At 48.0% G+C, this 71,321-nt stretch overlaps 3 protein-coding genes across 4 annotated transcripts in view; 2 read left to right on the top strand and 1 right to left on the bottom strand.

Moving 5' to 3' along the window:
* kif1b (kinesin family member 1B) overlaps nt 1–13,118 on the top strand; it is a gene marked incomplete at its 5' end in the record, with an annotated part of 13,635 nt that extends 517 nt beyond the window's left edge. Inside the window, 20 exon segments of the mRNA XM_084479745.1 lie at nt 1–110; nt 113–134; nt 719–809; nt 986–1,104; nt 1,274–1,329; nt 2,960–3,068; nt 3,242–3,308; nt 3,743–3,827; nt 4,160–4,265; nt 6,581–6,695; nt 7,119–7,252; nt 7,437–7,498; nt 8,123–8,268; nt 9,212–9,484; nt 10,089–10,160; nt 10,282–10,403; nt 10,882–11,034; nt 11,717–11,909; nt 12,430–12,548; nt 13,052–13,118. The exon segment at nt 1–110 is cut by the window's left edge and continues 15 nt beyond it. Of these exon segments, the coding sequence (XP_084335871.1) occupies nt 1–110; nt 113–134; nt 719–809; nt 986–1,104; nt 1,274–1,329; nt 2,960–3,068; nt 3,242–3,308; nt 3,743–3,827; nt 4,160–4,265; nt 6,581–6,695; nt 7,119–7,252; nt 7,437–7,498; nt 8,123–8,268; nt 9,212–9,484; nt 10,089–10,160; nt 10,282–10,403; nt 10,882–11,034; nt 11,717–11,909; nt 12,430–12,548; nt 13,052–13,094 (2,197 nt within the window). The 3' untranslated portion in view covers nt 13,095–13,118.
* A 4,590-nt stretch (nt 13,119–17,708) lies between these two features.
* On the top strand, nt 17,709–24,844 carry pgd (phosphogluconate dehydrogenase). Its single transcript, XM_084480026.1, has 13 exons — nt 17,709–17,792; nt 18,232–18,307; nt 18,537–18,716; nt 19,053–19,118; nt 19,559–19,677; nt 19,875–19,944; nt 20,045–20,179; nt 20,292–20,481; nt 21,823–21,953; nt 22,305–22,438; nt 23,079–23,178; nt 23,581–23,703; nt 24,295–24,844. The coding sequence occupies exons 1-13, from the start codon at nt 17,785–17,787 to the stop codon at nt 24,412–24,414; spliced, it is 1,452 nt and encodes a 483-aa protein (XP_084336152.1). The 5' UTR covers nt 17,709–17,784; the 3' UTR covers nt 24,415–24,844.
* Nucleotides 24,845–25,125: 281 nt separating this feature from the next.
* tardbpa (TAR DNA binding protein a) lies at nt 25,126–30,390 on the bottom strand. Of its 2 annotated transcripts, XR_014638271.1 has the most exons (7): nt 29,626–30,386; nt 29,318–29,481; nt 29,080–29,220; nt 28,794–28,964; nt 28,529–28,613; nt 27,502–27,651; nt 25,126–26,653 (listed from the first exon to the last, which is right to left on the bottom strand). XR_014638271.1 is itself a non-coding variant. In XM_084479673.1 (5 exons), the coding sequence occupies exons 1-5, from the start codon at nt 29,864–29,866 to the stop codon at nt 28,143–28,145; spliced, it is 1,188 nt and encodes a 395-aa protein (XP_084335799.1). In that variant the 5' UTR covers nt 29,867–30,390; the 3' UTR covers nt 26,660–28,142. The 2 variants fall into 2 exon arrangements, 1 of the variants encoding a protein (XP_084335799.1); XM_084479673.1 differs by lacking the exon at nt 25,126–26,653 and having other exon boundaries at nt 26,660–28,613; nt 29,626–30,390.
* Between the last annotated feature and the right edge of the window lie 40,931 nt (nt 30,391–71,321).

The raw sequence follows: 71,321 nt of genomic DNA, 5'->3' as shown, positions 1-71,321 counted from the left end.
GCGGCGACGGCAAGCTGCTGGAGGGGGAGGATCTGGCCGGCAGCTGGAGGTGGGCAGCGTGTTCACCTTCCGGGTGACCGTGCTGCAGGCCAGCGCCATCCTGCCCGAGTACGCGACATCTTCTGCCAGTTCAAGTGAGTCCTGCTGCTGGCCCTCACGCTTCAAGAGGTTTACTATCGCACCGGGGAAATGGTGTATTGTCTTTGAGTATTTAGAAAAGCGCTTTAAATAAAATGTATTATTATTATTATTATTATATATAGCGCTAGTGAGAGTGGAGCGATACGTATAATACTATACGACACACAACACATATTGTTAAATTAATATGTGGATCATATATTGAATATACCATTTAATTATACAGTATGTAATGTACAGAAAACTGTTAAAACTGTCCGTAAAAACTCAAAATGAGAGAAATGGCAACAGTAAAAGTCAAACAGCTAAAAGCATGCATACAAACTATTTAGCTTTAACTCAACTTGATATACTTTCTTATCTGTGATTAAGCAGTAGGTAAGGTGTACGGTGCTTGCGGTTTGGGCTGTAGACATGGGCACACCGAGAGGATCACATAAGAATCCTATTAGTCAAATGATTAGATGTTGAAATGTAAAGACGTAGCGTAATAGAGGAGTGTGCGATGGGGATTTTAGAATTAAAAAAAAAAAGTACATAGAAATGGCTAGCATGCTAACGGATGTGGTGTCTCTAGTTTCCTGCACCGCCATGACGAGGCTTTCTCCACCGAGCCGCTGAAGAACACCGGAAAAGGAGCTCCGCTGGGCTTCTACCACGTCCAGAACGTAAGTGTACATCTATATACCCCCGCCCCCCCCCCCCCCCCCACCCCCCCCCCCCCCCCACAGCACACACGCACACTAACACACACACACACATGCACAAAAAAACCACACTCAACAAAGCTGCTTGTTAATAACGGAAAATAAAAAAGCTATCCTCTCTCGTGTTTTGGGAGCAGATCTCGGTGGAGGTGACGGAGTCGTTCATCGAGTACATCAAGACCAAACCCATCGTGTTCGAGGTGTTCGGTCACTACCAGCAGCACCCGCTGCACCTGCACGGCACGGAGCTGGTCAGGTACACACTTGAGGGTTTCCCTGGAGAACAAAATGCTCACCTGTTGGGTGGGATTCTGTTCTTCCTTCCACTCTGCTCATCATCACTTCATCACCACAACGGGATTGTGTATTCATCGTTTTTTAAAAGCATTGCGTTGAACTGATGCGTCGATACTGATCCGTTCCAGGTCTTCTGCCCCCTCCAGGAAGTACTACCCCATCCCCATGCCCCTGTCCAAGCCAGGTGAGGACAGACAGACAGACGGACGGATGACGCTCTGCGGCTCTCTCCTGTCGCTCTGCACCTTTTCTCTCGTTTTGAGTTTGATTCGCATGCTTCATCTTTTTCCCCCCATTCTTTTTGTTTCTCTCTCACTTCTTGCTTCCATGGGATTCGCTTTCCTCCTCGTCACCTCCTCCCCCCCCCTCCCCCCACCCGTGATATTAATCCTGTATTATTTCAAACCCTGTCCTCACCCATCCTCTCCCCCACACACCTCCCCCACGACTCTCGGCACCCCGCGCATCACGGTTCATGGTACATCGCGGTGCCCTCCCACCCCCCAGACCACGCGCGTAAGATCGAGCTAGTGCGCTACCTGGTGAGCGGCTACGTGAACGGCCAGGTGCTGGACGCGCTGTCCGAGCACGCAAACGCGCTAGCCTCCACCGCCGTGGCGAGCCTGGAGGACGGCGCCGACCAGCTCTCTCACTTCCCCTTCCTCCCCGTGCCGTGCGGCCCCGCCCTCACCGTGCACCACCGCCACGGTGGGTACTGTGGCGGCGCCTGGCGCGCCCAGCTAGCGCCGCTGGGAGGCCGTTGTACTGCAGTAGCTCGATTAGCCTAGCCTAGCCTAGCTCTAGCGCTGTGATCAACTGATCTGTGGCTTCGAGGAGTAGAAGGTTGAAAAAGGTCAAATAGAGAGACATAGATGGAGACAAATAGAGAGAGGATATCAAAGCTGTTGTGTTATGTTGCGTACCGTAAGGCAGACCTGTCCTTTTCTAAAGAGTGGCCCCCTCTCAAACATCAACAGTCGGGTTAGGGTACGGTCAGGGTCTGGTAAAAACGCACAACACGACCACTGCCGTTTCGATGCCAAAACATGCTGGTTGGCCCAGAGTTGAAAGATAACGGGTGCATTCACCGGGCATTAATCCTACCACATTCCTCTCGTGCCAACGACACAAGATAATAAGTTGGCACCCGCCTTGCAATTCACATGTTAACGTCCGAATATCTGGTGCGCTGTGCAGGATCCATCTAGGGTTATCTCAAAACATAAACCCGTGTCGATCAAACCGCGTGCGAGGCAGCATTCATCGCCATAGCAATCAGTGCATGAAGCAAACACAGAAAATGACGCCTCTTGGTCCGATTAGGCTGCTCTCAGACCTACGGTGTGTGCCTCTCACTCATACCCGCTTCTGCTGCGGCCCTACGGACGCCTGGGCTTAGTGCTGTGGGCCTGGCGGCTAAGGGTGGCGTTAACGGGGGGCAGCAGAACACAGCAGGCCTCATGGTCCTCTGGGGGGTTCAGCTCGGCAGAGTGCCTTCTTGTAATGTTCTGGATGTAGTGTGTGGTGGCCCCCCCCCTCCCCGTGTGATTGAGAGTCCTGCTGTCTTAGGGCGTAGAATGAGTGGATGTTGTGGTTGGTGTTAAGAGATCCTTAGAGGAGACTCGCCTTCATCTTATTTTCCAAACTTTGTCTCACTTTTTACAAATGAAAATGTTAATCCCAAGGATTAACATTTTCCCCCCATTTCATCCACATTTCCGACGATGACGTCATCCTCTCTGTGTAATTGTGTGTCAATACCATAATTGTATTAGGCGGTCGACGTGGTTTTAATGAGTCTGCTTGTGTCTCAGTCGCCGCCACTAAACTCAACACCATCACCAAGTCCAACCTGGGCCAGTGTGTGAGTCGCTACGACCTGCTGGTCTGGTTCGAGATCAGCGAGCTGGAGCCCACCGGAGAGTACGTCTCACACACACACACACACACACACACACACAAGCACACACGTACACACATACACAGATACACATACCAAACGCACAAATAGACAGCGATGATTCAGTTGTTGCTCTCAGGCTTTCATCCGGGTGTTCAGCTCTGAAGTCCTTCTGACGCCCCCTCTCCTCCCCCAGGTACATCCCGGCCGTGGTGGACCACAGTGGGGGGCTGCCCTGCCACGGCACATACCTGCTGCACCAGGTACACACACACACACACACACACACACACACCTCATCAGCTACCAGAGCATCCCCAATAGGAGTGTCTATCCTCTAGCCAGCGCAAACACAAAGACTGCACACACTGTGATGAGCTCTCTGAAGAGTCCTCTATCTCTCTCGGTCTCTGTGGTCCAAACACAGAGCTTCCAGTTGTTGTCGTTACTGCTTGTTGTCAAATATGTTGTATGTCGCCTTGGACAAAGGCGTCTGCCAAATTAAATAAAAGTAAAGTAATGTATGACATGGTGTTTACCGGATGACATTTCTTTATCGGATGACATGTTGTTTATCGGTTGACATGTTGTTTATTGACTTTTTGTTTGTTGGATGACGTGTTGTTTATCGGATGACGTGTTGTTTATCGGATGACGGTGTTGTTGTTGACCTGCGTGTTGTTGACCTGCTCCTCAGGGCATCCAGAGGAGGATCACCGTGACTCTGATCCATGAGAAGGGCAGCGAGCTGCACTGGAAGGACGTCCGCGAGCTGGTCGTGGGTGAGTGGCGCCGGGCGTCCATGCGCTTCTGAGGAGTAGACTCAACGGTGTTGTTACAATGGCTGTTTTGGATTGGCCGATACTGGCACCAAGCGATGTTACTCCCCATACAAAGGATGACCTCACCTGGCATCGACCTGCCAGGTGAAGCACGAACTGCAATAACTTTTGGTTTGGCCACCGGCACAGTGTTTTGGTCCGTCTTCCGTCTTTCTTGTGCTCTACTCTTACGATGTATTAAAGTCGTCGTTTCAAACACCACCAAGTGGATTTTCCTTCAGCTAGCAAGCTCATCGTATCACTGACGCTGAGTCTCTTGCCGTCGGCGACAGGTCGCATCCGGAGCAAGACGGAGGTGGACGACAGCGCGGCCGACGCCGTCCTGTCACTCAACATCATCTCCGCCAAGAGCATCAAGTCGTCACACAACTCCAACAGGTAGGGAGGTGGGGTGGGGGGGGGGGCAATAATGTCTGGCTGCAGCCTGTAGCACATGGACATCAACATCCAACTGCTACCGTCAAAGTCGTTTTACGCCAGCGATGATGTTTAGTAAATGATGTCCCTTTCAGGGTTAGGGTAGTAGTGGTTAGGGTTAGGGTAGTAGTGGTTTGGATTAGGGTTAGGGTAGTAGTGGTTAGGGTTAGGGTAGTAGTGGTTAGGATTAGGGTTAGGGTAGTAGTGGTTAGGGTTAGGGTAGTAGTGGTTTGGATTAGGGTTAGGGTAGTAGTGGTTAGGGTTAGGGTAGTAGTGGTTAGGATTAGGGTTAGGGTTAGGGTAGTAGTGGTTTGGATTAGGGTTAGGGTAGTAGTGGTTAGGGTTAGGGTAGTAGTGGTTAGGATTAGGGTTAGGGTAGTAGTGGTTAGGGTTAGGGTAGTAGTGGTTAGGGTTAGGGTTAGGGTAGTAGTGGTTAGGGTTAGGGTAGTAGTGGTTAGGGTTAGGGTAGTAGTGGTTAGGATTAGGGTTAGGGTAGTAGTGGTTAGGATTAGGGTTAGGGTAGTAGTGGTTAGGGTAGTAGTGGTTAGGATTAGGGTTAGGGTAGTAGTGGTTAGGGTTAGGGTAGTAGTGGTTAGGATTAGGGTTAGGGTAGTAGTGGTTAGGGTTAGGGGCGGGGCCAGGAGGAGGCGGGGGGGGCAGGAGGAGGGGGGCCAGGTACAGGTTCTTTTCAGATTGCCTAACTTCCGTTGAATTGTATTTGATTAGGATTGACACCTATTAGAAGATAAATGATCCATTGATGGAATGATCGCTCAACTGAAAATATATGTTTTTAAATGCTTACTTCCACGGTAACGTTCAGTTTCTTGAGGTGTTTTTGAAGAATAAAAATAAAATGTTACAGTGCAATGAATAGGTGGACATGTGTACATGAAAGTGTGTATTTGTAGAGTGGATGAGGCTCCTGCATCGCTGAACACACCATCGCATGGCCATCTCCACTGATGTTAACGTCCTCTTCAGTTGTACCATTGTTCACTGTTCTCTGTTTCTCTCTCTCTGTCTCTCTGTCTCTCTCTCTCTTTCTCTCTCTCTGTCTCTCTCTTGTGCATTGCCGTCTCCCCATCTGCTGCGTGTGGACTGTTGGTTTTGCTCAGGCTTTCTATTGATAAGGATATCGCTAGGTACCAACAGAAGGACATGAAGCTCTTGTCATCTTCATGTGTCACACGTACTTCTCTAGACTTCTGCTAAGACGATTTGTCGATTAATCTCATTTGTGTATTGTCCCAAAATGAATCGATTGTATTTGTGGATAATCGAGTGAAGTCAGATGTATGACTTGACTTGGCTACAGCCTCATTAGTCATCAGGTCATCGTTTGATACGTATAACTTCAGAAAATTCTGATACTTGTGATGCGCAATGGCCATTGCTCATCACTAAGTGATTCATCGATTGATCAAATAAATCATCAATAGATTAATCGACAATGAGTATAATCGTCAGCTGCACCCCTAGACTAGAGCCCTATTATTATTTATGTACCATCATTAACCATCATGTACCATCATTAACTTTAGGATTGCCTTTAGACTCTAATATTATATTATAAGATTGAAAGTAACAATTTTCAAAGCCCAAATCAAGTCGTAACGGCGATCTTAAATGCAAGGTGTTCCCTTTTCTATGTGTGGTTGTGTATTATTTTTTGAGTATCAAAACCATTTTGAATGCCAACCATTATTCATCCACCTCTACCCAATGAAGTATCTGTGTTAAAGTAGCCCAACCCCCACACAGTCACTTGTTTACGCAGTGTGCAGTATGAGAGCCTCCATCTCGCTGTGGATAACAGTGCCCCCTGCTGCTCAGATCAGGAACTGAAGGCTGATGTACACAATAGATGAATCTAATGCTAATCACATTTTTCGACCTAAAATCATACATTTTAGGTTAAAAAAAAGGATTCATCATTGCTGTCATCTTATTTACCTGTGTTTCCTCACAGCTTGCAATCACTGTATGTGTGTGTGTGTGTGTGTGTGTGTGTGTGTGTGTGTCCGATGGAGACTAAGCTTCACCTCAGTGAATTCCCTTCCTTTAGCTCTTCAAGACTTCAGTATTTATTCATCAACCATTTTGCAATAGTTCAATAGTTAGTTCCCTGAGTCTGTTGTCATTATTTCACCAACCTTGTGATGATCCCTCGGTGTACTCTGGTGATTGTAGTTCTGCTCTACTTGTAGTCCCGCTCCATGTTTGTAGTTCTTCTCCGCTTGAGGCCCTGAGCTAACGGTTCTCGCTCGCTGCAGGACCTTCTACCGCTTCGAGGCCGTGTGGGACAGCTCTCTGCACAACTCTCTGCTCCTGAACCGCGTCACCCCCTACGGAGAGAAGATCTACATGACCCTGTCTGCCTACCTGGAGGTTGGTACCCCCCACCGCCCCAACAGAGGTGGTACATTCCAGGTTTATAAAGGGAGGGAGAACAGCTCCCCACCTTGAGTTTAGTGTCTGATGAGGATAATGAGCCCAGAGGTTAGGGTTAGGGTTAGGGTAAGGGCTACTGGGTGAACCAGGCTAGCCTGGGCTAGTGGGTGAATCAGGCTAGCCTGGGCTAATGGGTGAACCAGGCTAGCCTGGGCTAATGGGTGAATCAGGCTAGCCTGGGCTAATGGGTGAACCAGGCTAGCCTGGGCTAGTGGGTGACCAGGCCCTATAGCTCTATATGGCCCTATAGCCGTAGGGACATAGCTACAGGGCCATTGTTCCACATCAGCCTCTTTCTGACTGTTGTCGGTACGTGAACATGTGTTTGAGCTGGCGGCGTGTTCCCTCCTGCCCCGACAGCTGGACCACTGCATCCAGCCGGCCATCGTAACCAAAGACATCTGCATGGTGTTCTACTCCCGCGACGCCAAGATCTCCCCCCCGCGGTCCCTCAGGAACCTCTTTGGGAGCGGCTACTCCAAAACCCCCGACTGGTGAGGGCCCCGGCGGACATCTTGTTACACCCCCACCCGCACGATAACATCATTGAGACACAAATGAAAAACATTTTTTTTATTATTAATTCATAGTTGATAGACATGAACCTTCAGTACAACGAGATCTGCACTCCAACTTGGAAATCCGAATCTCAATGCTTTTTTTGTTCTGTTACCACAGCAACCGAGTGACCGGCATCTATGAGCTCAGCTTGTGCAAGATGTCGGACACAGGGAGCCCAGGTGAGTCAAGGCCGTTCAGAACCTTGGGAAGAGTTAAAGGATCAGACTTTAATGGATTACATTACGTTCCTTTACATTAGTGCATTCAGCTCTGTGTACATTCTTGGTTTCTAGTTGGTTAATTTAATACCGGTTGTAATATCTGTTTTATTCTAATGTGAAATGTGCAGGGTGTTTGTAATCAGGTATCACCTTTTGTAAAGGAAAAAAACTAAAAAAAACTAAAACTATCTGCAGATGAAAAGTAGTTATTTTTACTAATTCTGGCATATTTACATGGTGTTTTTTAAACAACAATGTTCATAAATATGCATGGTCCCTATCAAATAAACCAATGAATAAAATAAAGGATCAACTATCGATAGAAATAGAATAGAATTTTTGAGAAAATAGTCGAGAAAGAATTGAAAAAGAAGCAGGTCAAATGACGCAGCATCACAGAGGCCCCGTGGTACAGGAGGGGTTCAGAACCTCCGGCCTGGCTCCTTCACCCTCACTCACCACGCACACACACACGCACACACACACACACACACACACACACACACACACACACACACACACACACACACACACACACACACACACACTCACACTCACTCACTCCCCCCCCCGCTCCCCCAGGCATGCAGCGCCGGAGGAGGAAGGTGCTGGACACCTCGGTGGCTTACGTACGCGGGGAGGAGAACCTGGCCGGGTGGCGCCCCCGGGGGGACAGCCTGATCCTGGAGCACCAGTGGGAGCTGGAGAAGATGGAGCAGCTGCACGAGGTGGGTCGACCTCGCCCAGGAGGTCAAAGGTCACGCAGAGGACAGGTCTGTCCATAGAACAGCGGTAGGGATTCAATCCATGGATTGAATCCCTACCACTGTTCTCGATATGGATTCACTGTCGGGGTCTTAGAGGGCTGGATGTTCCAGTGGTTAAGGGAGTTCGACCCCCCCCTGGTCGAAAGGTTGTGGGTTTGATCCCTATGACGTCAGCCTGCCTGCAAGCATCCCTGAGCATGACGCCTAACCCATGCCTTAGTCAATCAAACTTTACTGTAAAGGTGGATTTATACTCCTCCGTAAAGTGCAGTACGTAGATACGGAGAGCCCTCTCCGTCGACGGAGAGCCTGTCGGAGACCCTCTCAGTAGCTCTACATGCGCATACAATATTTTTTTACTATCCGCTGAGGCAACGGAGACGCACGGAGACAGCAAGGGCTGTGATTGGTCCTCTAACAAAATCATTTCCGGAATCACTTTCCCCGGTTTGACTTTGCACCTTATTTACTTTGTACATTGTTCACTTTGCACATTAAGGACTAATAAAACACCAAATAAGATTTGAAAAGCTTTGGACGTTTATTGTCAACACTATTTACATGGTTAGTAGTCAGCATATAAGATCGATCGGGCGGCGAATTGCATTGCGTATCCGACATCCCGACGGAGAACTGCGAATGCTCGAGGGGTCTCCGTAGTTACGGAGTCGGATTACGGATATGGAGTAAGATACTTTGGCCTTAAGTCGCTTCGGATAAAAGTCTTACTAAATTAAACTAAATTCATCTGTTGTGTAATATGGATTAAATATTGGGATTTGCTCACAATGCAGATTAGGGCTATTGTTATCACTTCTATAGATGATATGTAAACGGGTCCAGTGTTCTTTCTGCCTACTGTAGAGTAGAGTGAGTTAACCCGCCGTCTCGTCCTAACCCCAAGGTGGAGAAGACCCGTCACCTGCTGCTTCTGAGGGACAAGCTGGGCGAGGTGCCCCCCACCACCACCACCACCACCACCACCACCACCCACAAGTCCCTGAGCGAGTCCCTGTCCCCCAGCATGAGCTCGGGGACGCTGTCCACCTCCACCTCCATCTCCTCGCAGATCTCCTGCACCACCTTCGAGAGCGCCATCACGCCCAGCGAGAGCAGCGGCTACGACTCGGCCGACATCGAGAGTCTGGTCGACCGCGAGAAGGAGCTGGCCACCAAGGTGAGGCCGGGACGGGGACGGGCGGGGGGGGGTAGGACAGATGTAGGTTCTGCGTCAGGTGGGTCGTTTAGACGTGGTCACGGCGAGGCTGACCTGCATGACGAGCCTTAAAGTCCCTGGTCCCCAGATCACAGTAAAGGTTTGACCTTTGTTCTTTCTTTGTAAAACTTTGATGGAAGACTCATAACAACTAAATAAGTGAACTTTGAATCAATGAACCAACGCCCCCGTTTGGATTTGGGTGACACAGAGACTTTAGGTACTCTGTGGATCCCAGGCAGGAAATGAGGGAATGTTCCGTGCTATGTAGTTAGCCTAGGACATAACGCTTCAGTGCTGTTTCCAAGTCATTTTGACATCACCACGCTGAAGAAATTGAGTTCCTTTGACTAACGGTGAGAAGTGGAGTTCAACCATGATGTTCTGTGCCCACACATTACAAGATGTCTGTTTCGCCGCGTTGACGCTTCCTCCTTCTCCGACCAAACCTGTCGGCCGACATGTAAACAGAAAGGATCCCTCTGTGCTGTTGGGCAACAACCTCTGGCCCGTTTCCCCGTTCTGCCCGGCCGGTAACACTGACCTGTGCTTCTGTTCGTTGCAGTGCTTGCGTCTCCTCACCCACAGCTTCAACAACGAGTACAACCAGTTGTGCAACAGCATCAGCGACTGCAAGGTCAGCGAAACAAAGAGACGAAGCGACCCGTGATATACCGAGCTGTGCGGCTCCTCTTCATGCAGTGGGGCAGTATTACAGTGACTCACCGTATCGCTCTCCTCTGCCGTTTGTTCTCCAGCTGTCGGACATCTCGCCCATGGGTCGCGACCCGTCGGTGACCAGCTTCAGCAGCGCCACCCTCACCCCCTCCTCCACCTGCCCCTCCCTCTCCGACTCCCGCTGCGGCTCCATGGGCCAGAAGTAAGAAAACCCCCCCCCCTCCCCTGGACCTCTCCACCTCACTGGGCAACCCCTCACTTGGCCCCCCCCCTCACTGGGCCCCCCCTCACTGGGCCCCCCCTCACTGAGCAGCCCCCCGCCCCCCCGTCCATTTAGTTAGTGTTACTGTACTTCCACACTTTCCCTTTTTTCTTTTTACTCTCCCTGAAACTATCTCACTAGGCAACTGAAGGGGTAGAAAAAAATGGTTAAATGGCTCTTTTTCTTATTAAAAAATGTGTTAAATTACGACGCATCATACACTTTTTATACAGCTATTTGTTTATTTTCTTAAGTACATTTTTTTAAATATATGAAAACAATTTTTTTTTTAATTTGTATTGAATTAACAATGAATGATTTATTAATGATTTACTAACCTCCACCATGAATCCCCTGAGGGCCCCAGCCTTGTGTCTCACCACCTGTGTTTGTGTGTGTGTGTGTGTTCTCCCTCCAGGACCCCAGAGAACACCTCGCGGGCCTGCAGCCCCTCCTGCTCCGACTATGAGAACTTCCCCATGGTCCCCAGCCTGGAGGCGTCCTACCTCGCCCGCGCCGGCAAGAACGAGTTCCTCAACCTGGTGCCCGACATCGAGGAGATGAGGCCGGGGTGAGGCGGCCATCTTGTCCTCCTGTAGCTTAACTCGGGCGGCGTGTGGCTCAGGAGGGAGAGCGGGGTTGACTGGTAACCGGAAGGTTGCTGGTTCGATCCCCGGCTCCTCCTAGCTTGAGTGTTGAGGTGTCCCTGAGCGAGACGCCCTCACCCTGACTGCTCCTGACGAGCTGGCTGTCGCCCTGCGGGGTCGACTCCGCCGTCGGTGGGTGAATGTGTGCATGAATGGGTGAATGGTTCGAACGCTTCGATTGGCCACTGGTTAGTAAAGCGTGGTATAAATGCAGTCCGTTGACCATTTCCTTGAGCGCGTCTGTCCTTCGCATCCTGTTAACAGTGTTAACAGTGACTCTGTTTTAAATGTAGATAAACGTTTAAAAGAGGTTGACTTTGAATGTCCTGGCACATCTGCTGAATACGTAGCAACCAAAACAATCTCATTCTCCCAGGAGAGAAACCTCGGACCTCCCAAAGCAGCATCATTAACAAAACGACGTTGTAAAACGTTTTAAAAAAGAGTGACGACTCTGCATGAACACTGACATCGTGCAGATGTGAAGCCTTAAAGGGGCAGGACGCAGTAACGCGGACTCTGCGTTACAAACATCTGCTCAACCAGTCAATTAAAGCACTGACCCCCCCCCCCCTCCCCCCCCCTCTGTCTGCGCCCCTCCGTCAGGTCGGTGGTGTCGAAGAAGGGCACGCTGAGCTTCATGGAGCCGCGCTCCAACTCGTGGGTGAAGCACTTTGTGGTGGTCCGCCGGCCCTACGTCTTCATCTACAACAGCGACAAGGACCCCGTGGAGCGGGGGGTCCTCAACCTGTCCACCGCCCAGGTGGAGTACAGCGAGGACCAGCAGGCCATGCTCAAGGTAGGGGACCCCGCTCCATCACTTGCGCTTTCTCTCTCTCTCTCGCTCGTTCGCTCGCTCGCTCTCTCGGTCGCACTCTCTCTCTCTGTATCGATCACTCTCTCGGTCGCACTCTCTCTCCCTGTATCGATCACTCTGTCTCTGTCTCTCTCTTGCTGTCTCTGTCTCTCTCTCTCCTTCTCTCTCTCTCTTTCTTTTCTCTCTCTGTTAGTCTCTCTCTCTCTGTCTCTCTGTCTCTTTCTGTCTCTCTCTCTATCTCTCTTTCTGTCTCTCTCTCTCTCTCTCTCTCTCTCTCTCTCTCTCTCTCTCTCTTTCTGACTGTCTCTCTCTCTCTCTCTCTCTCTCTCTCTCTCTCTCTCTCTCTCTCTCTCTCTCTCTCTCTCTCTTTCACTCCCTCTCCACTTTTGTGCATTCATTTATGAGTTATAATTCTACATTTGATTTTGATAGCCAGCCAGCTGGGCTCATATCCACCCTGTGGGGCCTCAGACAGTGACAGTGTGTGTGTTCGGCTCCCCAGACCCCCAACACCTTTGCTGTCTGCACCAAGCACAGAGGCATCCTCCTGCAGGCCAGCAACGACAAGGACATGAACGACTGGCTGTACGCCTTCAACCCCCTGCTGGCCGGGACGATAAGGTACGAGCTAGGCTTTAGCACCGCTAGCAGGAACAATAAGGTACGAGCTAGGCTTTAGCACCGCTAGCAGGAACAATAAGGTACGAGCTAGGCTTTAGCACCGCTAGCAGGAACAATAAGGTACGAGCTAGGCTCTAGCACCGCTAGCCGGGACAATAAGGTACGAGCTAGGCTTTAGCACTGCTAGCAGGAACAATAAGGTACGAGCTAGGCTCTAGCACTGCTAGCCGGGACAATAAGGTACGAGCTAGGCTTTAGCACTGCTAGCCGGGACAGTAAGGTATGAGAGCTAGGCTTTAGCACTGCTAGCCGGGACAATAAGGTACGAGCTAGGCTTTAGCACTGCTAGCAGGAACAATAAGGTACGAGCTAGGCTTTAGCACCGCTAGCAGGAACAATAAGGTGCGAGCGCTAGGCTTTATATATCCGCTGCAAAGTGTCTTTAATACGCATTTGTAAAGTCTGCGGCTACTTGACCATAACCAAACGCTGCGCTCCCATAGGTCCAAGCTGGCGAGGAGGCGTGGCCCGCAGGTGAAGAAGTGAGGAGCGGCGTCGGCGTCGCCCCCCCCCCCCCCCCCCACTCCTCAAACCAAGTGTTAACACTTATTAACCATTGTGATTCTTGACGGTTTTTCTCTCGTATGTAGACCCCGTGGCTTCAGTCTCCGCTTATCAAGTACCCGGGGCGACCCATCCCTCCTCTCCCCCGCTCCTCTTCCTGTCTATTCTCTCGCCCCCCCCGCCCCCCCGCACCCCCCCCCCCCGGCCTTTTTTTGTGTTTCAATGACAAAGTTGTGGTCTATTTTCGGGCTTCTCTGCTGTCACTCCCTAAGCCCCGCCCCTCCCTTTGACTACTAGTAGCATGTTGTGATAGTCCACTTGTGTGTGCACGATTTCTCCAGCAACAGACCCCCCCTGCCACCCCCCCCCCCCCTCCTTCTGGCCACTTTTATTTCTCAGTTGAATAACCGTCTGTAAAGATCGTCTCTCTCTATCAGTGTTACCTGTCTATCAAAAAGAGTTTTATTTTTTTGATTCTTATTTCGTGCCCGCCTTGTCAACTGCAGCAGTCCTCAGGAGAAGACCAGATTTTTTGCTTATTCGCAACAACAACAACAACAAAATAACCTTAATGTAACATAGAATTATAACCGAATTATGAAGGAAAAAAAACAACAGATACTTCAAGCTCCAAGGGCAAACGTGGTTTTTACGCTCTCCTATGGTAAGCAAAGCTGGCTAAAGAACTATTGCTGCTAGGGATTAATTTAGGCTTCTCACGCCAATCGGCGCATTAAGACGCCAACATTTTCTTAAGTAGAAGTTAGCTCCGCCCCCCCCCCCCCCCGAGTCTTCTCCGCCTTTAGATAAGCGATAAGCAAACCGAAAAAGAGAAATCAGTTAAGGATCCTTTAATGGCCAACACGGCCTCAAGGCTGTGTTGTCTTTTTTTAACTGACACCTGTAGTCCTGTACATACACCAATCCCACACAGTAGTGCCGTGAGCCAGTGAGTTGGTTTATTTTCAAAGCGATCATGCTTAGGCTTGTGTGTGTGTGTGTGTGTGTGTGTTTTTCATTTGTTTCAATTAAAATACACGCTAAGCAAAGGGATAAGCAAGGGCAACGGAGGGTCCTCGACATCACTACTGTAAAAAAGGATTCAACATTCGACAGTTGTCAGGCGACAACAGATTCTATAAGTCCCCAGTATCGTGTCTGCTGCGCCGCTCAGAGGCAGAGCAGACCAGAGCAGCAGAACATCAAGTCACCAAAAGAGGGTTTTTCTTTGTAAAAGAGGCCAGGAGTTAAGGAACAGCGTTTGTACATACACCTCTGAGTGTCAGAGTGGTGCACGGCCCTCCTCCGACACATTCCTCTCAGAGCAGGAATCGGCCGTTTGCACATTTCCTAACGCAACACTTTTAACGTGCAAAGCTCGGAAACTTTTGCATTCCCGTTTTTTTTTTTTTTTTTGGTGTGTATTTTTGGTTATTTTCTTATCATTGATGTTACAGACAGAACGAGTGGAGCGAGGATAGCGAGAACCAAGGGAACCAAGGGGGGAGGGGCCTGGGTGAAGGTCCAGCCACATCGTCATGACAACGTGAACGCCGTGAGGTTATGGGCTGTATCGCGGGCTCATACGGGTTCAGGGCACTGTGTCGGTTATATTTGCTTACCAGGTGAAATACGAGTTGCTTGCTATGGTGTGGTGCATCGAAGGTTTACAGAACGTTTTACTTTTTTTGCATTGTTGAGGCTCGATATTTTAACCTGGCTGAATCTGGTTGATATAGTTTTTCTAATGGGTTGTTTTTTGCTTTCGTTATTATTTAACATTTGTATTCATTTTGTATGAATAGGGGTACTCCGCAGAATAATTTGATGGGGAAATGTGAGAGGGCATTTGTTTCTGAAGGTATATCACTGTTTTGATCTTGATTTGCACATTAACACATACAGTAATCAATGTGTACGATCAACCGATTGGACATATTCTGTTCAGGATCAATACTACGCAGCGCTTCTTCAGAACAAAAACTTTATGAAGGCACGGTGATTCTAGAACACATACTGACAAAGCTAGCGTTCTTGGTCAGGTTTTTCTGTATGATGCTTCAGGCTTTAAGAAAGAAGTTGTATCAAAGGGACTCAAACTCTTTTCATTCTCCCTGATTGTCTATGAAAATATTTGCTCTGTACATCTAAGATCCATCGCACACACTATCAGTGATACTTAGTTATTCAACCGGCATTTTGACCCATGTCCCTGTCTCTTCCTATGTATTGCAGCATGAATGGTAACAGTACAGACATGAGGCACCGCCGGCCAGCCAACCAGCAGTGTTGCTCTGCTTTTAAAGGGAAAAGTTCAGTTTAAGAGATAGGAAGAGAGACAAAGACACCGTTCTGATCTAGCCACTCTTAGCGTGCTAGGAGAGTTGTACAATAAAAGGCTGCTTGTTAGAGTTGCATGCAGCTCAACGTGAGCAGAGTCGTTCTCCTCAGAGAGCAGATGAGGAGTAGCTGGGAGGGAGAAGCTGCACTCAGGTCAACCAGCCTGCCAGTCAGCGAGCCTCAAGGCCTCCCTACCGGCTGGGGTGGGCTCTGATGGAAACCATCACATACACAATCATAAATATTATCAGATATTAACAGATTACGGGGCAACTTCTATGCACTGATCAAAGTAAAGGGGTGGATGTTACAACATTCCAATATGAATATTTGTCAGAGCAAACGTTTTCAAGTCAGCTACTAACCCGTTGAGGTGGTGTTTATTTTTGGATTGTGGTATTTATTTTTTTGCAATGTACATATTAGTTTGCAGCTCTTTGCACATATTAATGAATTAAGAAATACAGTATGGGTTAACAGATCAATGAAGGTTGTGTGTGATTCAGTTGTTCTACTCAGAAGGAACCAAACGGTGGTGGTGGCCTCTTTGGTCTGACCGTGAGAGAGTTGAATGTACTATCTGGGTGTGTGTGTGTGTGTGTGTGTGTGTTTGTGTGTTTCATTGCTGAGAGAAAAAGCACTGAATTATCCATCAATGTGGGTGACATCAGTTTGTGCGTCCTTTTTTTTTTTTTTTAAGTAGAAAATGGTTTGAATAAAATTTTTGATTTGATTTGTTTTTCTTAATAACTCATTAAACAGTTAGTCTTGTCGCTTTTATCGTAACAAATCCAGTATGGAATGCTATTTGACTTACTATGATTTATCTTCTAATATCAGGGAGTACAACACGTGGTAGCGGGTGCTACTTCATCCAGAACGACATTATGCTATTCTACACATCCTCCTCCTCCTCCTCATCCTCACTTCAGCCATTTTCCCACGATGCCTTCAAATAAAAAAGACATAGCCGTTATATTTTGCATTCTCCCCTTTTCAACAATAAACATCAACATCGATCAGGTCCCTGTGGGTGAGACCACCCAGAGTGGACAAACCAAGACATTAACACTGTATATTTTTGTCCGATTATTTCATTTTCATACTTATTTTGTAAATATATGTGTTGTATGGGGCTTGAATTCAAATGTAAATATGTTTCCTGTATTTGTAATAATTATAATCCATTCGCTGTATAGCATAGATGTGTCATGCAGATAACCTGATTCTGTGTCATGTTGCACCATTGACCTGTTTAGTGAATGAGGTAACAATAAAGTAAAACCGTGCATTAGCACAACGTGTGGTCCTCGTTTGTTGACTTTAAAACGGGGAAAGTTGTTGATTACTCTTCATTATCAACACGATAAGGACTGTACCTCCTGAATGAGAGGGGGGGTTCCCAAACCTGTTAACATTTCTCTATCTATATTGTTCCACAACACGTATTATGAACCCAAATCTGCCTGCAAATGTGACTGTTTGCAGTCCTATAGCCCTCTCAAACACGAAGAAGGCCTATATTTAAATATTTATGAAGATAAACATGTATACATAACTACAAATATGTAAAGGCAGAGAAAGACAAACATGTAAATAAAATACCATTAAGTATGTCGAAACTTCTATTTCAAAGTGTTACAAGTGCACTGTAATCAGGCACTTGTAACACCCCCCTCACACTCTATGTTGTATTTCAATTAAAAGTGACCAAAATATTATTTGATAAAGAGTTAAGTGTATACTTTCGGATATAAGTTCATTATTTACTGGCAGTGAGTAATGTATCGTTTTGGCCTGTGTGTTTGTTTTGACAACAGGATGATATGTCAACAATTAACCAGTTTTTTTTAATAAACCGGTCAAATCCTTTAATGTATTGCTAATATGTTGTCCATACAGTACTAGTATGCGTGGATCATAATACACTTTACATAAAAGTGATCGCCGTAATGGTGTGAGTGAATACGCTTTTGGTTTTTACACGTTTAAAAAAAGAAAACTAACCATTTAAATAAATAAAATACTTCCGGAAACTGGAACCCTGCGACGGCCGACCCCATGACCTCCTTCCGCTTGGGCGCGTCGTTGCGTCCAGCCAATAGCAGCGCTGATATCTCAGCTCAGTTTTCGGGGCCAATGATAAGCCGGGAACGGCGTTTCTCCAGGTCGGTTAGGGACCACGCCATTGGTGGGCCGCTGAACGGGGGGCGGTCCGGCCGCGCGTGCTGTCAGGTCCCGGACCAGGAAGCAGCGGGAGGCATTCAGGAGCAGAGGAGCGAAGAGCGACTGATCGATCCGAAGACGTCCAGCAGCAACCCTGTCCGACACTATGGCACAGTGAGTTATATACACCTTTTACTGCATTAATCAAGTCCGATTGCATCCAATCGAGTCTATGAAGTAGCAGAATGTTTCTGTTAGTTTTTGTTTATAATCCGGACAGTGTTGTACTATGCTGAGAGATATTTGAGGATTTCTGGGACAAGATACTGGGGACATTTGTCATGAAACTAGATAGTTTAAAATGTTCCCGTATGTTCTTGTCTGGTTTACAAAATAGCACACGTGTCATGGCCTTACATTACATACTTATGCCATATTTCATCTGCTACTTTCATCCAAAACATCGATAGTGGTGGGCAAAGTCATTTTAAAGCATTTAAAAAGGTTGTCTTTCAGGGCTTTTTCCTGATATTGGCGAGTCAATTAGATGATGAATGTTGATGACCACTCTCAGACCAGACACCCCATAATAACATGACTATCCCATTCACAGAGCAGATATCGCATTGATTGGTCTGGCCGTCATGGGCCAGAATATCGTTCTGAACATGAACGACCATGGCTTCGTGGTAAGTTATAACGTACACTGACTATAGGTCCTACAGCCTCCAGCTTTGGGTCAAATTCCTCCGTTCAGAGTCTGGTCCTTTTTTAAATTTATCTTCCACCATCAATGCCCCCCCCCCTCTCTGTCTCTCTCTCTGTCTCTTTATTTCTTTATTTCTTTCTCTCTCTCTCTCTCTCTCTCTCTCTCTCTCTCTCTCTCTCTCTCTCTCTCTCTCTCTCTCTCCCCTACAGGTGTGCGCCTTCAACAGAACGGTGTCTAAGGTGCACGACTTCCTAAACAACGAGGCGAAGGGGACGAAGGTGATCGGCGCGGAGTCCCTGGAGGACATGGTGTCCAAGCTGAAGAAGCCCAGGAGGATCGTCATGCTGGTCAAGGCCGGGCAGGCGGTGGACGACTTCATCGACAAGCTGGTGAGTGGGTCCCACCCCCGACGGTCGGCCGCTTGGACGCTACTGATGGACCAACGTCCCTCCTCCTCCTCCTAGTGGGGGACACTGAGGGACGGTTGACTTTGTATGCATTATTATTATATATACATTACACTTTGATGTTTTAATAGATCTTTGGGGTTTGATTAAAACAAAACAACAAAATAGATTTCTGCTATTACTGTCCTGTAATTCTGCAACCACTTTTGACTGCGATTACTAAAGAGCATCTTATCTTATTTAAATCGCTCTCCAACCTGTTTCTGTCCTCCTCCTTCGGTTCATTGGAGTCTGTTTATTGTTTTTTGTCTCGTTTAGGTTCCTCTTCTGGAGGCCGGGGACATCATCATCGATGGTGGGAACTCTGAATACAGAGACACAACAGTAGGTCCCTATCACTGCTTATTACAACACCGCTGCTGGTCAGGAGAGACTGTATAGTTACAGCTGAGCTATAAATACATAGACCTAACTAACCTCTTTGGTTCTGACTGGCGTGTTATGTCTGACGTGAAAGATATGTGTGAAGATATGTGATGCATTTTTGTTGATGGCCGAGATGGAGAGATTTAAAGTAGAAATATTTTTCTAGATTTTAACTGTATTTTTTTTGTTAGGGATAAGATATCACCGTTTCATCATAATATCTAACTATATAGCAAAGAATATGCATGGAACCGGTGATGAAACGGTATTCGCTATAGTGTTCCATTCCACCCTGGGTAAATAAAGTTAGAGTAAGGTAAAGCACGAGTCCAGACTGAGATAAGCTGTGGTGCATGTGAAGGCGCGTGTTACTCAGTGGCCCCCTCCTCTGTCCACAGCGTCGCTGTAGGAGTCTGGCGAAGAAGAACCTGCTGTTTGTGGGCAGTGGGGTCAGCGGAGGAGAGGAAGGGGCCCGTTACGGCCCCTCACTGATGCCCGGGGGACACGTGGCGGCCTGGTGAGCACCATCACAGGGGCCACACATCCTGCTGAACATCACAGGGGCCACACATCCTGCTGACACACTAGTGCATTTAAAGGGTCGGGAAGTGTGACCGTTATATGACGTGTTTAATATAGTGGGGGGGAGGGTGGGATTGTTTTGAGGGGTCCTTGTACGATGTGCTGATGTGTGACGCTGTGCTCATCATCCAGGCCACACATCAAAGAAATCTTTCAGAGCATCGCCGCCAAGGTGGGCACAGGGGAGCCATGCTGTGATTGGGTGAGTGGCTTACATTTAATACCACCTCTAAAAATTTGGAATAAAAATGGTTGTATTCCCTGTTATTAACTGGACCTCTGTGTGTTGCTGTGGCGATCAGGTGGGCGACGAGGGAGCCGGACACTTTGTGAAGATGGTCCACAACGGCATCGAGTACGGAGACATGCAGCTGATCTGCGAGGCATACCACCTGATGAAGGACGTCCTGGACATGGAGCACGACGAGATGGCCGCGGTCAGCACCTCACCAAACACCAACGGCCCCCATTGAAACAAATACTGGGCCGACCACATTGTTCCCATTCCCGCTCCCTCTCATGGTTTTTTTTCTCTTGGGACATTCCTAGGAGTTCAACAAGTGGAACCAGACCGAGCTGGACTCCTTCCTCATCGAGATCACCGCCAACATCCTCAAGTTCCGCGACTCGGCGGGCGCCCACCTGCTCCCCCAGATCCGGGACAGTGCCGGGCAGAAGGGCACGGGCAAGTGGACGGCCATCTCGGCGCTGGAGTACGGCACGCCCGTCACCCTGATCGGTGAGCCTCCCGTTCGCCGCCATGAGGAAGTAACCCGTTTCCTCATTGTCTCTTCCCGTCCGCAGGCAGGTGTTGTCAGAATGACGGGGCAGATTGCATCATCACTGTAATGGTTTAGTCACCGCCTGAACAAACATACTCAACCAGTGGTGTAGTCATCACAACTGTCAAGAGTGGCGGGGCTAGGGATTAGCGTACGTTTTTCACTGAGTTCGTGAGTAGTAGCAGTAGTAGTAGTAGTAGTAGTAGAAGTGGTGGTAGTGGTAGTGGAAGAACATGCCTCTTGTCAGCTGGAGGGCTTTTCCCAGAGGCCTGTTTGTCGTGAGCCAGGTGACGTCACAGGGATTTGTGCTACAGACTGCAGCTCTGATCTTTGCTGTGACTGCGCTAGGGAAGATCAGGTTTATAAACGGCCGTTGACCTACTAGAGGTCTGAGGTCATCCAGATATTAAGCGAACTGTGTAAAGACGTCAGAAGTTGATAGAAAGTGAATTATGTAAAATGAGTCTCTTCCTCATATCTGTGGTTGTCTAAATTGTATCTTTTTACTACAAATATAAAAAATAACTCTTCAATAGGTTTTTAGACGTTACGGATGTATGATTGCACCAGAGGATCCGCAGCTCGGCCCCTCAGTACCTAGAAAGGGTCAGGCGTCCATTTTGATGGTAACCATGAGCAACAGTACAAAAGCCTGCATTGTGATCGGAGCAGCACAGCTGAAGGGAGCGTGTGAAAAGGGGTGGATTTGTGGATTCAACAGGGATTACATACCGGACCGTAGTTCAAATGATAACAATCAACTCTCTTCCTCTTCGCCTGTTTAGCCAACTGTTGTAGTGGAGGCAGCGTTTGGCAAGTCATGCTTACCGGCTGTTTTGTTTACCACCTGATTACCTCCTATCAGGTTCATCCCCTGGCAAACCCTGTCCCTTTAAATATGTAATTTCCGCTGAGTCATGCTGGCCCTAGGGGTGTCATGGTAACGCCTGGTTCTTAGTGTAGCATCATGACTAGACGGCTGCTGGTTAATGTGGAATACAGGAGCCTGTTTACAGAATTGGCCAAATTAGTTGAGTTAATATTGGTTTAGTTCTTGGTTGGACAAAACATCACATTTTGCACTCAATTTGTGTTCGGCTGAAAATCTGCCGTACCTCATTTTCATGAGGTTGAATGCTTTGGTGTTTTTGTTTTGTTTTCTATAACCATGAAATCAGCATAATCGCTATTGAATGGAGGAATTGACTGAAACTCATCTTCCCTTCCAACCCCATTTCCCCATGCTATCCCCCAAACTCCTCCTCCTCCCTCTTCTTCCTCCTCCTCCTGGCCCCCAGGCGAGGCTGTCTTCGCCAGGTGCCTGTCCTCTCTGAAGGACGAGAGGGTGGTGGCCAGCCGCAGCCTCTCCGGGCCCTCGGGGGCCAAGTTCAGCGGGGACAAGGCCTCCTTCCTGGAGGACATCAGGAAGGTAGGACATCGCTGAGAGAACCCAACCTCCACTGAACCCAACCTCCACTGAACCCTCGACAGAAAACTTCACCAAGTTCACATCCGGAAAAGTTGGAAGACCAGTAATTAAAATGTTTAATAAGGGGTCATCTACATTTGTTGTTTAGCTTTTCGTTTTTCAGTTTTAAACATTATATACAAATTAAAATTTTGGTTGAATTAAGCACAATACCCTTCGTAGTAATGGACTCATCCTTAAGAAGAATATTTAGTATTTTAAATCGTATCACCTCTTGAACTGACAGAACTCATACTGTAGCAGTGCAGTGTCTGATGTGTTGATGGTCCTCTGTTGTACTTCCTCCTCCAGGCGCTGTACGCCTCAAAGATCATCTCCTACGCCCAGGGCTTCATGCTCCTCCGGGAGGCGGCCAAGGAGTTCGGCTGGTCCCTCAACTACGGAGCCATCGCTCTCATGTGGAGAGGTGGCTGCATCATCCGCAGGTACCGGGAGCCTGGGCTCCACACACACACACACGCACACGCACACACGCTTGGCTGGGACTGGTTATGGAGGAGATCCTGCTTGTTGCGGTTTCCTGGTTCAGAAGAGTATTTTTCGTGTTTAGTTCCCACCAAGGAAATGCATGTTCAGATTTTGCTTATAAAATCCTGGGTGATATTTCCTAGCTTGGCTAGCGATGGGGAAAATATGCTCGGAAATTGCAGGTTTAACAAACGTCTCCAGTATGCCTTGTCCCTATTACAATTTTATACAAATCAGTTTGGAATAATCTTTTTGTGGATTTCCAACAAGCCATTTTTAAGTAAAGGAGATAATGGAGAAGATGGGGCTTATTGACTAGGCATTTCCTTGTTCAAAAGAGCATTCTCTTGTCTAGTTGCCACAAAGGAAATGCGTGTCCAATCCTGCTTACAAAATTGCGGCCAATACTTCCTCGTCGATGTGGGTAGCGATGTGGAAATGATCTGGGTAACAGAGCATCAAAAACAAATGAAACCAGTATGCCCGGTCCCTATTACAATGTTAAATTAATCTGTTTGGAATAGTTTCAAGTGAATCTTCGAACACTAAGCCACTGTTGTCCACACAAAAACCCCTGGTTCATCTGTGTGTCATCAGTGTGTTCCTGGGTAAGATCGGGGAGGCCTTCGACCGCGACGCAGAGCTGCAGAACCTGCTGCTGGATAAGTTCTTCAGCGACGCCGTGCAGGAGTGCCAGGTTAGAGGAAGCTGTTGGGCAAGAACCAGTTTTCACCCTCGCTGTGTGCACACTGTGTCTCTATTTCCTTATTTTGGTTTTGTGGCTTGTTGTGACGCCACTGATGTCCCACTTTGTATATATATATATATATATATATATATATACAAAGTATATTGTTTAAGACCTTTGAAGACCACATTCACATAGTGATGCTTTTTCAAATTGCTTTATGTTTTAAACAAAGTATAGACCATAGAGCAGGCTATGTCTGTCTAAAAAATCGGATCTATTTTTTTTTCTTTTTTTATCAGTCTGGTGGAAAACCAAACTTGTAAAGTCAAACGTCAAGCCGTTTTTTTATCTTGAAATTGCGATTGCGCATGCACGAGATGTGAACTGTGCATTCTGTGGTGCCCCTAGGCTTCCTGGCGGAGGGCAGTGAGTATTGGGGTCCAGCAGGGCATCCCCATGCCCTGCTTCACCACCGCCCTGTCCTTCTACGACGGGTACAGACACGCCATGCTGCCTGCCAACCTCCTCCAGGTAGGACTCACACACACACACACTCACTCAGTGGAGCCTTTGGGGTGTCTCGTGTATGTGTATAGAGTAGTAGGGCTATTGCGTACCTAGTAGCTAGCGATTGGGTCTTCTGGGATGTGGAGTCAATGGGCTAGGCAGAAGCAGTAGCCAGTTGCCATGGAGAATTTGAATCGAGGCACTGAACAAAACGTGACTTGCAGTGCAGATTTTAAAAAAGGTTTGCCAGACCTTAACCCTTACCTCTAACCCCTGACCTTTGACTTTGAGCACACAAACCCTAACTCAAACATAACAACCATCTCTTGCCTCAAACCTAGCATCTCTGACGTAATAAATTAAAAAAGAAACAGACTTTCGGTTCAAAACCAACAATCTCCAATTGGCTGAAACTTTGGTCAGTTGCGCATTCAGTGGTCGAAATTTGGCTGACCTATTTATTAGTACAACCTTTATTAGTAAAACCTTGAGCACGACAACATCAGACCGCTGTGGACTTTACTGTCGCTCACCTCACTGCAGCATGTTGTCGCTCAGCGGTTCCCTGTTCCCTCCCCTCCATGTGACCGTCCGTCTTGTGTTCCCGCGCCGTAGGCTCAGAGAGACTACTTCGGAGCGCACACGTACGAGCTGCTGGCCAAACCCGGGCAGCACATCCACACTAACTGGACGGGCACCGGCGGGAACGTCTCCTCCTCCTCCTACAACGCCTAAAAGCAACGACTAAGCGCACAACAGGGATACAGAGCAGCAGCATTCAATGTTGACATATTTTATTCCGGCTCTCGAACCAAACCGGGCCGCTACTGGACCACACCGCCGTAATCAAACTGATTCCAGGAAGGTTTTCTCAAATATTGTTGCGGTTTTATTTATGACCAAAGTGCAATCCCTAGTCATATGTGTGTTTTTTCTGAAATCATAAGCTTGAGCTGAGGGAGTGTGCGGTTTGTGGCCCCAGCAATGTGTTTACCCCCCCCCCAACCCCCAACCCCCTTGCTAAACGAAGACTAGCTGGTTACCGTCCGGGTGTTCACCAATCATGTAGGACCCCTGGGGTTTACCATGTTAACACTGGATTAAGGTGAACCATTGGAGTGAACTGTTTCAGGCTAAATAAAGAAATAAATCCCTTTGTAATAAGCTTGTATGGTCCTATCTGTCTTGGCAAGTGCTGTAAACAGGATTATGGAAGAGGGGTTTTACCTCTAGTTATAGCTCAAGGGCTAAATACAGTGTGGCTCGTGTAAACTTACGAGACAATATATAAAAATACCCTGTTTGGTTAATACTAGAGACCGATTGGTTAATACCAAACACAGATGGTTTAACTATGTCGTACATTTAATCTCAGCGATTACTATACAAATTAAAACGCAGGCAGGATATAATCAAAGGCACCCAGGTGAAGGCATTTAGCGTTACATCAAGTTACAATTGTCCACTAGATGGCTCTGTACCGTTTTTATAAACTCATTTGAGCATATATTGACTATTGGTCGTTTAATTAGGAAACGGGAGCATTTAAAAATAATTTTATGAAAGCAAAGCATTGCTATAGGTCTTATATTCATGCTTCATATGCTTTATAGCCTACTTCAGTGGACCAAATCCGGACGAAAAAAAAAAAAAGTCTTATTCAATACATTTTATCTTCCCTTCATTGTAGCCTACAGAGGTCACATTTAAATGGTTTCTTTTAGTTCCCAAATTATAAACTTGAATAGATATTGGCAACAACTCCATAATCCTAGTGATGAAACACCAAAATCAACTTGACAACCAGCAGGAATACATGCTTTCACTTAAACCATAGTTTTACTACTCTAAAGAAAATATGAATATTTATAGCATATTTCCTCAGATGAAGGCAAGGCCATTCAGTAAAGTAGCCCACCTGATAAAAGTAAAGTTTTACATTTGTTCCTTAAAATAAAAAAGCCAACTGAAACCATTACAACCCGATGCTAAACCCAGTATGACTGTAGTACGCCTAGCCATGCTTGACTTGCTCCAATGTGGGCTTGTGGAATGTGACAAGCGCTACAAATATACATGTTTTCAAGCGCTCCAGCTCAAGGTGTATTATAGCACCACCTCACGGCAATGTAGGAGAACTACAACCCAAACTGTAATCCAAAGACCTATGGAGTACATAGGCCTACAATGCTTCTCGCCCACACCGCTATCACTCTACACGGTAATCTACATTGAGAAAACCACAGGTTAAAAATTGGAAACTTTTATTTTACACTCTGTAGGACTAAAAAAAATGAAAACTCAATACACACAAAGAATTCCTGCTGGCATGTTCAATCAATAGTTTTCAGAGTCCCTGCCAAACTGCCCGGTGTACATTAACAACCGCTATACAATCAAGTAAAAAAAACAAACATGAAACAAGAGATCGCTTACTGCCCGATTGAAATTGTACATTTGAACCACATGGAAAGAACTGGTATCAAAAAAAAATGTTTTAACTTAATCAGATTAAAGTTAGTAGCCGGTATAGGACACAGCATTAACAGACAAGTAGTCTGAATTCGGGTCAACGCAGGGAGCCATCTAGAAACAGTTGGGACAGCAGACATAAGCATGGACAATGCCAAATAGTGGGCATCTACAACTGTTGATGCAGCTTTGGTCCTAGTCAATGGGGCCGTTCATCTAGATGTACAAATGAATTCATCATGCCAATTAATGGTCCGTAATTAATTTGAGCCGTTTTCAATTGGTGGAAAGGGTGGGGGGGGGGGGGGGGGTGGGGGTCCATGGGTTCTTGATATTGAGGTGAAGGGGTCCCCTTTTCAGGTTTAAGGCATTCTTGCAGCATTTCCATTGTTGCTTGTGCTGGCCCACCCATTAATGCACCACACTCCAGTCTTCAGCTTTCCAAAATTGCTTCCCAATCTGGATTCAGACGATAACCCTGGGCCGGCTGTTTCCAAGGTCCCTATACATGCGAATTAAAGTGTTTGCAGTTCAATTAATGTTAGAATAATCAAAAACACTATCAAGAGGACAATATACCTAGTCAAATTATTTGTTTTTTTTTATTGGAGACTTCCCTTTGATTCACAAAACATAGAAAATGCATTCAGCGCCACTTCAAAAACACAATCTTTCAGATGGGGACTTGTCAAACACCACAACACACTGCGCGCGCACACACACGGCAAACACAACACTCGTTCAAGTCCCCCCCGCCCACCCACCACCAACAACGGTTCTCTGCCCACACACAAACTTCAACAGCAACATGTTCACACAAAAGGGTGGTAACAAGGGAGAGAAATTAAGCACACACCATACACGGCATCCACGTCAAACAGCAAGGAAACAAAACAAAAAGCTACAAGGATACACGTACTCTAAGCATTTAACATTTCGCTTATTTTTTTTTAAAGGCCGATAGAGATTAAGTAGGAGAGAGAGGGAGAGAGAGAGAGAGGCCGTAAGGAGCGCCGGAGTAATGGAAGTCCTTGTGATGTCATTAGGAACACACTCGTACCGCCCTTCCCGCTCACACTCGCACTAAGCCACAGGTTCCTTCCACCCCGCGGCCGCCGGATCGTTTAGACACCGCACAGTCAGTCCCGCTTCACACTTTCTTGCGTTCACTTGCTTTGCCCTCCCGTTCGTTCACGCTCAAGTCTCTCACACCGTCCACCATCAATACCATACTCATCGATCTCCAAAAAAATAAATAAAACACCAATGCCACAAGAATTTCACTTTTTCTATGCATCTATCCAATTTAAAAATGAAGGGGAGAGGAGGAAAAAAAGACGAAACACCCACCGTCTAACACAGTATATGCAGAGTGAAGCTGTGTTCTTTGATGGCAAAGCATTTACACATGGGAGGAGGGGAACTGATACTGAGACCGGTCAAACATGGCCGCCCATGAGGCGCTTCCTCCCGGGAAATTGGAAAAGAGTTGCTGCACGGCTGTAGAAGAGACGGTCATCAAGGGGGCGTCCAATCACATCAAACAAAGTGGAGATATACAGTCAACCGCACACAGATTAACAAACGCAAACCTAGCCCATATAGCCATTCGAACGTGGATAAGAGGGGGATGGGGCTCTCATAATACTCGTGCATGTTTCAGAAATATATACCTTGTATAGTATATATATTTATATATAAATATATACCTTGCATGCACAGTCACATCTTAAAAGAAAACTCTGAAAAACAAAAAAAGGTAGTGTAGCAGTCTCCACTCACCAACTAAACACGTCAACCATTCAACAACTGGCTACAAGAATTATCACTGGAGTATAAATGTGTTTCGTTCAAGAAAATGAAAAGGCAATATATATCTTTTTTTTCTTTTTTTTTTTTTAAATAGCAGGGGATATAAGATGACTAGCTTTTTTTTTCCTGCCACCATATGCATACTTACCAGATTAGCCTAACTCACAAACAAAGACAGCCTACATTCCCCAACTAGAAGACTTTGACTCCATGGTGCCAAAGCCAGAGCTGAAGCCGCTGCTGGAGGCGGAGTTAGTGCCTGCAGCCCAGCCCAGGCTGGCTGAGGTGGGGCTGCTGTAGCTAGTACTGGTGGAGCTATAGGTGGGGTCTCGGGCCGTCGTGGCCGTGCCCGCCGCCGTTGTCTGACCCTGCTGGTTAGCCAGCATGCCCATCATCCCCCAGCTGCTCTGCAGCGCCGCCTGTGCGGCCGCCACCATGGCCGGGTTAAGCCCCATGGCGCCGAAGTTTACCCCGCTGCTATTGCCCCCCATCCCACCTCGACCAGCGCCGTATCCCTGGCCAAACCCACCAGCCCCAAACCGCCCTCGCTCCATCATTTGCCTACTATTATTGTGTTTAGGCTCGGCGTTGGAGATGTGCACACTGACACCCTTGATGATCAGGTCCTCTCCGCACAGGGCCTGGGCCACCTGGGGACAAGGACGACAGGACGACGACAAAGAGCAGTGATCAGACCACACACGCACACATACAGACACACACACACACACACACACAGACACACACACACAGACACAGACACACACGGTAATCACCCTTAACCAAATGCAGGCTTGTGGAAAGTGCCACAAGAGGCCCCTCCCCCATACCTGGTCGTCGGCAAAGGTGACAAAGGAGAAGGCTCTGAAGGGTTTGGGGATGAAGACGTCGGTGACCTCGCCGTACTGCATGAAGAACTGCCTGAGCTCGTCAGTGGTCATGTCTTCTGTGCAGCGACCCACAAAGATCTTACGGCTCCGCATGGGCTCGTCAGGACCGGCCTGGGAAGAAGCAGTGGACAAAAGGTCAGTCATTTAACAGCCGCCATTCAGCAGTTCACAACCGTCATTCGGCGGTTCTCCGGGTTAAGAGTTAGCCCAGGTTTAAGAGTTTTACCTTAGAGTTGGGGAGTTTGCAGTCACACCATCTCCCGTCGATCATGTGTCTCTGAGAAACCACTTTGGTCTGAGTCTCGTACTCTGTGAACCGGACGAACCCAAAGCCTTTAGAGTTGCCGGTCTTGGCGTCCCTCTTGACCTGAAAACAGGAGAGGGAGAAGGGTTCAGTCCCCAATCCCCCGGCAGCCTCTGAGCCGCGGACAGCGGAGTGGAGACGGTTACCAACGCCACATTACCTGCACCATGATGACCTCCCCGAAGGTGGCGAAGTAGTCCTTCAGGTCCTGCTCTGACGTCTTCCACGGCAGCCCCAGCACAATGAGGTCCGACGTCTTCTGGGAGCCCCTCTTGATCTTAACGGCGGAGGCGGCATCCATCTCTTCCATCTTCCTTTTGTTGTCTAAAGAATGAAAACAGGAGCATCGTCAGAGAACACCATTGACCTGCACGCAGTTCCACACCACCCCACACTGCCCCGGTGAGAGCCGAGTGCAGTGGTACTACACTCATACGAGCTAAAATAATCGTAATGTCGCGGGCCTACCTTTGGGGTAGTTGACCACGTAGACCAGGTTGCCCCAGTCGCTCTCCGGGGCGTGCAGGACCCCCTCCACCAGGCGGACCCCCCGCATGCACTGCGACTCGGGGTTCCGGTAGCGCAGGCCGCAGGCCCCGGGGAACTGGGCCGCCACGGTGGACAACAGCACGGTGCCGTCGTCCTCCGACGGGATCTCCATGGGCTCCTCGCTCTCGTCCTCCGCCACGCGGATGTACAACTCGGACATGTTTCCGCTCGGGTTCTCTCAGCGGTCGAACTGAGAATGAGACGTCGGCCGGCCGCTGGGTGATCCACGAGGCTTACTGGAGGCTGGACGAACCGCGGGGTCTCAACGCAACCGAAACGAAATGCTAAGCGAGTTGTACAGAACGGACGAGTGAGGTGGGGGGGGGAAGCCTCCGCGGAACGACTGTGAGGTGGTTATTTTAATGCTCACCGCTTAGAAGAACTGGATCGCCAGCGGCCATGAAGCGGAGGTCTTCTTTATGAGCGGCTGCTAAGCTAGGCTAAGCTAGGCTAGGCTAGGCTATCGGACGGGAGAAATGAATGGGTTACCCGGTTATCGCGGTATACGTTTTCTCAAAACGCGCAGGGTCGCTCACTCGAACCGGCAGTGACGGGGTGTAGTGTCGTACGTCGAATGCAGAGAGAGCGGTCGACGAATGCCCGCGTTGCGTGACTTAAAAATGAGAATCAGCGGCAACGCTTCGTGTGTCACGTCCCAGCTAATCTGTTTAGCTTCCGAACAGCTAACAAAATGGCTGCTTCGTCTGGGTGACATCATCGAGTCGGGCGGTCCCATTTGTAGGGGTTTCCAAGAATACAAAACAAAGACTTCACTCGTTAACTACAACCAAAATCAATTGTAACGGTCTATACTTGGTTCTAATATTTATTTTAAAACAATTCTATATAATTATGGATTAAATCGGATTGTTATATTTCTTTGACTGAGTATCATTAGAAGAACACAATACCCGTTTGGAAAATGTTCCAAAGCGTAACTGCGCATTGATAAATAGAAGACAAATGGATGAGATATTAAATATTTCATGAGAAAAAGGGGTAAGGGAAAAAGGGTTTTAACATAACCAACATGGTAAATTTTATTTGTAGTTCCCAATAAATTATGGGTTGCCATCATTGTGCATTGTTGGATAGTCGTACTATAGAAGATAACCGTGGAATCAGGCGCTTGTCTCGTTCTTTGATGATAAGAAATACGCTACGCATGACATGCATTTTGACTGGAATATGCAATTCATCGTCATTAATCATTTAGTTTTCAGTTAACAGCTAATATATATAAATACAATTATTAAAATAAAAAGCAATACAAAAACAATAAACAAAACCTAAATATAAATAAATAGGATATATATATATATATATATATATATATATATATATATATATATATATATATATATATAATGGCATTGACCATGCACCCACAGGCCAATCTGTGTGTTTGTCATTTATAATATTAGGGTTAGGTTTAAGGTAAGGCTAAGGACTGTCTTAATTTAAGACAGGCAAAGACAACTAAACAAACATTGTTTTGCTTGGAGAATAATAGAGATCGTATAATGATGTGTATCTGGAAGGCCAACATTGAGTTGGGAGAGTTAGAAAACTTTTTAGTGGTATAGATTATTGTGTTTCGGATGCGGATTTAGGTCTAAATACATTGTGTTGTCGTTGCCCTGGTCTTTCAAAGTATAGGATTACATTTAAAAACACAAAACGCTTTACGTCTGTCCAACGGCTCTGGGAGGAGCTCCATATCTATTGTTTACATTGAGATACAGTGAGATACAGTGAGATACTCTGAGATACAGTGAGATACTCTAAGATACAGTGAGATGCACTGAGATACAGGAAGATACAGTGAGATACAGCGAGATACAGGGCGATACAGGGAGATACAGTGACACCTTTGTCCAACACTAAACTGTAATGGGCTGGGTGGCTGGCAAGATGAATGGCAATCAAACTATTTTTTCCAATTTCCACAGAGGATCAGATTCATTTGTAAAAACAGCCCTTAGGCTATTTGTCTAGTTATAAAGGTCCTGAAACGTCTGAGTAACAATACCTCAAAACGCTTTGGTTCACAAGTTACCCGACAGGTTCCCGCTAATCTCTGTTTCCGTAGTCCTCCTAAATTTGATTTGTGAGACTGCGAAACAGCGGCTCTGTGTGGCGGTCAACGGTATTACTTATTTTTTCTTTTTTATTTGTTTTAGAAATCGTCTAGGGGCCTTGATTTAGCATAGCCAGTTTCCCCTCAGAGCTTTGGGATTTTGGAGGAAGTTTCATTATCAGACTTGCAAGGACTGATCACAAATGTGGCTTCAATTCTACAATATGTTCACTAAAAGCTTCAAAGAAGTCAAATTTAACTTGCAGTGGACCCCGGAAATCCAAGCCTACTCCGTAATCCTGGTAAGACTGGTGGGAGATCCGCGATGTGAAGCATAACGAGAAGGAGAGCGAATCAGCCACTCTACTGGTATTGAGAAAATCATAATCATCAACATGGTAATCATTGTGGTCGTGTGTGCTCCCATATCACTCTTTATAGTAACATGTTCATTTTTTTGTTTTGTTTTAAGTTCTCAAATGTTTTACGTAACATTACTGATAATAGGCTACAGTTGGTTGAATCTCATCACTTGCTAAATCTGAAGTTTACATTTTTGCGGCGTTGGTCTTGGATTTATACATTTTGTTGTTTGTTTCCTCACACTTGCACAAATACAAGTTTGGGTAAATTAATGATTACAGTTCAGCAATCAAATCATAGCAGAGGAATAGTGACAATTGTACATATTTTTCACATCAAGTAAATCCTTGTCAAGAATTAAAAGAAAGGCTTTTACAAACTGGCATAAAATAAAATACTAATTAAAAAATACTTATTTTAAATAGGTTTTAATCCATTTTAATTTCGTTTTGTTTGATTATAAAAAATATTTACATGCATTTTGAATAATGCTTTACCAGTGTAATTCATACTATTAGAGCTTCTATAGCCATTAGCCACCCTATATTGGAGTATCTAACTACCAAACAACCAAAAGGCCTTGCCTGGCCACTTCTACTGGATTATTGAATGATAAAGCACAACTGCCAACACCACATCCAGTTATCCATCTGCAGACAATGTATCTGCCATAGTTTTCAAGTTTGAGTTCAGAATCAATGACAGAGTAGAATAACAGTTGCATTGATCTATTTATTCATTTATCCCTTTTAATCTTAATAGAAACACCATTCGCAGTCTTTGAACTGGCAGGATCTCTTTCTCCATAAAGGTTACCAAAATAAGATGTATAAAAACACACTCAAACATATTGACATATTATTTGTCTAATTTCAAGAAAAATAAATAAATAATAACATCTAAATTAATCAAGCACCCAGGGGGTGTTCTGAGTTGTAGTGTAATTTTTCCAAGGGTCAATGGGCCTTATTCAAATAGCGGCCATCTGGGTTCTAAACCCTAGCTGTGTGGGGAACTGAAGGTGGCACCGAGACGACCACTAGGTGAACTCGACCAGTGAGGTAATGCAGGGATGGAGTCCAAAGAAATGTGGAGTGGAAAGGAAAGACAAAGGAAACACATAAGCAAAGATATTTGGAGAGCCTTAGTTAGTTAGTTTTGGACTGTTTCATGGTTTGTTGTTCTTCCTAAAAGTTAAGCACACATATTATTTTTTTACTCCTTTCCAATAGTTGAACATTGTGTATTGTGTACTAGTGTGTTGACAACATGGCACGTGCCAATACTGTGGAAAAGGGAGAGGCTTACATAGTCTTTTCATTTACAATTATTAATGTGCAAACACTTTTGCAATGTTTGTATAATTGTAATCATATATTTTGTAATATTATTTCTTTAGTTTCCCTTTTTTTCCGTCACAAAATCTGTATTATGTTCTCTTGAACTTGCGTCTCTGATCCTGGCATCAGTCAGGTGGATACTGACGTCATGGTACCACCAAGTTTTTTTCGTTTACTCCTGTATTTAGACCACATGACAGGGCAGACAGCTGTTTGCAGTCTCACCAAAGAATACGTGTTGGTCCGTCACCGCTGTGAAGTTTGATTACACAAGCAGAAACATGGCCAGGCCTCTCGCCATCCTTTGCCCGAGGGTGGACATAATCCAGACGCATACAAGCCAACCATTTAATAAACATGTGTCTATCCAACACGCACAACAGGCTGATTTAGGGATTGTCTCACAGGGTGCCTGTGCCAGCTTCTCCAAAAGCCCCATGTTATTGAAATTCATATTAAGGAAGGGAGCGGAGCACCGGCGAATGGCTTATGTATTTTTCCCTGTATTGTCAGAATTGTTTTAGTTGGAACACATTTGTTATTTCCATCCATTTATTAACACAAACCAGATTCACAGACACATTTTTCGGAGGCCTTTTAAAGAAGAACAAAATAGTTTAGATGCGTTCGAAACATTTTCGCCTCAAGTGGTGTTAAACGGTATGGTTGCAGTTCTCCGTCTGGACGGTAGAGGGCATTGTTGATCACAATTTAACTACATTCTCGGCATGGGACCTTTCCTGAATAATGGCAAATATGTATTCTGTGTATTGATATATTCTCTATAACATACTCCGAAAATAACTATTGCATAATTTATATATATATGTATATGTGTGTATATGTATATGTATATGTATGTATATATATGTATATGTGTGTGTGTGTGTGTGTGTGTGTGTGTGTGTGTGTGTGTGTGTGTGTGTGTGTGTGTGTGTGTGTGTGTGTGTGTGTGTGTGTGTATAGAAGAAAATAAATATATTTATTAAATCTAAAGCATTGTAGAACAATAACAAACACAGGCTCTGTTCAAATTGGGTTAGCAGAGAATGGCAGTATTAAGAGTATTAACTCGCACAGTTTTATTTCCTGTGTTATTTCCTACAGCAGACGCGCGTCTCTCGTAGGCTATAATCACATCCTCCTCGTCGTGCCGTAACCTTCTGTTTCTGTCGGATCCCTGGAATGCACCAAACGCTCTATAAAAGGACAAACAGTGAGACGCGTCGTATACACCACACAACGCGTGGGCACAATGGGCTACAGGGTCCACCTCCCTTCACCCCGCCACCATCTGCTCACTGAACTTATGAGCAGGAAACGGAACAACGACGACGATGGGCGACGGGCGACGACGACGGGCGACGACGACAGAAAAAAAAAGAAAAAGCCCTGTCGTCCCACGCTACTTTAGTGTGGCCGCTCGGCCGTCACTCTGTGGAGCTGTTCACCGTCTTTACTGAAGCCCCCTTTCATGTGTGCACTGCCTTTCTGTCTCCCGTTTTAATTTCAGTCGCGGCATATGGTTAGCACATCTGGGAGATGCTAAGCCCGGTGGCCCCCCCCCCCGCCCTCCCCCCCCCCCCCACCCGCCCCCCCCCTTCCTGGCTGCTTCTGTGAAGTGATCCATAGATGGCCCTCATAGTTATTGCTCATAATCACTCATTATTATTTCATAAAGCTGTCTTTTAGATCGGGGCTTCTTCGGCTTTGCCGTGATGTTCCGCAGAAACACGTTTTTCTCTGTGATTCCCCGCCCCTTCTCCCAAAAGTAAAAAAAGACAAAAAAAAAACAACGAAGAAAAAAGCAAAACAACCAAACAATAGGAAATGAATAAATACAACACAGTCGAGAACTTTGTCACCGCGGGGGGGGGTGACCTTCTGCAGGTAAATTGGCCACCTGTGACACCGTGGAGCATAACATGACATTATCCTCTCAGACGTCAAACGATCCCGCTCTCTTTCTGCTGATCACCAAGGGAAGGGCGACATGTCTGCTGCTCCACCATGAGGCAGAGCTGTGGGGGTGCAGGGGCAGGGGTCCGTGAGTCCATCCACACGTTGTGCCGTGGGTCCTCTCCGACTCTCCATCCACTCATTCAGACCAGAGGCCCGGTAGCAGGGGCGGCCTTGTGTATTCTTCTTGCGGTGCCATGTGGCTAATTTGAACCAATAAGAGCCCAGGGTTGGTCTGTCTCTTCCAATCATCTTGGGGGGGGGGGGAGGGGGGGGAGAGACCACAGTTTCCCCTCTGGCTTGCAGAGCAGATCAGTGGTAAAGCGCTAGAGGCTGCAGTGCCGAGCGGAGATCAGTGGCGTGTGGTCAGAGGAAACCCCGCAGGTTCTGAGGAGAGGAGCAGCAGAACCGGAGCCACGCGCCAGGGTGGCGGAACCGCAGCGTGCGTGCGTGTGTGTGTATGTGTGTGTGTGTGTGTGTGTAAGAGAGAGAGAGACTGCTGTGTGTGTACGTGCATGTGCGTGTGTGTGTGTGTGTGTACGTGCGTGTGTGTGTAAGAGAGAGAGAGACTGCTGTGTGTGTTTGTGTGTGTGCATGTGTGTGTGAGAGAGAGAGAGAGAGAGGAAGTGATGTGTGTAGGGGTGTGTGTGTGTGTGTGTGTGCGTTCCCATGTGTGTGCGGCGGGGCCCCAGTTTGGCGGTGGTTGGCCCGGGCCTCTTCATCTCGTTTAGCGGGTAATTACAGAATCACAGGTCAACCACGCATGTAACCACGGTTACGCTGCACAGTAGCAGATGTGCTCGTGGCGTTATTCAGCCCAAGTGCAAAAGGTAAATAAAGAATCAGATGCAGCTGGTTGCCGCGGCCCTCAGCCAAACTCACACACACACACACCCGTAATGGTTCCCATGTGGGCCCGCAGGGGGGTGGGGGGGGTTTCTGGATGCCCATGTTTCAACCAACAGGATTTATCAATGGGCCTCTGTTTTCCCATGGACTCACTGATGTAAGATTTTGGCAATGTGTGCCAGTGTGTGTGTGTGTGTGTGTGTGTGTGTGTGTGTGTGTGTGTGTGTGTGTGTGTGTGTGTGTGTGTGTGTGTGTGTGTTTCTGGGATGGTATTATTAGAGAATGGCGTCATGTTAACAGGAAAGTGCAGTAGCAGTCGAGCAGTCTGACCCCCCCCCCCCCCCCCCCCCCTCCCTGTTCCACGCTGGGCGGGGGCCCCCACCCTGGACCACGCTGGGCGGGGGCCCCCCCCCCCCTGGTCCACGCTGGGTGGGGCCCCCCAGCATCCTCTGTCCGTGTGTATTGTGCGTCCCGGTGTGCAGGCCGATAATGTGGAGTGTCACAGAGGTTCCTTCCTGGCTCTGGGCCAATCCAATGGCACCGATTAACATTGAAGGAAGAGGCCTGATTTTAGTGATATCCTGCGTTTGATTACTATACACGACGTGTGTGTGTGTGTGTGTGTGTGTGTGTGTGTGTGTGTGTGTGTGTGTGTGTGTGTGTGTGTGTGTGTGTGTGTGTGTGTGTGTGTGTGTGTGTGTGTGTGTGTGTGAGCGGGTTCATGTATGAGTGAGTGGGTTCGTGTGTGTGTGTGTGTGTATCTTTGTGTGTGAGTGGGTTTGTTTGTGTGTGTGTGTGTGTGTGTGTATGTTTGTGTGTGTTTGTGTGTGAGTGGGTTCATGTGTGTGTGTGTGTGTGTGTGTGTGTGTGTGTGTGTGTGTGTGTGTGTGTGTGTGTGTGTGTGTGTGTGTGTGTGTGTGTGTGTGTGTGTGTGTGTGTGTGCCCCAACGTGTGTGTGTGTGTGTGTGTGTGTGTGTGTGTTTGTGTGTGAGTGGGTTCGTGTGTGTGTGTGTGTGTGTGTGTTTGTGAGCGGGTTCATGTGTGTGTGTCTGTTGAGCATAGGTTCATGTGTGTGAGTGTGCGTGGGCGTCTACGTGTCCCCACATGTGTTTTAGGTGTGTGTGTGTGTGTGTGTGGCAGAGAGCGCGCTAACGACACACACCAGGTTAACGAGATGCTCCGGGCGCTTGAAACTCGACACTTAAGAAACTTGTTTTGATAACGCGATAAACAAACGGTTTGGCGTTCGGCGTTCGGCGCGTTCCTTTGTTGCTTCTGTTCAGCTGGAATGTGGTCTCGCACCCTCCACACCGCGACCCCGTGCGCACACACGCACACACACACACACACACACACGCACACGCACACGCAGATACATACATACATACATACACACACACACACACACACACGCGCGCGTGCACATGCACTGGCACACACTAACTCAAGCACAAACCCACACACGTCTTACCCTATGAAGCTTGTTGCCAGCAGTGCTGCCTCCTCTCCCTCTCTCATTAACCACAACTGTCAGATCCGCCAGATGACGAGCAATTAAACCAGATAATAAACGCTCGCCATCAATTCCTGTTTGTTGATGTTGTTGTTGTTGTTGTTGTGTTGTTGACGTCGGCGAGCCGGGGGCTCCACTCCTGTCACCTCGCCGCTAACTAGTACTTGAGTAACACACACAATACGGGAGGACGCTGGCGCCCGCGCGGCACTCTGGGAGAGGCCTCTCCACCTGCAGCGCCAGGCAGAGGGTGGATATTAAAGGCTCGCGATAACAATTAGATCTTAATCAGTCTCGGCTCATCCACGCTGCTCCGCGTTTCATCCCCGGGCCTCACAGGGAGAGCAGACAAAGAAAACGAACGACGACGACGAGGACGAAGAGGAGGACGAAGAGGAGGACGATTCCTCTGTGTCTCGGGGGGCCCGTGCAGAACGAGGCGTCCGTACTCTCACCGGTTCTCCCGCCCGCTCTGATGGGACCTGTCTCCCCTCTGACGGACCTGTCTCCCCTCTGACGGACCTGTCTCCCCTCTGATGGACCTGTCTCCCCTCTGGTGGACCTGTCTCCCCTCTGACGGACCTGTCTCCCCTCTGACGGACCTGTCTCCCCTCTGACGGACCTGTCTCCCCTCTGACGGACCTGTCTCCCCTCTGGTGGACCTGTCTCCCTTCTGACGGACCTGTCCCCCCCCTGACGGACCTGTCTCCCCTCTGGTGGACCTGTCTCCCCTCTGACGGACCTGTCTCCCCTCTGACGGACCTGTCTCCCCTCTGACGGACCTGTCTCCCCTCTGACGGACCTGTCTCCCCTCTGGTGGAACCTGTCTCCCCTCTGATGGGACCTGTCTCCCCTCTGGTGGAACCTGTCTCCCCTCTGGTGGAACCTGTCTCCCCTCTGGTGGAACCTGTCTCCCCTCTGGTGGACCTGTCTCCCCCCTGACAGACCTGTCTCCCCTCTGACGGACCTGTCTCCCCTCTGAATGACCTGTCTCCCCCCTGACGGACCTGTCTCCCCTCTGACTGACCTGTCTCCCTTCTGACGGACCTGTCTCCCCTCTGATGGGACCTGTCTCCCCTCTGGTGGACCTGTCTCCCCTCTGGTGGACCTGTCTCCCCTCTGACGGACCTGTCTCCCCTCTGACTGACCTGTCTCCCCTCTGACTGACCTGTCTCCCCTCTGACGGACCTGTCTCCCCTCTGAATGACCTGTCTCCCCTCTGACTGACCTGTCTCCCCCCTGACGGACCTGTCTCCCCTCCCCTCTGATGGACCTGTCTCCCCTCTGACGGGGGGGGGGGGGGGGGCGCGGGGGGGAGTTGCCTCGGTGAGGGGGGAGAGGAGAGTGTTGATCATGAATGATGGCAGATTTTTTATTTTTTATTTTTTATTTTGTAATTGAATGTTCTGTTTGACCCCTTCTGCCTGGTGGCGAACATGGAGGTACCGCAGTGTAGATTTTGTGAGGGATATGTTGAATGATCTGGCTGTAGAGGTTTAACTGGCTACTTTTTATGTTGTTTAGGCCCCTAATATGTTATATTCATAATAAGGTATAATCACCATTGTTCTTATAATAGGTGAGACCAATGCTTCTCTTATCTTGATGCAGTAATGAGGCAATATCTGAAACCGGCCTAATGTCTTTTCAAGAAAAGTGAACTGCAGCTGACCTTTTGTAATCAGGCAAAAGTACGTGTTTACCACACGGCGAAAATATTTAGGGATGGGTTTCCAGTCGATTCCGAAGGTTGCAGCAGCGTTTCTTAGGAATTTAAAGACAATACCCTTTCTTCCAAAGGCCAGAAAACAGCAGCATGTATACAGCTGCAGAAGGAGTTTCCTGAGCACCACCAGGAAAAAAAAAGGGTATCAGATATTTTCAAACAATCAGGATGGCGTGGCACGGAAAATAATATACAAGATGAAACCAGGGCCTGTTTGAGAAAAAAAAAGTCAGATTTCCCCTTCCCCGTGGAACAGGCGACGCAGCCTCTTGTTTTGAAAGCATATTTCCCTCAAAAACACTCTGAGCAACCAAACAAAATGACAGAGCTGGATTAATCGTCCGCTGCTCTTTTGTCTTGGGCAGTCAATGTTTGTGCCTTTGCCATGGAAACAGCCGGGTTATTTATCTTCCCTGGCCCGTTTACAATAACCTCCCTTTCCTGAGCAAACAACAAAGGAAATATCACGTCAAGTCTCGGCTCCGGCTCGCATGATCTGGTCACTGTAGCACTCTCACACACGCACGCACGCGCACGCACGCACGCACGCACGCACACACATAAGCACACAGGCTCACCCATACCCCATGCACACACACATGCATATATGCTCACACACACACACACACGCACGCACGCACGCACGCACGCACGCACGCACGCACACACACACACATAAGCACACAGGCTCACCCATACCCCATGCACACACACACATGCATATATGCTCACACACACACACACACACGCACGCACGCACGCACGCACGCACACACATACAGTATATGCACACAGGCTCACCCACACCCCACGCACTCACACACACACAACACACACACACACACACACACAGATTCGTGTTATGCTTAGGTTTATCGGGTTATGGGTTATGGGTTTATTACAATGAGTAATAAATCCATCATTTCATCCATATTGTTTGCTAAAGGTAGGCCATTAGCTAATATTTGGCTTTGTGTTGAGCTAGAAGGGCTGGGACCGGAGAAAGACTGGATGGACAAGGAAAGGACAGAGCTGGAGGCTGCGTGTTTGGAACTCTGTAAGGATGAAACAAATACAAAACCACATGTGAAACACAATGTTAACATAAGTACAAATAAACATCGATATCATAGTGTTTATTTTCTCAAGTTGTTAAAACAAAACAAGAAAGAAAAGCATTGGATATATTAGGGATACAGAGAAATGTGTGTTTGTGCACACACACACACACACACGTTTTCATTTATAATAATCTAAAGGAGATTTAGAATTTTTAAAAGTCCAAATTTAATCTCAGCCGAGCAGTACGGAGCAAACGGGTGATCTGAAGGGTTCTGCGCTCTGCGTGCGCCGTGTGTTTTAACTCTACTGCAGCTCCGGGGATGCATGTTATAATTTGCTATTCTCAGCTAAAAATGTTCCTTGTGCGTTCCTCAGCGTACATCCTGCTAATCCATGTGACGTGTGTGTGTGCTCCGGTATACTTTAGCTGTCTCCCCCTTCCCCTGGCTGGTGGCAAGATGAGCAATTACTCCTTTTTTTAAGAAGCTGCCTTTTCTCCCCCATAATGCTGCCCAAAAAAAGTGTAAAAGCCCCGGCTGGTGAACAGACAATAGAGGAGAGGTGACAACAGCGATGAGCCACGGCGAGAGGTGTGCGGAACAGCACATACGTCGCCAGGAAAACGACTTAATGGGTTAGGGTCCCGAGACAGATCACATGCGATTTACGTCAAGAGTTACTGTAATAAAGACTTTGTAAAACTTACATTGAAATTCAATTAGAGCGTTGAATCCATAACCAATGCCGTGCAAAATGAACTCATTGGGGGTCCCTTTTCATTATTGCCCTCAGGCAAAAGAGACCATTAATTTAATACATTCCATGTTTTTTCACATGAGCATTTTTAAGTTAGTGCACATTTCCGCCCTAATGTACCTAATACAATGAGAGTGCTTGCCAAGGACTGCATTATACAGGCACTGAAGTAACCCCTCCCCCCCCACCACCACCACCGCCACCATCACCCCCCCCCCCCCCCCCCCCCCCCCCCCCCCCCACCCGACCGCCCCCCACCCCCCCACACTCCTTTACAGTTGTTACCTTGAGTAGTCGGACCACTTTCAATCAGTCAAGCCTGAAAAACGACCCGGTCCTAAAAAACAAAACAACAAAAGGAGAAATTATGATATTGTTTTATTGATTCATTGCGTGGTGAATATTACTATGCTCCGCTCGCCGCCCGTGGCACGGGTTCAAGAAAATGGCGTCCGCGCCGACGGCTAACAGCCGCCGCGCCAAGTCTTAATTAAGATATTAGCGTTTTATCTGAGAACTGTGGATCTGCACCCTTCAGTCACCCACACAGCCACAACAACACGCACAGCCCTCAGATCTCCCCACCCTCGCCAGCGTCCTAATTAAAAAGAACATTTCATTAACAGTTCCAGCTTGGTAAATATAAGTTTAAAGGGGTCAGTAGACTACCAACACGTAAAGACCTAAGAATATAATTGCCGTGTAAACAGGAACCATGGAAAATACCGGTTAGAAAAAAAAAAGAAAGGCGAAAGCTATTTGTCGGTTCTCGGTGTGACCCACAATGTCACTTTGTGTTAGCGGAGTTCACAGTGCAGGTCATGCTAGCTGCTGTCAGCTTGATGAAGCCGAGTGTTTGTCAGCCTCCCAGAGAATCACGTCAACATCACAGCTCATCGCTGATGGCCACGAGATCTGCTCGCAATCACACATTTCGATGTTTAATCCTGTATCTTTACGATATATAATAACTATGATGTGTTTTATGGACAGTATTATCAAACCAAAACCTCCTGACACAAAAAAAACCCATCTTTTGCGTTGTGTTATTTCATGAATTAAAGGAATATGGTACAACAGACGATAATTTGACAGTTGATATTTCCAACCGAATGCTCCTCTGAGCTGATGAGGTGCTTCCCCCTCATGTTCTATTCTCCAGTCGGTCTGAAGCAAGAGCCGGAGAAGTTGGCTTGTCGTACCGCGCGGCGTAGTAAACAAATAGCTGTAGATTATTTAAAGTCAAAGTGCTGCCCTGCTGCCCTGACACATGGCGAACACACAAGCAGACATGTGTGTGTCATTCGACACTTAGGCACAGTGTGCAGAGAGAGACATACAGCAACAACCAAAAACAAGACACCTCTATTCTCACAAATCTCTAAAAATAACAAAATGGGGGCAGGGATGGCACCAGTCAGAAAGAAGAGGGAACAGCGATGTTAGTCCCGGAAAAGCCTCCATTATTAATGTAAAAACTGTGAATGTCGAGGTTCTTTTCCTTGTTTCAGCGCGCATTTTTATTCCGCTTGTCTTGTGATGCTAAATTTTTTATGTTTCTTTTCCTCTCGCTCTCTCGTTCTCTCGACACAATGCATGTTAGAAATAATTTCCGTGTTTACAGCAAAATCACTTCTGGCACATGTCCATGTTGGCGAATTTAAAAATCATTCAGACAGGGAGAAATTCACCTCGGAGTTAAAATATTACACACGAGGACCCCCCCCCCCCCCCTCCCTGCAAAGAAGTGACAAAAGCATTTGATTTCACCGAAAAGACACAGGCAGCTAATTGAAAACTTTTGATTTATTTATACGAGTTCAGAAAGCGTGTCGTGTTTTTCCAGAGAACCGTGCGCCCTCCACAAACACGACACAGCGCGTCATCCTCCGCAGCAAAGAAAAAGTGTGTATTTGATTTATTTATTCTCACCCAGACAGATACTTAGGGCTTTATACAGATTTTGCCATTTGGAGGCTGAAATAATGGATGGCGTGCCTCATCCATTTTTAATGCCTCCATGTTGTGTGAGGGGTAAACATGCTGTTTAAGATGTATTTTCACTGCTGGGCTGTGTCTCTCCATAACGACACTGTGTGTAGGCAGCCGGGGAAACAGCCACGCAAGTGCTTATAGAGGCTCACAAACAAGTCAGGCCAAAGTGACTCACCAGTGCTACCTGTGAGACAAAAACACACAATTATAACACAAAACACACTCTGGGAGCAACCGTAACGTGGCTTAGGGGAATGATTTAAGCTGTGATTTCGATGCGTTTCATTCATTCGGAGTATCCACGGTTCAGTTATCCGCGAGCCACACCGTGTTCTTTTGACAGACCCTCTGCCCGGTGTGGCAAACACCAGCTCAGTGTCTGGACCCAGACACTGAGCCACAGATCCACTGATAATTCACAATCATTTTTAATAAGTCGTAATTACGCGGAGGGGTTCTGATTGTGCTCTGCAGCCCTTGAAAATGAAATATGTTCCATCAGGGGCCTGATGGTAAAGGATATTGCCTGCCGTTCATACATAATTGAGCGATCTTGAATGTCAAACCAGTGGGAGAAAATGCAACAGAGGCAACAGTACACCTCACCGCAAACTGCACAACATCCGCTCCGATCTGAGTGGACGGACGAGGGGGGGTTGGGGGGGATGGACATGTGTTATGTGGTGTACCAAAGTGCCCAAGGAGCTGTACATTGACAGGTTCTCTGCTAAAAGAGTAGCTCTCCTGAACGTCCTCTTTCTCTCTCTTTTGTAAAGTAATCTGATTATTCAGTCTGTTCTGAAGTGGGATCCACTGTTATGCACTCAGTTATGCAGTCTCCTTCCCACTTTTTGCAAATATCTTGCAAATTATCGCCTGTGCTCGTTAGCTTAATTTGTCGCCGTGAAGTTCCCCACAAAGAACATTGTTCTCCCACGTTCCGCACGCTAGCGTTCAAGGGCACTTCTTAGTGCTTGTTATTTACAACGCACGATATAGCACGAGAAGTAACAGTGCTTGTTCAACACCGTGACCTCCAGCGTCTCTCTGTGAAGCGACGTCCAATCCTTTATGTCTTTAACCTCAATCGCACAATTTCTGCGCAACGCCTCAATATCTCACCCAGGATTCAGTAAAAGTACTTATTTTTATATTGGGATTTATATATTTCTTCCAAGTCCATTGTCCCTATTGAACCTTCTCTCTCTCTCTCTCTCTCTCTCTCTCTCTCTCTCTCTCTCTCTCTCTCTCTCGCTCTCTCTCTCTCTCTCTCTCTCTCTCTCTCTCTCTCTCTCTCTCTCTTTCTCCCTCCCCCTCTCTCTCTGTCTCTGTCTCTGTCTCTCTCTCTCTCTCTCTCTCTGGCTGATGGCTCTGCAGCGGAGTAGGACTGCAGCGGTGGTGGCAGAGAGTTTTCCTCTTTACACTGATAACCTGACTTTGTTAGTCAATGAAATACGTGCGGCGTCTGAGCAGCGCCGGTGTCTTCATTCCCCGCTTCTCGTCCTGCTCTTGATAAACGGCGGGCTGTCTCCTGAGCCAAGAGCTTGCTTTATATATTTTTTGACGTTTTTCGTGTTTAATGCATTGTATATATTATACGGCCTATCTTTATGCTGCTCTTCCCCCCCCCCCCCCCTCTCTCTCTCTCTCTCTCGTTTTGCATTTCGTTTTAAAACCCTCAAACAGGGTTATTGATGCTCTCACCACTGGTACATTATGCATTATTTGTTAGTAAGTACCATTTTTGCATACTGACGGTAACAAGAAAATGCATGTATAGAAATTCTAATATAAATTGACTTATGTGTGAAGGCACAGAATCTGCCAGCTAAGCGCTCCTGCAAATAATATATAGTGCTTTATGTCACTAATCCCGGGGACTGCAGGCTACAGCGGCACTGAGCAAAAAGAATCCCCGGACCTTTAGCTTTTAAAGACTTTTATCTGATATTACAAGAATGACAGATTGTGGCTCTTTCTACGCCTGTTATGTCTTGTTTCAGGGAGACCTGCGGAGGGAGGGAGGGGGGGAGGGAGAGGGAGGAAGCACCAGAGAGGGGGTATTGATAAGGATGGAGTGTGTGGTGGGGGGTGCACTCCAACGTAATGCTACTTTATGACGCCCTTTTTCATTTAGCATGAACAGTTTTTACGATTCCATTTTCTAGCAGGAGGAGGTGGCGGCGGTGGAGGGGGGGGGTTAGACTGAGACACTTTTCCGACGCGATGCGTTTCCGCCCAGTGGTGTAAAGGACTGTTTTATTGAAGGGAAAAAATGTCCTAACTGACTCAATTTATTGAATGTCAAAATCCAATTTTCTGACCAAAGGAATGTGTTCATAAACACTGCGTGGAGTGTGTGACCCTAAACGCTCCGGCGAGGTCTATTATCTCAAGGTTCGAAGGTCAACAGCGGGAATTAATGTAAAAATGTTTTATATACATAATCTCCTCAAATAATTAGCCTTTGCCCATTTGGTAAATCACTTACAACAGAAATAAAACTGAGTTGATTTCAGAAGGCCCTTTGCTGTGTGTGTGTTTGTATGTTTGTGTGTGAGTGTGTGCATGTGTGTGTTTGTGTGTGTGTGTCTGTTTGTGTGTGTGTGTGTGTGTGTGTGTGTGTGTGTGTTTTTGTGAGTGCATCTGTGTCTGTGAGTCAGTCAATGTGTATGTGTGTTTGTCTGATTGTGTTTGTTTCCATGTGTGTGTGTGTGTGCCATGTGTGAGTACATGTGTTTGTGTGTGCATGTGTGTGCAGTGTGTGTGTGCGTGTGTGTGTATGCGCACGCGCACGTGTGTGTGTATGTGCGTGCGCGTGTGTTCACGCGCGTGTGTGTGTGTGTGACAGTTTTAAAGTCAAGACATTCCTTCCAAGTCCACACGCGCCGTCTGACGGTCGTATAAAGCAGCATGTAGGTAAACCAACGCTTTGAGAAACACAGAGCTGCCAGGAGGGTCTGTAAAACATATAAAAGAGCGACAATCGCACCAACAGAATCCCCCCCTACCCAGGCTCCCCCCTACCCCCCACCCTCTTCTTTAACAGCCTGTCCTGAGCTGCTGATAGCGCGATCGGCCCTTCAGCATCCCGGGGCCCCCCCCCCCGCGCGCGGTACCGAACCGCCACCTCTCTGGCGTCTCTCAATAAGGTTCCGTGTTGTGTTTCTGTGTCCTCAGTGCCTCAGTATCGAAGCTTTATAAGAGCGCACACTGAGAGGCTCAAGAGGAATCGGGGCGGCCCTTTTGAATCTCTTTAAATAATTTTAAAGGCGGGGCCGAGGGCTGCGATGGCGTGATTTACTACCCAACCCCCCGCCCCCCCCCCCCCCTCTGCTCGCTCAGATTGATGCGTCGCTTCGCAGTGCCTTTGCGTTTTTTTTTTTTTTTTATGGCATCATCTTGTGTCCAGAAATGCGTCCTTCTCCCTCGACTAAAGAGCCTTTTAACTTCCCCCCCCCCACCCCCCGCTCTTCAATAAACAGCGGTGGGGAAGATGTTTCAGCGGCGCTCTGAAATCAGCCCTTTTTTCAGCGATATATCTCAAGGCGCGTTAATAGGATTCGGTGAAGAGTGTGTAAATATCGGCCGCAAACAAGGTTTTCCTTCCCGAATTCCCTTGTTTACCTCCATGAACACAATATATATTTATATATATATATTTATATATATATATATACCAGGACGCCACGTTGGTAATCAAACAAGAAGCCCCTTGAGGGAATCTTTATTGCCAGTAATTTATTAATCCTCATCCTCGCAGCCTTTCAATAAAGCACAATGTTATTTTATGCTAAGTTTTAAAGAGGGCCGTCCGACAACAAAAGCGCACACGGTACACGGGGACGAGTCGTGTCAGGAGCGGTGCGTCGCGCGCGGGCCAAACGCACAAGGACACGCCGGGAGTGAGCGAGAGAGCAAGGAGGAGGAGGACAGAGAGAGAGAGAGAGAGAGAGAGAGACATTCATTTTAATTAAATGTTACACAGTCTCTGGCCCCGGCCCTAATCCAAGCCGGCTCGCCGAGAAGGGCCTCGTTTAGGGTAAAACAAGATGACTGCGCCGTTCGTTACCGCGAGGGTCGGCCGAGGAGCTGTGAAATGACTGATGTTTGTAAAAAGTGACGTTTGTGCACGGTAAGCACTTTGCTGAGGGATGCTCTGGAGTTTTTATGTGCCGGTTCATAAAGCCGGAGCCTAATGCACCCTGACACTCTGTTTTGATATCATTACAGCATTATACTTGTCCTTTTTGAGTGAAAAAACGAGTACTTAGAAAGTCGAAATTCATAAATAAATTTATGTCAAACTGCACTTAATATTGATTTTTGTTAGTGTAGAGATTCAATAATAAGGTACCGAGGGCATGAATATTTAAATATAATCTTCATTTCTGCATCTCCTAATGGCCTCTTCTCTTCTACACTCAATTTAAACACAATTTGGAAACTGTAATGTATTGAAAATGACTGGAATTTAGCAATAAATCATAGATGGGATATCATGGACCTTTTCATACAATAGTTCAATATTAAGCCTCGGGGGATTGGCACAATTAGATTTCAGTCTTTTTTCAAAACTTCTCAATTATCATCTGACCGTCATTCCACCTGAAAGACTCTTTGCCCTCCTTCTAATTTCCCAGTAGATATATATAAAACCGTCCTAAATGCACTCCCCTACCAGAGAGGCAGGCGGGTGGAGGAAACACAAGAGTTCAGTAACTGACAGTAGATCTCCACCCTCTCCACCGTCTCCGCCTTCGGACGTTTGCTGGAAACGTTGAGCGGCCGGAGTCCGTCATTGTTAACAGCTAATGGGTTAGAAGTTAAAAAAAAAAAACGAAGTTAAGAGTGATGTTCAAGGCAGCCGGCCTAAATGCATGAAGCCCAGCCTCTAATAGGCATGTGGAGCCACGGTGTTAGATCCATATGATGCTTATCAATAATTCATTATTGGCTTGACCCTTTTGGGAGGCATTAAGGTAACTCCAGGAGAAGTCCGTCCGTCCGACCGCCCTCGGCTCATCCCTTTCAAAGACGGACGGCGATGCGGCGGCGTCCTTCTTTGATATCGTCAACCTCGCTCAATTCGCCGGCGTAAGCGTTTTCGGACGTATGTAAATCAAAGCGGGGCGGGGGTGTCATCGGATCCGACATAACGGGTTCAGGAATTAGACACCGGTTAAAGAACGACCCCCCTCCCCCCACAACAGACCCCCCCTCCCTCCCAGAGCGGCCCCCCTCCCTCCAGACCCCCGACCCCCCCCTCCCTCCCAGAGCGCCCCCCCCCCCCCCCCCCCCCCACCTGGCAGATCCGTTGTGGCAGCGTCGGTACGCAGCAGAGTTCACCGAACAGATGCACAGAGAGTCAGCTGAGCAGATCGTGTGGCCGAGTGTGTGTGTGTGTGTGTGTGTGTGTGTGTGTGTGTGTGTGTGTGATGGGCAACTACTGTGTGGGCTGTGGACCCCCTCCGCCCCTCCCTCTTCCTCCTCTGGATCTGGAGCCGACCACAGCTCATGTCCCCCCCCCCCCGACCCCAGCTGAGAGCGGTTTGTCTCTGGAACGTCGCTCCGTGTGTTCTCGCCCATGTGTTCCTCGTTCTCTGAGGAGAAAGGAAAAAAAAAAAAAGGAAAGATCTGAAAAGAAAAGACGTCCGGTGTTCGGGATTAATAACTTAACTTTTTTTTTTTCTTTTTCGCTGACATTTTAATTTGTCCGCGCGTCACACGGCCGCGTGCGAGCAATCCGTCTCCAGCAACACCCCCCCCTCCTCCCCCCTCCCCCCCTCCCCCCCCCCCGACCCATTCGTTCACCCCCCCCCCCCCCAAACACACTCCATGGACTTCCATACGATACCATCTTATCCGAGGAATCTGCCGACTCATTTGCAGCCAATAATAACGGGCGGAAACATGTCGAAGTAGTGGTGACGGAATCAATAGTGGCGCCGCGAACCCGGGCCCCGGCGCAGCGGCGGCTGTGTGCTGTTATCATTTCTGCTGCTGACTCCTCCACTCCAGATCTGCATAGGGATAGCATAGAGGGCCCCGCTGCGGGCTCCCGGTGCAGTACGACTTCCGCAGCGATTACCCCCGGCGTCGTATTATGTAAAGGTGGCCTAGCCGCGGCGGCTAATGGCCTCGCTGTCTCCGTAAGTTATGGATGTAGCCCTTTGCTCTGCAGGGTCGAACATAAAGGCCCCTCTTTTTAATTCACCGTCACCCACGGTCAGGCTAAATGGCCCGCGGTGGGATTGGAGACCCGACTGACTCCACTACACATACACTTTGGTCCAAAAAACGGCTATTGACATTGACTAAGTAGCCCCGCTCTGCCTTTCCAGGGTGTTTTCACAAGGTAAAATACCCCATAGACGGAGGGACTTGGCCCGGCGTGCTTTGACTAATGCGCCGCTATGCGCCGTGAGTACGGCCTCAGCGTGGCTCTGGATGGGCCAGCGGCGGAGGAGGTGGGGGTAGTATGTAATGTTAAGTGCCTGACGTAAAGTCACCTGTCCAGTGCGAGGTCATTGGAAACCACCACGTAATACAGGGAAACTCTACATGGGATGTTTTATATATATTATACTAATGCCGAGTGCTATATATATATATATATATGTTTTGATAGATGGATAAAGATGGCTGCTCGGAATGAGTGTGACATCATGTGGAACCCTCCTACATACAGTATAAGCCTATATATTCATATATAAATACAAAGGCATTATCAGGTGTGATTTGATATTATTGAATATTTATACACATAAATATATAAATACACACAGTGCTCCATGGTGCGTAAGAGTTTAAACTAGGCTAAATTAAAAGTGTGTGACTTTGATTAGATTTTTTAACACTTAACTGTTAAGACCAGTATGATCAGTAAGATCAGTATTCGAGCTTGTATTTGTACATTATTTATGCTTTAATTTGCACGTACCTGTTAAAACTGAGTGCCGGGCATTAAACTTTATGATTACTTAATGATAAAGGAACATTTATAAGATACCTAAAACCACTGAGGGACTGCACTCTGCGAGACGGAGAGGTTGCTAGCGCAAGAGCCTCAGTGACGATGGCAGCGGCTCAATAATTTATCTGCGTTCCACCTCTTCCAATCCCCCTCCAGAAAGGCATTGTTAGAAAGAGCCGAAAGCGGGCTAATTTAAATGCCCCGCGCGTAAACATATATCTGACACAGTGGTTAATGTTACCAACATATGGACTTTATAACGCGGGCCTAGAAGCCACTCGTGTTAATTGTGTTCTGTGCCCTGGCATTGTGCCGTCAAACAAAGACGCCAGGCGACTGCTTTCTGCAGCCTAACACTGATTACAAATGTCGCTGAATCCTGATCTCTCGCGTTTCTGAGCACTTTGTTTTTTTTTTTTTCCCCTCCTTGAGTAGATTATAAAAAATTGATAATTCTGTGTAATAGCCTCATTTCCGTCGGTTTTCATATTTGAATCCTGTTTTAAGGAAAACACGGCGCATTAATCAAATATGACAGAACACACTACTAATGCGATCACGCCGGGGAATATGAATTGCAAATGTCTCGCCGACCCCCATCCCTCCACCGAAATTTACTTCCGTTAATGCTGCAAAATAAAATAATCATGACCGTTTTAAACAGGAATCAACGCCACAGAATAGTCTAGAATTGGGTGAAAGGGCTACAACGAGGGGGAGTCGGCATTCCATGAAAAACAAAGACGCTCTGTTCTGTTGAGCAAGCGCCCGGAGACCAAGGGAGCGAGGTTCGACGACCAGAGACAAACGTGAGGAGACGGACTTGGTTCTCCTTGTTCCGTCTCCTTGTTCCGTCTCCTTGTTCCGTCTCGCGTTTATGTTCTATGTTCTAGCGGAACCAAGCCCGTCTTCTTGTGTCAACACCGGGGGGGTTTTTCTCTGCTAAGACGGCCTTCTGTTGGGGAGTGACGGTACGAGGTCTTAGTTTGTGACGCGGCCGTGGACTGCCCTTGTTCGCCGGGGGCCGACGCGGTCAGGGGCCTTCGGTTTTTACAACCGGGCCTCCAGGGCTTCCAGGTGGAGAGAGATGGTTCCTAACCACTGCCTTACGACTGTTAACTGGGAGTTACTTAGATCCGCACGAGAGCCGCAGTATTTATAGAAATAATATGTAACTGCTTTGTTATTAGAGGCGCTCCTGCAGCAGCCTCCCCGGTGGATTGGGCATGATGCATTATGATCCGGCTCTACTTTAGATCTATATGGGGAATGCATTTATGGACTAAACATCTCTCATGTATCATTAGCAGTCCAAAGTTTCCCTTTAAGAGATTGGGCGCGAGCATTTCGGAGACATTCGCTTGAAATGGAGAGGCACCTTTCAAAACAAGTCAATATCCAGCACAGAGGAAAGGGTCCTAATTAGATTCATTTGCCTCTTGGATCAATGTTTTCCTAGGGATGTGAGTTATAAAGTTAGAGTGGGGCATAAATAATCAAAACCGAATAAACACGGGGTGTTTGGAGAAATGCGGCTGAAAGTGCTCATAAAATCTCAGCTCAGCATGCAAAAGCTGAATGAATATTTAAAGACGAGGAAGGAAAGAAAATAGCCCGGGTCGGAAAAAGGAAAAAAAAGGGGCAGTTTCTAAAAAGATCCGACCTTGACTACCGGAGTGGTGGAATCCTTTAGAGGGTACCTTGGCCATACTTAGCGAAAAGCAGATAATTTGTTAATGTCACGCACTTGTTGGAAATGGCAGATAAATGGATTTCAGCCATTATTTGCCAGCCTAAGTGAAGTGAAGGAGGAAGCCGAGCCGAGAGGACAAAGCCAGTTATGACTGATAAGTGTCTAAAAGCTAATGAAGGCTGGCTGGGCCAAGGTCAATGACTGCAGCGAGATGCTGCCCGCCGCCCCTTGGTCCCGCGGACTCATACGCGGGAAATATACATTGAGCTTTTAACACCTTGAAACACAGGAGGGGCCGCCGTATGAAATATGGCAGTGTAATGGCTTTTTAATGACGGCCTCCCAGCCCCCTGTGCTGGCCTGAGATTGGAAATCAGAGGTGAACCTTGATATGGCCGCACTAAGTGCTTGTAATGCACAGTAACTTCTGGCCATCCTGTTGGGCGGAGAGACAGCTCCGGCCCCCCCCCCTCCCCCCCCCCGGGAGATGAATGGTGCCGTGCGGGACGGGGGCCCTCTGCCAGAGGGGAGGACACCGTACCTCCCGCCTGTGAGAGCAGGCTCCGAGCATGAGTCGGAGTCCGCTGGGGGCCCCCCCAGGGAGCCGGGGCCCTGAGCTCTCCTAATGGGGCGGGGGGGGGGGCGACGCGTTGGCCCTGGTGGGATTGATGGGGAAAGTCAACGTCCGTACATTGAGACGTTAGGAGGGGGGGGGGGGGGGGGCTCGGGGCGGAGGTGACACCAGGCGGAGGGGCTGTTGGGGAAGTGGAAAATAAAAGCCCACATGGATTCACTGACCTTCCGCTGTCAAACAGCGCTCTGATAATGCAATGAGACGGGGGCCGGTAATTAAAAAATAACCAACAACCAACGGCACATTATCTTGGCTCAATCCGGGAGGGGGGGAAGGGGGGGAGGGGGGGGGGAGGGAGGGAGAGGTGGCTTCTCTCTCTCTCTCTCGCTCTCTCTCTCTCTCTCTCGCACTCTCTCTCTCGTTCTCTCTCACTCTCTCTCACTCTGTCTCTCTCTCTTCCACCACCACATCTGTGCTTAATGTCATCTAAAGACCCGTATTACACCCCAATTAGATGGCACTCTTGTTTCCTTACATCAAGGGCTTGACTCCACTAGCTTGTCACCCTCTCTCTCCTAATCAATTTCATTACTCCAGTTACCGCCCTCCCCCTCTCTCTCTCACCCCCCCCCCCCGCCCCCTCACCCTCACCCCCCCCCCCCCCCGGCCCCCCGGGAAAGCTGTGCCCTTAAACTTCAGCTCCCTGCTCGCAGCGATCAATAGGCCTCGCTGTCCCTGCCAAGGTTCCATTTAAAGTTCATTTATTTCGAGCCATCATATAAAACAAGACAGAGCATCGACGCGGCCCCACTTTGTTTCATCTGACGGAGGATTTCCAGCGTGACACCGGGTTCCTCGGCAAAGTCCACGCTCCCGCGTGCAGGAAGCCGGGGGAAACACACCGCGGCGACCCCTGCAGCCTTCACTTCCCGCCCTCCCGATGCTACGCGTCCGTGGGGTTAGCGTGCGTGTGAGCGCGTGTGTGTGTGTGTGTGCGGTCGGTATCGGCGGTGTACGTGTTGATTCATATATTTTTTGTGTATTTATCGACATGTGTTTTCACGCGCGTCCGTTTGAGTGTTGTGTACAAACGAAAAGGTGAACGTAAAGATTCTGCTCGGATCATATATATTATAGATATAACATTTATTTAGAAATTCAAAGCCACTTAGGCGGTCTTGTTATCCTCCTGTTATCCGTATGAAGTATCTGAACCGTGGGGGTAAAGCGCGGCCGCATTACCCCGTCTTTCCACGACGGTGCAAAAAAATCAATTGCATTTTTCAGGAGGCTGTAACACCGGGCGACATGAAGAAACTCTTAGAGGCGTTTGTTAGTCAGTCGCTTCATTTTAATTACACCTTCCCGTACGGAAAGGACGTGTTGGAGACAACTCCTCCTACTCCCCCGATGGACCACATCCATACCATGTCCCCGTATTTTCACCAGTTAATTAATTTCAATGATTAATGGAATATAGCCGGGACCGTCTCTTCCATTACACACTTTATTTGTGAAGTCTATAGAGATGCAAAGCCTTAGTGCACAATTATATACAGAATTAAAGAATCTTAAATATTCATAAGGGTTATATAGGAGACGGCTGTGGACGCGTGCGTCCCAGTCCTTCATTAAGCACCACCTTCATTTGTCATTCAGGACGAACCAGTGGCACGGTTTTTGGAAATCTAATGATGATCATTTGCTTTCAATAACGGGAATGAGGCCCCCGATTTACATGAAGGGGGCCCCAACTCCACAGACCTGAACCCGATCCACCTGCGTTCCTGATTTGGACTGTGCCTCCAGGGGGGGTTGAACAGTGCACTGGACTCTCACACAGGTTCCGGGTTCAGGACAGGTTCCGGGTTCGATCCCCGTTCTCTGCAGCCCTACCTGTAGGCCTCGTGTGTATCATCACCAAGATGACTGCTTGACCCCGGGCCTCTGCCTCATCTGCTCAATCTGCATTCACTGAAAATCTTGTTCGAACGAAGCCTCCCCTATATAGTAAACAGCTGTAATCCACTACCGTTGATAACAGCCATATTGAACCCTGAATGGATTGCGACACTCCGAATGAATCTCCAAATGTCTCTCCTAGATGAACAGCTTGAGTCAATTTACGTTGAACAATCGCCATTTTTGAACCCAGAATGGACCGAGAAACTCGGAATGAATCTCAGAAGGTTTCGTTAGACTTGACATGTGCGTAAGTCGTCGTCATCACGACGGTGGCAGGCGGCTGCGGACGCCTGACTCCTCAAACACCCCCCCCCCCCCCCCACATCAAAGACGCGGCGGCACCGACTCTGCAAAGTTCACCGCCGCGTTTATGTCTTTTTTTCCCCGGTCTCCATTAATTGAAACTGTCGGTAAATATCAAAGTCTGTCGCATATCCGTCGCACGAACGCCAGCGGCTCACCTGAACGTCAGCGGCTCACCTGAACGTCAGCTGACCCTCATCTCAGCTCCCCTCCTCCTCCCACCCCCCAGAGGAGACTCACCCCCCCCAGAGGAGACTCACCCCGGGGTGAGTCTCCTCTGGGGGGGGTGAGTGCACAGTTCGTCTGTAAGAACCTGTTTTTAAAGCCCCATCCTGATGGTCTTTGTGACGGTGATCAGCGGTCCTCCATACTTCAGTGTGTGCTTTAATGTCAGCCTGCCTTACTGAGACATTACCGGGTGAACAGATGATGGAACAAAAGGAACTGAAGGGGACCAGTGAGAGCGTTTTGGACATTAGACACAGCAGAACAGAAGACGTCCTATCTCAATAGGTGCATTCTGTTGAAGTGATAACCGCATTAATGAAGAGTAGAAATATAGCAGCTTTCAGTAGCGGTGAATGACCGAAGTCTGTTCACAACTAGAGTGCTGGCATCTCTGCCATTAAACGGATACAAACACATCTGTGCAGAAACGTAACAATGTGCATCATATTTGGTGATGGCGAGTCACATTGACACCAACTATCCATCAAATATGAATAGTTATTCCACCAAATAGAAACAGAATGAACAGATACACGGACAGAAAGATAGAACCAAACAGATGAGATAGACAAAACATAAACAAACGATGCAATAATCAAACCAAGCTAAAAACAACCATCACAAACCAACTCAAGTTACACAGCGCAATTCATCCCACTCTGAACCAGTGTGTGTGTGTGTGTGTGTGTGTGTGTGTGTGTGTGTGTGTGTGTGTGTGTGTGTGTGTGTGTTAGCCGCCTGTGCTCCCACACGCACACACACACACACACACACACACACACACACACACACACACACACACACACACACACGCGCGGCCACGCGGCCCGGCCAGCGAGGCCTTGGCAGAGAGGGGCCGGTCTCTGGGAGTGATTTCTCCAAAGCTGGCCCAAATGAAGCATCTTGTTTTAATCATGGCTCCTGGCGGTGCTGGGAGCCGCCGGGAGGACTTGGCAGCCGTGGCACTCGTACAAAATACACAAATATTTCCACAGTAATTATGTGTCACGTTAAACAAGCAATTGAGGGCTCTGGCGGAGGCTGTGTTTTGAAGGGGGGGGGGGGGGTGAGGGGGGTGTGGGGTGTAAAGGATGGGGAGGGAGAGAGGGGGAGAGGGGAGAGAGAGCGGGGGGGTGGGCGCGTGAAAGAAAAAAAACATGGTGTGTTGTGTTGTGAATGCGATGGAATTCAGTGCGAGCCCCGAAGAGACAAATCGGTCGGACACTGATCGGCTGACGGGGTTCGGCTCTTCTTCTTCTTCTCTTTGGTTTCCTCCGTCGTGCTCCGAGCAGCGCAACAGACGGCGCAGGAACGGTGAATGCTAAATGGGTTTCATTAACGTCATGTGGTCTCTCTCTCTCTCTCTCTCTCTCTCTCTCTCTCTCTCTCTCGCTCTCTGGGACTTCAAAGGGCGGCGGGGGGGGGTGGGGGTGGGGGTGGGGGTGCCTTGGGAGGGGTGGGGGGGTGGGGGGGTCGGCCGCGAGGGCTAAGTAATTGTGAGATCAGTGACTTTTGCTTTTCTGCGGGCTCCAGGTTTTATTGGCCCGTTTGTAAATCTACATTGGCATGGGGGTGGCTGGGAAAATAAAATACGGTGGCTGTCTGGCCCCCGCTGGAAGGGAAGGCAGGGGAGAGGGCGCCGCCTGAGTGGAGGGCGAGGGAGTCCAGGGCTTCCTCGGTGGCGCTACTTAGCGGGATTACAAGAGGAGGCAGTGGGCCTCCTCCTAGAGGCAGTGGGCTCCTCCTGGAGCCAGTGGGCCCCTCACTGGTTCTGCTGGTCTCAGGTCGGCTGGTCTGGTGTGAGGTCCAGTCTGTCGTCAGGACACTCATCAAGTGTGTGTTGGAAACCCCCCAGCACCTTAGTGCTTCTGCTTCTGAGGTCCCTGGTTTCAGTGTGAGGGGAGGGGGACGACACTGCAGACCGGCCAATCATAGACAATGATACAACACCGAGTGAGAGACAGACAGACAGACAGACAGACAGACAGGTAAGAAAGCAAGCAGGCCGGGCCGGGCAGACAGACAGACAGATCGACACACAGACCTACAAAGCCAGGGCCATAACAAAACCAAACAAAGTACACTAAAGTAAACTAAATGAAAACAAAACAAAAATCCAGACCTGTAATCTCCTCATTGGCCACCTGACGACAGCGGGGCCTCTCTGATGAGCCATAAAGCAGGCGGCATCATTTCCCCGCTCTAAACCCGCACTACACCTTGATTTACCTGGCCAGAGAAACACCATAATGGATTTTTGAATGTCACGTTTAACAGCTTAATCACAGGGAGGACCCAACACAAAGGAACCGACACCCAACACGTTCATCCGGTTATCGGGCGATCAGAACCAGAGATGAACGCCACTGCAATACCCCCCCTACCCCCCCTACCCCCCCCCCCCCCCCCTACCCCCCCAAGCCAAACCGTCTAGTGACATCACACATCCCACTAGAATATGCTCATGAGCCAAACCCGGGCTCACGGTACATCTCCGCGTGCCTATTAGTGTGTGGGCCAATCACATGACGGTGATTCATCACAAATATTAGCTTTGACGGGGACACTGTCTCGGTACACTTTCAGTGCTGCCGTGACAACCGTTAAATCACCTGCGACACCGCGGCTCCTCCCCTCCCGCTCGCCGCTCTGTCGCTTGATGCCTGATGCGTGTGTGTGTGTGTTCTCTGCGTGTGTGTGTGTGTGTGTGTGTGTGCTATGCTATATGTAGAGCTATAGCCCGCGCTGACGCCACGCCACACCGCACTCTGCTCCAGGCGATGTCCTGGTTCTTATTCTTAATAGGTCCTGCCGTTGTTGAACTCGCGGTAAAGGTCCGGAACAAGGGATGGGTGGAGAATAAAATAAAGAACTGAAGCCAATATCTGGCGTTCTTTAGCGTTTGTGTTTCAGTAGGCCTTTAGTTTTTGTGTGAGTGTGTGGAGGGTGTGTGCGTGTTGTGTGTGACAGACAGACGGAGACAGAGACAGGGACACACAGACAGACGCAGACACAGAGAGACAGACAGACACAGATCGAGAGAGACAGGACAGACAGACAGACAGGGACACATAGACAGACAGACAGACAGACAGACAAAGATTGTCACACAGAGGGACACGGCCAGACAGACAGGAAGACAGAGAGAGTCAGGGACAAACAGAGGGAGGAGGAGGCAGAAGAAGAGAGACTGACAGAAGTATTTGTCTCATTTCAAATCACCGAGGATCCTTGTGACCCCCCTACAGACGGGCCCTGACAGTCTGACTCACACTTGCTCGGTTTGCCTCAAAAACAGACGTGTTCCTGAGGTGCGGGCCCTATTTATCTCTTTAACTCACTCCTCTCCTTTCTGTTTTTCCGCTGCTATTTATGACACATTTAGGAACCACTCTGGGAGTAGGAGTAGGGGAAGTAAACAGTTGGGCCCTGATTCCATTTTTTATTGAAATGCTCACATTGTCTGTGCCGAAACCCTGATTTCCCTCCCCACCCCGCGCTCACAAAGACCACTATCCCGCGTGCCTCCGCAGATGGCAGGAAAAGGTATTTACCTTTTGAAGCTGTTGTCTTGGGCTTCCTCGCCTCCATTATTTAGAATATCTTTGGTCGGATGTTGTTTATTGTTATGAATTTTTTGGGGAAAACCGGCGGTGCAAAGCATTAAACATTTCTCTTGACGTCTCCCGAACTTTGGCGGGGGAAATTCGAAAGTTTGACGTTTCAAAAGTGAAACAACATTTATAAGAATTGATATGCAGTAGACAAGTAGCCTATGCATTAATAAATGATATTCCGCCTTGATGTTAAGAATACATTTGTTAGAAAGCCTTTCACATGGGTTGATATCAATTGCCTTTTCGAATATCCATAATTGCTTTTGGAAACCTTTTTAAAACTTACCATCGAGAAGGGATAAAAAGGTTGAATCTAGCAATCTCAGCGTGAGTGGAGAGAGACGTTCTCAAAGCGGCCAATGGGAGGCGCTTTAGCCGTGCTTTATGCAAACTCCCAGCTTACAGAGGAACTCAGAACGTCTCCTCAAACACATCTCACATCCATTTCTCTACTTCAGATATCCTTCACGGTTTCTGTAAAAAGAATGTCATTATTTATAAGGCTATCGCAATAAAAGAAAGAGGGTGGCCTGATGTAATTAATGTGTGTCAATTAGGTGTTTTTATTATATTATAAATACGCTACAGATAAGAAATGTGTTGTATTTTCTATAGGGAGAAAGGAATGCTTTTCTTGTAGAGTTGTTAAGACATTTCGTTTAAAATGATTCCATTACCTGGAAGGGCACGAATTAATTTACGTTTTTTTTTTGGTAATTTGTATTCATCCGTATCTTTTAGAATTGTTTTACCCATCATAAAATAATATTGCATCCATATTTCGGACCGTGGTTTACCATGAAACGGGCCTGTCTTCGACGTTATTTTAATTAGAAATAGATGCAGTGAACAAAGTTGCGTGGTGACACACGGGTCGAAGCCCTGTTACTCACATTTCAATTAATTTGCACAAAGACAGACTGACGCCTTAACTAATGTTAGTCAATATTGTTAATTACAAAGAAAGTATCCTTCAGGTCACATCAGCCTTGAAAAAAGGGCGGAAAAAGCGAAATACTTTTGAACATGACAATAAAGGAAAGAGGCTTCATGATGTCATTATAGCGTTTGGACCAATAAAACAGACGAGCACAGAAATAAACCCATCAATTCTAACGATCATCCTTTGCTTGTTTAGTACAAATTCTCCCTCTGAAATATAGCATAGCCCACCATATGATCTCAAATATTTTATTTAAAGTGATTGTTATCAATCCAATTCTTGGATAATACATTTAATGCCCTCCCCTATTATTTATGCTTTATTGTTATTTAGCATTTTCTCATTCCCTGCTCCACATCTTTGGCCACCAGATGTGTCTCCACATTGAAGAATTATTTCTCGTCCCCTGAGTCAAATAAATGCAATCAATATGAGTATTGCTCTCAGGCCTTGAAATATTACATTGATGTTCCATGTGGTGACATTTTAGCTGGAATTTTCAAATACGCCATGACGGCTCAAATTAATATTTATCAGCAAGATGCTTTGCAAAACAGATTTAGTCTGTATCGCTCCCACCGCCTCCTGAGTATCTGAAGGTACGAGCTTTTACGAACCTGTGCAGATTATTATTCGGTGCATTGTTGAAATGCGAAGATGCAAACAAGAAGATATTTTACATTTTGTGTGTGTTTATTTTAGGACCGATAGAAACGTGTCTCTCTTTACATGAGTGGGTGCATAGGGGAGTGAGTGACATGCAAGGGAAGTCATGACTCTGTGGTGTGTGCGGGTGTGTGTGTGTGTGTGTGTGTGTGTGTGTGTGTGTGTGTGTGTGTGTGTGTGTGTGTGTGTGTGTGTGTATGCGTGCGTGCGTGTGCGTGTGCGTGTGTGTGTGTGTGTGTGTGTGTGCGTTCACGTGCGTTTGTGCAGGGAAGATGATACGTCTTCGAACGCATGGCGCCGTGGGAATTATTTATTCAAGTATGTTAAACAATTTGTCCTTCCTATCCTTGCTGATCAGAGCAGAAAAGCGTAAGAAATTCAGCAGAGATCGATTTCTCGATATGTACTTGAACTCACGAGTAAAGGCATATCCGCACAGAGGCGCGGCTGTCACACAGAGTCTAGTCAGCATTGTCAGCCCTTAATATTGTCTTTTACGCACATGCGTCGGAGCGACCGTGCACGTTCCGCGGCCCGCAAGGTTCCTCTTGTCAATCTTGGAAAAATTGTTATGCATCTCTAGCCATAGGGAATTGCATCCTATCGTTTATGGATCGGTTTTAAATTATTCTTGTCATTGAGCCCAAATTTATGCCGCCATTGATTCAGCAAGGAAAATATGAACCGATTTAGGGTTCTCTTCGATGACCTCTGGGTCAAGGAGATTTTAACATTGCTGTTATTGAGCCTCGTGGCATCGCGTCGTTTTTCACCTGGATGCCTTCACTCTCACTGCTCTGACCGCAAACAATGACTTCCCACCGCATACAAAGTCAATATCCAAGCTCTATGCTGTTTTTATTTTAGTTGCAATTCTGCAACTACATCTCCTAAATGTATGTGCTAATTTACTGATTAACACGTTATTTCTCGAGTTATTTTAGAAATATTTCAGCTTAGGTCATAATCACACCTGCATGGTAATCCCCTTATGGGTTTGTAATGTAATGTAAATAATGTAGTTTGACTACATCAGTGGTGGAATAAAGTAGTTATATTCTTTACTCGGTCTACGTGTGTCAAAGTAAAGCACTTTGATAGAAAACCCTTATACAAAAATGTTAAAGGGCTGCTTCAACATTTTAAGACTTGTGGTGACGCCAAGACAAAAACTGAAACAAATGTCCTCATATTATGAATGAGGGTACATTACATCCTTAAAGCACTGTGAGGCTAAATGTTAACACTTTAAAAACCTGAATAAGCCGAATTGGCTTAGGAAAAACATAACACAGGCATATGAGCATATGTAAAACATAACATGTAGAGAGTGAGAGAACAGCTGCCGAAAAAGAGTTAATAACAAACCACCCTTCAGACGCCCAGACCGCCGACTGAGGTATAAATACCCCAAATCACCTCCAGTCCGTCACAACCAAGGACCTGCGTAGAAAGTATCTCGAGAGTCTCTTCTACAAGAGTTCCCTCCAGTCCTGACGATCAGGACCTGTGTGTGTGTGTGTGTGTGTGTGTGTGTGTGTGTGTGTGTGTGTGTGTGTGTGTGTGTGTGTGTGTGTGTGTGTGTGTGCACGTGTTTTTCTCTCCTCCAGCATAGTGTCTTCCCTCAACACACATGCACGCACACGCACACGCAGGCGCGCACACGCACACGCAGACGCACGCACGCACGCATGCACACACACACACACGCATTCACACACACACACACACACACACACACACACCCGTGCACACACACCGACACAGATTGTGTAACACAGTTTGTGTAACACAAATACACAAACTTGCACACACACACGCACACACACACACACGTACACACACACACACGTACACACACACACACACGCGCGCACACACACCCGGTGCCAAGCCTCTGGGCTGTGCCGCGCAGCGGGCCAGGTGTTGCGGTTACACCGTTCCCCCGCGGCTCGCTGATCAGGAACATCTGGAGCACTTCTGTTCCGCCACTTCGTTCCTGTCCCCCGTCTGACCAGGCGCTGTAGCGAACAGGGCGGTGTGTGTCGACACATGGCTGCCGGCTGCCCTGATAGGCTGCCGAGGGGGGGGGGGGGGGGGGGCGCTACCTGGTGGTGGGGGGAGGGGGGGGCGGTGCCATTGGGCGCCCAAGGTGTTCGTTAGCTTAGTCAGGTTCAAAAGACAGCCCCTCCCCCCCTCCCACAGATGTAACTGGCTTAGTTTGATGTCTAAATGGAAGGGGGCAGAGAGGGGTGGGGGGGGGGCAGTGTGGACTGTATGTATATAAGAAGTGGGGTGTGTGGGAAAAAAAATCAATTTGGCTGAAATTGGTGGCTTTTTATTTGTGTGTGCACATGCACAAGCACGACCGTACGCACACACAAGTACGTATGTAAGTACACACCACACACAAGCGTATGCACGCACACAGATACAAACACATGCACGCAGGCGCACACACACACACACACACACACACACACACACACACACTGTATATATAATATACAGTACGGAGAACGGGCATGTGATGTTAAAGTGCTGCACGGTCGACAATGAGAGCAGAGCCGGCGTCTCTGAAAATCTAAATATCTTGTTTGCAGTGAATCGTGTATATCCAGTAAATCCAGATCTTACGACGGAGGGCATCTGAAATAAAACGCAATTTCAAACGCGTTTCCAATTAAAAAAAATAGAAATAACTAGTTGTACAATCCAAACTCCAGTGAGTTCCTCCTCATAACTCAGCAGTCGACAGCCTCTTTTAAAACACAGACAGTTGTTGTTTTTTTCCCTTGACATTTGTCGTCAGTTACCTCCTGACAGCTGGGGCCGGGGGGGCCACGGCCCGACCTGCTGGAAGCCCGCCCTGCCGCTGGCCAACACAACAACACGCCAACACGCCGCCAAACGACCCTAACACACACGCTGCCAAACTACCCTAACACACACACACCGCCAAACTACCCTAACACACACACACACCGCCAAACTACCCTAACACACACACGCCGCCAAACTACCCTAACACACACACGCCGCCAAACGACCCTAACACACACACACACCGCCAAACGACCCTAACACACACACGCCGCCAAACTACCCTAACACACACACGCCGCCAAACTACCCTAACACACACACACCGCCAAACTACCCTAACACACACACACACCGCCAAACTACCCTAACACACACACAGCCAAACTACCCTAACACACACACACCGCCAAACTACCCTAACACACACACGCCGCCAAACTACCCTAACACACACATGCCAAACTACCCTAACACACACACGCCGCCAAACTACCCTAACACACACACACACACCGCCAAACTACCCTAACACACACACGCCGCCAAACTACCCTAACACACACACACACCGCCAAACTACCCTAACACACACACACACCGGCAAACTACCCTAACACACACACGCCGCCAAACGACCCTAACACACACACACCGCCAAACTACCCTAACACACACACACCGCCAAACTACCCTAACACACACACACCGCCAAACTACCCTAACACACACGCCGCCAAACTACCCTAACACACACACGCACCGCCAAACTACCCTAACACACACGCAGCCAAACTACCCTAACACACACGCCGCCAAACGACCCTAACACACACACACCGCCAAACTACCCTAACACACACACACCGCCAAACTACCCTAACACACACACGCCACCATACTACCCTAACACACACACACAGCCAAACTACCCTAACACACACACACACCGCCAAACTACCCTAACACACACGCCGCCAAACGACCCTAACACACACACACCGCCAAACTACCCTAACACACACCGCCAAACTACCCTAACACACACACGCCACCATACTACCCTAACACACACACACAGCCAAACTACCCTAACACACACACACACCGCCAAACTACCCTAACACACACACACCGCCAAACTACCCTAACACACACACACCGCCAAACTACCCTAACACACACACACACACCGCCAAACTACCCTAACACACACACACCGCCAAACTACCCTAACACACACACAGCCAAACTACCCTAACACACACACGGCCAAACTACCCTAACACACACACACCGCCAAACGACCCTAACACACACACACCGCCAAACTACCCTAACACACACACACCGCCAAACTACCCTAACACACACATGCCGCCAAACTACCCTAACACACACACGCCGCCAAATTACCCTAACACACACACACCGCCAAACTACCCTAACACACACACACCGCCAAACTACCCTAACACACACACACCGCCAAACTACCCTAACACACACACACACCGCCAAACTACCCTAACACACACACACCGCCAAACTACCCTAACACACACACACCGCCAAACTACCCTAACACACACACACACCGCCAAACTACCCTAACACAAACACACCCCGCCAAACTACCCTAACACACACACACCGCCAAACTACCCTAACACACACACACACCGCCAAACTACCCTAACACACACACGCCGCCAAACTACCCTAACAGACACACACCGCCAAACTACCCTAACACACACGCCGCCAAACTACCCTAACACACACACAAGGCTAAACAGAAAAGCATGCACTGCTGGGATTACATCCCGCCGCCTCTGTCCATTGACATAATGCGCGAAACGAACCTCAGATTCATTTGCGGGACGGGCTCCCTAACAGTGACAATGTCGTCTCAGTGTCGTCGTACAAATGGATTCCTGTCTCTTGTCATTTCACGAGCAGCACTCCGGGGGGGGGGGGGTCACCTCAGAAGAGGTCGCTATTCTTTTTTTTAAAGCCAAAACCCTCAGCCGAAGGAATCCCTGCAATGCAATCTGTTGGGTGGCATCGATCTGTCCTGGTGCGTCCTCCCGTCACGTGAGGGATTGGCAGAGGTGACTAATATTATAAGCAGATGTCTATAATAAAGCGGGAGGTATCTGCTTACTTGTGTGCAATCTGGTCCCTTCCTGAGCAGGGCAGAAGGACCTGTCCTGGGCTAAATGCTAAAGGAACAGCACTGTGTGACACTGGCGGGGGGGGGGGGGGGGGGGAGAGGCACTCAGCAGAATATGAGGATCCACAGTCTATTACTGCCCTGGCGGAGCCTCTCATGGGAGGGGTGGGGAATGCATTGAAATGGAGGGGCTGCTGGTTTGATCGGACTCATTCACACACGGTGGCACTTGATATAAAGTCACGTATTCATAGCTGGCAACGAGCATCTTTTGGTCGGAAATGGGGAGGAAAAGAAGCTCTGGATTTTTACACCAACAGCGGAGAAGTCCGCCAGCGGTTGAATTAGAATCCAAATTGACACTCATGGCCTCCAACATGCTAATCCACCGCCTTGCCCTTTGCTTTTGTTTTTTACTTTCCCTTTTCCCCCCCTCCTGCAAACACTTACCGCGGAATATACAGAGATAAATAAAGTCGGTATCTCCCACATTCACAAAGGTCAAACATCCATCAACCGCCACCGCGCACCTGTCCCGCTATCACTCACTCCTCAAATCTCCCCCACAGCCCCACGCCTTTCCTCTTATACTGCAAATCCACTTTTTCAAATGCCACCAGAGCCCCCCCGATGCCCCCCCCCCCCCGGGCAATAACTCAGGACCTAAATATAGGCAATATATTAAGACGCCCACTCCTCGCCCCAATGATGTTCTTCAGCCTTTTTTGGGAGCAAAGCCGTGCATTATACCAGAGGGGGGGGGGGGGGGGGGCTGGGCGGGGGGCCAGGCCCGCGGCGGAACGCAGCGCTGATCCGTTTGGGAGGAGGATGGATTCAGTCCTCACACCACGCAGTAAACCTGATTCTCCCCCCGCATCGAATGACCCGGCCCCAAAAGTGTCTGTATGGAAACTGGCAACGCAGCCAAACAAACAATAACAGCAAATGTCCGCGCTGTGCTTCAATCAATCGCCATGGCTTGGGAACTTTGTTAAAGGTTTTGTGTTTCAACTTTATGTCGTAAACGTTTTTATTTTTATTTTTTTTTGTTAACAGATTGGTTGTCTTGACCACATCCTGCTTTGCGTCTCTCTGTCAGATGACTTTGTCCCCCATGCGATTGTCCCGTAACGTCTGTCCTCCTGAGCCCCCGGATAAACAAAGCTTGTTAATATCCCCCAACTTTTATGGATCTTCCAGTTGCTTCTCTGTTCATAAACAGGCATTTCAGCACCCCCCTCCCCCCCACCCACACCCCACCCACCGCCCACCACCTCGCTCTTTGTGCGTCAGCGTTTGCTCCGAAGCAGGAATTCGGAGCTCTGAAAGTTTATAAATACGCCTTCTATCAAGTTCCCCAACAGGTGTGACGGGCCGTCCTAAAACTGAACACTTTCAGTGTGCGTGGCCCGGCTGCGCTGCTAGCTTGGGTTTAGCTTTGGTCACTTCACTGTAGCTATTGTAGAGTTCATTACTCAAAAACAGTTTAAATTGATTTTTAATGCTCCCTTAGTAACGACAACACAAAAGTTGCTTTAGCAAGGGCAGTTCTGTCTGGTTCTGGCCCAGCTGGGTGGGAGCTCAGGGTATTGAACCAGCCTTTCAAGGACAGCCCTTGTCCTCTCTCGTAAAGTGGGCACTATGTGGTATCCAGTGTGGATTTCTTAGTCATTTAGGGCATGTTTAACAGCTGGACTTAACGTTGGGTCATATTTTTTTTGGCGGTTGTTTATTATTTGATGATTGTGATTATTTCAGAATATGACACACACACACACACACACACACACACACACACACACACACACACACACACACACACACACACACACACACACACACACACACACACACACACAGTGAAGTATACTCATGCTGGCCTCCTTTTGGGCTAAAAGTGATACATGTTTTAACAAGGGAGTTTTCAACTCGGGGGGGAAAAAAGGCTTGTTCAGAAGACTCCCCTATATAACTGCCACAAAGTTATAAATTACTTTTATATGTAATCATGATGAAGCACTGTGCTATCTGGCTGCATGCCGGTATGTGGTTAAATGTGAGCAGATAATAACATTGGAAGAGGCCGTGGCCGTCGGAGAGAGATCTCCCTGGCCCGAGCGGCCGTGTGCGGCTTCATTTCATACACGTACAGGACCTAAACAAAGGCACCGGGCATGACTTTGAACAACTTCTGGACCTTCATCATCATATCACATATGGATTCCTGCTGACTAGGTTACGCCCCCCTGCCCCCGCCCCCCCCCCACACACACATAATGAGGTCAATCTCATCATCCCAAATCTGAAATGAAACGATGAGGGACTTTTTTGGAGGACGGTTCCAGAGTGGTGGGAGGAAACCTGAGCCGGTGGGTAATGGTGGGTAAAATGTGCTCCTCCGTGTCACTAGCATGTCCTTAAACGTCCCTTCGTGGCCCCCCCCAACCTTCCCCCCCCCCTCCCCCCCCCCCACCCTCCTGTGTCAGCCGAGACCGCTCACAGAATTTGGAGCAGGTGAGCCAAGAATGAAAGCTGGCAGGATTACTTTACATTAATTCAATCAATTATTCAAATGTCTCCGTTGGCTTCATGATAACTTGACCGGGCGCGGATAATCGTGATCCCTATACGCCAAAGTGTAACACACGCACGGCAACACAAACGAATGCACGCACACACACACACACACACACGCACGCACGCACGCGCACACACACACACACACACACACACGCACACGCACACGCACACGCATGCACCAGGCAGGCGTGCATGCTAGCTTGCCTAAAATGTGCAGGATCCCTTCCAAAATAAAAGTCACCTGCATGTGAAAAAACACAACACAACGTCATCAGCTATATGATATATGATATCAGCTATATGATATCACTATACTCACTATAAACTCACTATGACTCCAACCTTACCGCCATGCTAGCCGTACTAGCTTGATGTGCTAGCCTCACTAGCTTAACGCGCTAGCCTCACTAGCTTAACGCGCTAGCCTCACTAGCTTAACGTGCTAGCCTCACTAGCTTAGCCTCACTAGCTTAACGCGCTAGCCTCACTAGCTTAACGTGCTAGCCTCACTAGCTTAGCCTCACTAGCTTAACGCGCTAGCCTCACTAGCTTAACATGCTAGCCTCACTAGCTTAGCCTCACTAGTTTAACGCGCTAGCCTCACTAGCTTAACATGCTAGCCTCACTAGCTTAGCCTCACTAGCTTAATGCGCTACCCTCTCTGGCTTAACGTGCTAGCCTCTGGCCATTGTTGCAGGGCCCGGATCCTGGTCCAGGGTCACTGATAAGCGGCGGTAGTGAGGAGGCAGCGAGGCGGGGGCCTCTGTACGTAGGCAAACAAGCGGAGGAAGCACAGGGCGTCCTTTGTTCACCCGGGACTATAAAGAGTGTCAAAAGCTAATAAATATTTTAGAATTAGGTGTGTGTCGGGGCCTTCTGTATCCAGCGTCTGTTCTGCGCGGAACCTCCCAGGCTAACAGGTGCGGCCGCATGGAGGAGAATTTCATTTCAAAAATAGCATTTAGAATTGTGTTCCTCCTGGAGTCCTTCTCCGGGAGAAATCCTCATGTAATCGCACACCACTGGTTACTGAAAACTCCTAAAGTTGATCCACAGGGACATATGGCAGCTTATGGTGTGTGTGTGTGTGTGTGCGCGCGCGTGTGTGTGTGTGTGTGTATGCGTGCATGTGTGCTTGCACGCATTTGTGTGTGTGTGTGTGTGTGTGTTTGCGTGTGAGTGTGCATGACCACTTGTGTGGGTGCATTTGTGCGTGTGTGTGTGTGTGTGTGTGTGTGTGCGTTTGCGTGTGTGCGTTTGTGTGTGTGTGTGTGTGTGTGTTTGTGTGTGTGTGCATGCATGTGTGTGTGTGAGTGTGTGCGTGAGCCAACACAAGAAGGCGCTCAGAACAAAACGGTACATCTCTGAACGACTGGAAATCAAATAATTTGTCATAGAAACTGATCAGTCCGCTGGCGAGACGGTCATCACTTCTGCTTTATTTGCATTTGCCGAGTTATAATCTTGGGAGAGAAACCATAAATAAGCAGAGGAGGACGAAATGACCTCATTTCCTACAGAGACCGCAGCAAGCACAATATCAAAGTCCTGCAATCTCCCTGCACATTCACAACACCGAATTAAAATGTGTCTATGAAAGGCTAATATCGTTGACATTGTCTTGTGATGGCTCTGTTGAGATGGGCTCTGTTTATTCTCATCATTAGAGCTGTGCCGTCACCAGCCTGTGTGGGCTCCCCCTGTAACCCGCAGCATCTTGTTTTCATTTGATTTATTTAATAATTTGTTTCTTTTTTTTTGTCTGGCCACCGAAAGCCGCCGCCGCCGCCGCCGCCGCCGCCGCCGCCGCCGCCGCCGCCGCCCGCATACGTACACCATAATGAGAGATATGGCAATTAATTTTCCTTTAATCAAGGTTGAAATGAAGTAAATTGGTGCAGCTTGGCCGGCCCCTCATTTTCTATTTTTGCAGTGATGCAAAACAAATACGCTAAAATGATGGCCCTGCTCACCTTCTGTAATTAGAAAGCGTGAACGATCAGTGGGAGCTGATACGTAATACACAGGCCTTCAGCTCGCCCTCGCTCCCCTGAGATCAGATTTCAGCTCTTTTGAAACAGATCACCATGTTTTTCTTTCCTTGGCTCTTCTAATTTGTATGTTGTGGCCCCCCTCTCCCTCACCCCCCTCCTCTCTCAACCCCCCCACCCCCCCCGCCCCCCCGCCCCCCCCTCATCACTCCCCCCCCCCCCCCCCTCACCCTCATCAACCCCCCCCCCCCCACCGCCATACAGATAGAGGAAGCAGTTCAACGTGACATTGACTCCGATGTTGTTGTAATTCCCACTCAAATCTTATTAAAGAGCCCAGCTGTGAAAGACCTCGCTGACTCCACACATTTCCATTAACTATGTTGTTGTGATATCTGTCTCCCGAGCTGATTAGGAATTTATTAAAATGAGATTTTAAACCTGCGTGGCGTTCGCACCGGCCGCCGTACGGTTCAGTGCCCCGCTCCACTCCGGATGGTGGCGGCGAACCGCCCGGGGACATTATGGATGTGTATAAGTTCTCCTGGGTTTGGCCATGAAGACAATAACTTCTTATTTGAGTTTGAAATACTCTAAATACTAAACACTCTAGTTATACTAGTTATTTTCTACTGGTTATTTTTGATTAGATTATTGTAGAGATAGGGGTTAGGGTTGGGTTTACTATGGCTGGTGATAAATAAATGCTCCAGGACGCAGCACATCCCGGTTGTTTTGGTCCAGGTTGGGATTCTGTTATTCTGTTATGCAATCTGGGGACCCACACCTTCATTTCCTGTTGGAAGTGATTAAGGAAGTTACCACCTACCTCTTATTGTCCACAAAATAAATATATAAAACGTGATGTGCTCAGGAAAAAACCCATCACCATTAGCTGAAGAATGGTTCAAATAGTTTACATTTGTCTTTTCGTGTTGAGCGCTTAGTGGGAAGGTTTGCGATAAAAGGCAGAATAAATATTCTCCACTTGGCCATATTTCAGCTGAAAGGAGACGGCTAGTGGTTTTTACTTGGCGTGGAGTTGAGATATCAACCTAATCACTCAACAAGTGACTTTTCCCTGCCGGTCTGTGAGAAATATATTATATCCCTTCAGTTTAGTCGTGCAACACAGTGCTGTGTGTGTGTGTGTGTGTGTGTGTGTGTCTGTGTGTGCAGACAGCACAGCACAGCACAGCACGGCAGAGCACACACATGTATTGGGACCGTGTGTGTGTGTGTGTGTGTGTGTGTGTGTGTGTGTGTGTGTGTGTGTGTGTGAGTTCCCCTTGGTTTCTTCATATGCAGTGTACATCTGTTGCACACCAAATGCAGCTCAGCACGGGCCTTCAAACACAAGGCTGCATGCAGGGGTTGATGAGGCCTCTGCCAAAATATATACAAAGGGCTTGACACACACACACACACACGCACACA

The sequence above is a fragment of the Micromesistius poutassou genome, assembly GCF_964030765.1.
Source record: "Micromesistius poutassou genome assembly, chromosome: 15".
NCBI classification, from domain to species: Eukaryota; Metazoa; Chordata; class Actinopteri; order Gadiformes; family Gadidae; genus Micromesistius; species Micromesistius poutassou.
Note: the sequence above shows the minus strand (reverse complement) of the source record. Positions and strands in the feature narration are given on the sequence as shown.

Excerpts from the sequence above, each read along its gene's own strand:
- tardbpa (XM_084479673.1), bottom strand. The coding sequence starts at position 29,866 with ATGTCCGAGTTGTACATCCGCGTGGCGGAGGACGAGAGCGAGGAGCCC. Across the intron at positions 28,965-29,079 it reads GCAAACTCCCCAACTCTAAG|GCCGGTCCTGACGAGCCCAT; the intron begins GTAAAACTCTTA and ends GCTTCTTCCCAG. Across the intron at positions 28,614-28,793 it reads TCACCTTTGCCGACGACCAG|GTGGCCCAGGCCCTGTGCGG; the intron begins GTATGGGGGAGG and ends CCTTGTCCCCAG.
- pgd (XM_084480026.1), top strand. Across the intron at positions 19,678-19,874 it reads GGGGGACACGTGGCGGCCTG|GCCACACATCAAAGAAATCT; the intron begins GTGAGCACCATC and ends CTCATCATCCAG. Across the intron at positions 21,954-22,304 it reads TCCTGGAGGACATCAGGAAG|GCGCTGTACGCCTCAAAGAT; the intron begins GTAGGACATCGC and ends TTCCTCCTCCAG.